General features: G+C 37.7%; 9 protein-coding genes and 2 long non-coding RNA genes across 18 annotated transcripts in view; 6 read left to right on the top strand and 5 right to left on the bottom strand.

Moving 5' to 3' along the window:
* The window catches only part of LOC137737226 (pyruvate kinase isozyme A, chloroplastic), a 4,655-nt gene extending 3,933 nt beyond the window's left edge, over positions 1-722 (bottom strand). Inside the window, exon 1 of the mRNA XM_068476650.2 lies at positions 6-722. Coding sequence (XP_068332751.2) covers positions 6-575 — 570 coding nt within the window. The 5' untranslated portion in view covers positions 576-722. The remainder of the gene's footprint in view (positions 1-5) is intronic.
* A 3,167-nt stretch (positions 723-3,889) lies between these two features.
* Positions 3,890-7,398, top strand: LOC137736940 (uncharacterized). Its single transcript, XM_068476265.2, has 3 exons — positions 3,890-4,218; positions 4,491-4,715; positions 6,796-7,398. The coding sequence occupies exons 2-3, from the start codon at positions 4,524-4,526 to the stop codon at positions 7,153-7,155; spliced, it is 552 nt and encodes a 183-aa protein (XP_068332366.1). The 5' UTR covers positions 3,890-4,218; positions 4,491-4,523; the 3' UTR covers positions 7,156-7,398.
* LOC137736941 (guanine nucleotide-binding protein subunit gamma 2) lies at positions 7,357-10,903 on the bottom strand. The gene is made up of 4 exons (XM_068476266.2): positions 10,394-10,903; positions 7,919-7,971; positions 7,788-7,832; positions 7,357-7,709 (listed from the first exon to the last, which is right to left on the bottom strand). The coding sequence occupies exons 1-4, from the start codon at positions 10,526-10,528 to the stop codon at positions 7,625-7,627; spliced, it is 318 nt and encodes a 105-aa protein (XP_068332367.1). The 5' UTR covers positions 10,529-10,903; the 3' UTR covers positions 7,357-7,624.
* An 11,080-nt stretch (positions 10,904-21,983) lies between these two features.
* Positions 21,984-25,725, bottom strand: LOC137738451 (uncharacterized). Of its 4 annotated transcripts, XR_015954853.1 has the most exons (7): positions 25,539-25,725; positions 25,288-25,383; positions 24,695-24,860; positions 24,380-24,548; positions 24,142-24,252; positions 22,632-22,695; positions 21,984-22,346 (listed from the first exon to the last, which is right to left on the bottom strand). It is a non-coding gene; the product is annotated as an uncharacterized LOC137738451 (long non-coding RNA). The 4 variants fall into 4 exon arrangements; XR_015954854.1 differs by lacking the exon at positions 22,632-22,695; XR_015954855.1 differs by lacking the exons at positions 21,984-22,346; positions 22,632-22,695 and having other exon boundaries at positions 23,977-24,252; positions 24,745-24,860; positions 25,539-25,724.
* Positions 25,726-26,490: 765 nt separating this feature from the next.
* Positions 26,491-30,119, top strand: LOC137738337 (2-methyl-6-phytyl-1,4-hydroquinone methyltransferase, chloroplastic). The gene is made up of 3 exons (XM_068477974.2): positions 26,491-27,797; positions 28,139-28,445; positions 29,720-30,119. Exons 1-3 carry the CDS (start codon positions 27,223-27,225, stop codon positions 29,873-29,875), a joined length of 1,038 nt encoding a protein of 345 aa, XP_068334075.1. The 5' UTR covers positions 26,491-27,222; the 3' UTR covers positions 29,876-30,119.
* A 2,627-nt stretch (positions 30,120-32,746) lies between these two features.
* On the top strand, positions 32,747-35,235 carry LOC137738275 (calmodulin-like protein 11). Of its 2 annotated transcripts, none has more exons than XM_068477902.2 (4): positions 32,747-32,948; positions 33,130-33,287; positions 33,409-33,489; positions 34,873-35,235. In XM_068477902.2, exons 1-4 carry the CDS (start codon positions 32,840-32,842, stop codon positions 35,008-35,010), a joined length of 486 nt encoding a protein of 161 aa, XP_068334003.2. In that variant the 5' UTR covers positions 32,747-32,839; the 3' UTR covers positions 35,011-35,235. The 2 variants fall into 2 exon arrangements, with proteins under 2 accessions (XP_068334003.2, XP_068334004.2); XM_068477903.2 differs by having other exon boundaries at positions 32,747-32,915.
* Positions 35,236-36,522: 1,287 nt separating this feature from the next.
* Positions 36,523-39,748, bottom strand: LOC137736134 (uncharacterized). The gene is made up of 4 exons (XM_088683274.1): positions 39,588-39,748; positions 39,285-39,485; positions 39,007-39,213; positions 36,523-38,786 (listed from the first exon to the last, which is right to left on the bottom strand). Exons 1-4 carry the CDS (start codon positions 39,631-39,633, stop codon positions 36,934-36,936), a joined length of 2,307 nt encoding a protein of 768 aa, XP_088539400.1. The 5' UTR covers positions 39,634-39,748; the 3' UTR covers positions 36,523-36,933.
* Positions 39,749-52,968: 13,220 nt separating this feature from the next.
* Positions 52,969-59,954, top strand: LOC148691881 (uncharacterized). 4 transcript variants are annotated; one of them, XR_015954687.1, is made up of 4 exons: positions 52,969-53,033; positions 57,482-57,676; positions 57,769-57,852; positions 58,258-59,954. It is a non-coding gene; the product is annotated as an uncharacterized LOC148691881 (long non-coding RNA). The 4 variants fall into 4 exon arrangements; XR_015954685.1 differs by having other exon boundaries at positions 57,769-59,954; XR_015954686.1 differs by lacking the exon at positions 52,969-53,033 and having other exon boundaries at positions 57,465-57,676.
* A 3,139-nt stretch (positions 59,955-63,093) lies between these two features.
* LOC137736814 (putative calcium-transporting ATPase 13, plasma membrane-type) lies at positions 63,094-66,534 on the top strand. Its single transcript, XM_068476089.2, has one exon. It carries the CDS (start codon positions 63,316-63,318, stop codon positions 66,211-66,213), a length of 2,898 nt encoding a protein of 965 aa, XP_068332190.2. The 5' UTR covers positions 63,094-63,315; the 3' UTR covers positions 66,214-66,534.
* Positions 66,535-66,675: 141 nt separating this feature from the next.
* LOC137736816 (uncharacterized) lies at positions 66,676-67,782 on the top strand. The gene is made up of 3 exons (XM_068476091.2): positions 66,676-67,425; positions 67,479-67,563; positions 67,648-67,782. Exons 1-3 carry the CDS (start codon positions 67,127-67,129, stop codon positions 67,756-67,758), a joined length of 495 nt encoding a protein of 164 aa, XP_068332192.1. The 5' UTR covers positions 66,676-67,126; the 3' UTR covers positions 67,759-67,782.
* LOC137736815 (ATP sulfurylase 1, chloroplastic) overlaps positions 67,700-69,552 on the bottom strand; it is a 3,303-nt gene continuing 1,450 nt past the window's right edge. Inside the window, exons 2-5 of the mRNA XM_068476090.2 lie at positions 68,858-69,263; positions 68,464-68,724; positions 68,297-68,383; positions 67,700-68,154 (exon numbers count right to left, since the gene is read on the bottom strand). Coding sequence (XP_068332191.2) covers positions 68,017-68,154; positions 68,297-68,383; positions 68,464-68,724; positions 68,858-69,263 — 892 coding nt within the window. The 3' untranslated portion in view covers positions 67,700-68,016. The remainder of the gene's footprint in view (positions 68,155-68,296; positions 68,384-68,463; positions 68,725-68,857; positions 69,264-69,552) is intronic.

Raw genomic sequence — 69,552 nt, forward strand, 5'->3', positions numbered from 1 at the left:
CAAACCTCAGCTTTGGCGGAGGAAGCGCCACCCAAATCACCCATATGAATCTCGCTACCTTCGGTATCCATCATGATGGCGACGGCGTATCCCTTGTCCTCGTTGAGCCTCCTGACGCGCTGAATGACCTCGCGGTGCCACTCGCGCGTGCCGTGGCACATGTTGATGCGCGCTACGTTCATGCCGCCAACGGCGAGAGATTCGAGCTGGTCGAATCCGAAGGTGGCGGGGCCGATGGTGCATACGAGCTTGGTGCGCCTGGTGGAACGGAATCCGTTCTCCCGGAGCTCAGTTTCGGTGACGGCGTCGACCTCGATGGAGCTGGAGAGAGCATGGTCGGATTGCGAAGGAGGGGATTGGAGCCCCGAGGAGGACGTGCCGTTTTTGGTAACGAGAATGGAAGGCTCGGGATCGGAGGAGGAGGCTCTGATGGAGAGCTTTGGGAAAGAAGGGGCGGTGGTTTTGGTGGTGGTGGTGATGACCGGCAACCGGCGATTGAAGTTGGAGAGGAAGGAGGAGTGGTGCTTTGAGATGGCGAGGTTGGACGGGTTGAGGAGATGTATGGACTGCGACATTGTGACTGGGGGTGAGCGGCGGTGAACGGTCACGGAGGGACAAGGTGGGGGTTTAAAAGGGGTGGACGGAGCTACCGAAGAGGAGAGAGAGCTCTGGGAGGAGTTTCCAAAGCGAGGCAATTAAGGAGGGACAAAAGCAGCTGGACTGATGGGTAGTGATACGGTGTCGTTCGATTTGGGTGACGTGGCCTAGGGTGAGTGGTGGGAATTCGAATCCTCGCCGGATCTTTTTTGTGAGGATTCTGAAAAACTGTGAATCGTGTTCGTTCATTACATATTGTGCGGTCAGAAATTATTTTAAATATTTTTATTTAAAATTAAACACAAATAATATCTAACAAAAACTTATCTCATGATACGATAAACAAACACAATTCATAGATTCCTACTATCCTCAATAAAAGATCCGGAGAGGATCCTGTTGGGTGGAATTAGGTGATGTTCACCACCTGCCTAATGATGATTATTGGACTGTTTGGTGTTGAAACACAAGATGCTTTAAACAGGAGCTCTTTTCTATACTCGAGTTTAACCAAGTTAGTGGAATAATCTAATCTTATCTCATGTCTATTTAACTATTAATTTATTGTGACGCATTCATCAAATTCATATTGCTCAATGTCAACCTAATATTTTTAGACAGTCTAGTGGTATTTCTTTTTACTTGTAAGTGAGATGACTTAAATTCAATTCTTGTCAGATGCAATTTTGAACCAAATTATTGATAGTCCATTATGTGACTTAACCCACTCCTCACCCTTTAATGTAAATAATATCGTTTGTCCCAAAAAAAAAAAAAAAAAAACAAAATTCATATGAGTAATGTTGCATTTATCATATTTATCATATTACATTTATATTATCTGTTTAATAGAGGTAGTCCACCAGCACATGTTGGTCAATCTACCAATACCATGGCAACTAGTTTGGTCAGGTTGATCTTTTATGTTTTCTTAAAATTTCTTTGGTACACTCGTCTAAGTGATTATTTGATCAAATAGGGACATAATAAACTATTCCCTTGCGTGTTAAATTTAGAGGTCAGATTCTGAATTGCGAGAGTTGGAATTTATCTTTATAACATGAATCTCACTAAGACTCTGAAATAACTTGAGAAACCTGCCTTACACCTGCAGACGAAATTTGAGATGATCTTGAGAACACTTGTTTACGCCTTGACCTAAAGTTCAAACGCTGGTCTGACAATATTCCAATCCACTGGTTGAACTACACCCATAAGGTGTTGCTTTGAGTACACCTTTGATTATCCATACGCTAGATGCAAATGAGACCCTTGAAGAGATTGTGGAACCAGAATTTCCATACTTGAGTTCAACTTTGCGCTTTGTTGTACTTAGTTCATTGCATTATACAAGATATCTCCTTCGCTATTGATAAATTGGTAAAGATGCAGCATTGCGACTACAGGTAGCTATTGAATTGGCATTAAAGATGTTTTTCCATTATTCTAAAGGTAATATGAATTTGGGCTTATCCTTATGTATCCCGAGCAGGTCCAACCCCTGATCATTTGAATGATGCTTGTCTTGTTTGTTATGTTGACGACGCATGTTACTTATCAAACCAACACAAGGCATGTTTCCAAATTATGACCATAAGGGATGCCGCAATATCTTGGAGGTCCAAGAAATGTAACTTAGTTAAAAAATCTTCGAATCATTCCAAAACTCACCACACCTCACTATGCCGCACGTGGGAGACATGGTTGAGAGCTATTGTTCAACATATTCGAAGTACCTGCATTTTTCATCCATCATTGAGTCCCAACGACAATCTATGATGACAATGTTGCAATGTATTGATCGGAACAAGACATGATACATCAACAAAATCAACACCAAGCATATTGTGCTTTTCTTACATCAATAGAGCATCAGAAAATTGAAGTCGAATAAATCCGATCCCAAGACAACCTTGCTAACCTCTTTATAAAGTCACTGTCGAAGTTAACCTAACAGACTTGTTCGAGGAATTTGTATGCGTAATACAATGCTTGTAATTTTCATTTGAAAGTTTAGCCAAACACATAAGGAGTATCTAGAAATATACTCACATGACCTTAATATATTCTTTTTCCTACGATTAGGAGCATTTTTCCCACTGAGTTTTTGCCACCTGACTAGGTTTTAACAAGGCACTCATCCTGGGTTGGTCATGCCCTTTTGTACGTTCTACTTGGTCCTGAAGGTGTTTAGCTTTGAGTCAAAGAAACTTCGCACATTTTTCTTTAGACTAGGGTTTTTATCCCACCTTGTATTTTAACATAATGAGGTTTTGTGAGATTTATAATCTATGTGTTTTGAGACTCGAATTCACATATTATGATGAATAGATGAGACAACTTCGTCAACTGCTTCTACATTTGCTTGGAAATCTGATGCGCTATCTACTTGAGTATTTACACACTCAATGAGGAGATTGTGACGTAAAATTCTAGTACATGTGTGACTGTATATATCACTAGTAAATTGTATGTAAGATAATAGAAAATATTATCCCTTTATGATTGAATTAGAGCATCTTTAAAAGATGTGTCAAATTTTAAAAATCAACATAATATGTGATGGCTTATGTGGCAATTTGAAATTTGTACTATATTTTGCTTTATCCGATATGTTAAATAATAATACTATTTAACAAGCTTTTTGTCATCTTTTTGTGGGGTTTAATGATTGAAGCAAATAATCAAATACTTGAAAAACACAACATTTACTATATATTAAATTTTTTTTTTAATAAATTGACATTTGTTGTCAAATTTGACAGCAAGAGATTTTGCCTTCAATTGACTTGCTCCACATGAGTTGAAAGATTGGTTGGAGAGAGTGTGCTGCCATTTTTTATTGTTGTCTATCTACATGACACTTTTGACATCTCATTTAAAAATGGTCTTACAAAAAAAAAATCTCCTTAATTTATAATAAATAAAGACACGAGACATAAAACACAAACTCCCATTGCCGCACCCCCTTTAGTATAATGAGCCACAACATCACCAACACGCTTAAAAAAAATTGTTCAACTCCAGATCTCTTCCATCAAGGTCACCGGATCAAGTGATCTGGATCCTTGAAACTTGATCCAACATCTAAAAACAGAGATTTTCTTTAAAAATTATAATAATTATAGCTGTTAGATTAACTTTCAAGAACCCAAAACACTTAATTTGATGACCTTGGTAGAAAATATCCGGAAATGATCTCTTTCCTTGTTTAAGGCAGCTGCTAAATTTTGAAAAATAATCATTTTATCCACAAATTGAAAATAAAAAAGGATAATATCAATCAACATGTACACGTCGATCCATGATGATGTCCCAAATAGCAGTGCGCCTCCGACAGAAACAACTCCAACGAATAAGTATTTTCGGTGGCTAATTTCTCATTCAACGCTGAATATTTAACACACACCACCACCAAGCTTTCTTTCCCCATACACATCGCACCCTCAGAAAACTTTCTGAAACCCAAAGCTTTGGTGGATTCTTTTTCCTAAACCAAATTTAATCTTGGGGTTTCTCTTGGTTCCAGTCCTTCGCATCCCGAACCATCGCAAAACGCTTTTCCCCGCCGATCAACCGCCACCTCTTCCATCTCTCCCTTCCGGCAAAATCCAAATCCAGGTTATTACTTTCCCTTTTTGCTTTTTTATTCTGGAAATCTTTGTGTTCATCGATCTGCTAATTTCGGAGCGAACCCACATTAATTTTTCATCATTACTTCTCGATTACTGTTTTTTTTTCGATCTTGATTTGACTAAACCATCCAGAATTAACACATAAATCAAATATTCATATAATTTTTTTATTTTTGTTTATAGTTGTTTTTCGATTTAATTTTTCTGGGTAACGTTTTTTTCTTTTTTTTTTTTTCTGATAAATATTCGGTGTTGTAGGTGAAGTTTGGATTTTTGGGTTGGGGATAGAAGATGGGGGCATTTATTTCCAGGTTTTGGTTCATGTTGTTTCCTGCAAAAGAGTATAAGATAGTGGTGGTTGGGTTGGATAATGCTGGGAAGACCACTACCCTTTACAAATTACACTTGGGAGAGGTTGTCACTACAAACCCTACTGTAGGCAGCAACGTTGAAGAGCTTGTCTACAAGAACATTCGATTCGAGGTACCTTAACCATTCCCATCTCTATCGCTCTTCTATGTTATGCTTTTCTAATACTATGTGTTTGGAAATTGATTTGAATTTCTCAGTTTCCTTTTTTGTTCTTCTGGTAGATATTTCAAGATAGCCATGCAGTTGATTGGGGTGTTTAAAGAAATCATCTTTCCCAATTGTTTTGTTTCTTAATAGTGCACATAGGTTTTCTCTCGCTTCTATTTTGTTGGCATCCAAATGGTCTTGTTGGCTGTTGTTGTCTTGTAGGCTTTTCCCGGTAACTTTCAAAGTTGATTATCTGTTCTAATAATCAAGAGTAATTTTTTGTTTAGGTTGACGGAATTTTTGTAACCATAGGCACACAATATGTTGAAGCATTTCGCATCAAGTACTTTATTAGGAAGTATACCGTGCTTGATGCGATTAGACAAAAGGTTAAGAGTTAACCGGAAACACACTAATTTTTCATATTCTCTAAAAGCCTCTCACAGTTTGGATGTGTTTCCCATGAGAGTTCTTGACTTTAATAAGTGCTTGAACATTCATTTGTGGGAAGATGATAAGAGTTGGTTTAAGTTTTAGTTTAAGATATTCCTGGTCTTTATATAAGAGAATCATTCATTCCGTCAGGATTCCTAGTGTGCTGATGTGGCACACATATAGTGGCTATAAGTCCAATGATATGGTGCCATGTGGACTACACCAAAGTAATTTTTTTTTTTCGACTTATAAAATCTGTAAAAGAAAAGAGAAAGCAAAATAAAAATCTGTCTCTCTCCTCCCTCACTTCTCTCTATTCGTACCCAACTCACCTCAATGTCCACCAACCTCTCCAGGTCTAAGTTCCTCACATCGCTCCTCAAGTTTCTTCTTTGAAGAAACTTTCAATCTTGGTTTGCTGTGGGGAAGTCGTTGACCCTAGTCGGGAACATGATTTTCTGCAGAGAAGGATTCTGCTGTAGAATTGTGTATGGAGAGTCTCGGTTTATCCAGAATCGGAACTGGGGATTGGGGTTTTGGCTAGCAATGGAGGGGCTGCAGAAAACTGAAGAAACCTTTCCCCGACTCTCTATTGCTTCCCTAGCATCGCCCCTAGGACTACTAGCGACCTTGTCTTCCTTCAGATTGGAGGTTGCAACCTCTTGCCGACTTGTAATAGTAGGCTCTGGCAGCGAGTGCAGGGGATCAGGGTGGGGTTAAATTAGATTAGAAATTTAGAATACACATTTTTTTCCCTACGAGTTAATGGGTTCAAATTAGAATAATAATAATTTGTAACTTATAATGAGAATTTATTGGTTTAACTTTAACATTTGGGGCTGCGATAAAGGAGGAGCAGCTGTAATTTGTGGCGAGGTGTGTTGTTGGCTGTGATGGAGGAGTTTGGTGGAGAAAGATGACCAGAATTCATTTGGATTTATTTTATCTTATTTTACATTCTTTTGATACTTTTTTGTTTTTTGTTTTGTTTTATGGATTTATAATTTTTAAAAAAATCAATTAATTTGGTATAATCCACATGGCACCATACTATTGGACTTGTGTGCCACATCAGCACACTAACATAATTGTGTGTGTGTGTATCATCATTTGGACATCTAAAATGGAATAGACTTCATTTTGTGATATCTGGAGGATGTACTGGTTCTGGACAGGGAAAATTTAACGGTCCATGTGTTTTTGAAGTATGTGCTTAAACATGTCAGGATACATCCAACCATCCAGGAAGCATGAAACTTCAACATTACTTACCGAGCATGATAACTATGTATGGTGATCAACGAAGTGCAGAAATGAATTGAATGTTGTCGTTAAAACTTACAAGATAGTGCTTCATGTATAGTCGTATCCTTGGTCTGTGTATGGGTCTTTTTCATTTGAGCTCATTGAATATTTTGAGCTACGGCAGTTAAATGATGGCTCTATTTCTCAACCCTAAGCTCGATCAAATGTCAGTCGTGCTCTCAGTTTTCTGTTCCGTTGTCATTTTCATTTCATTTTCTCCTTCAAGGCACTGCATCAGTTTAGGTTTATATATTGTTAGATGCAAAGAGCTAAAGATGATACCTGCAAATCATGTCAATGACAGGTATGGGATCTTGGGGGACAAGAAAGACTGAGGACTTCATGGGCAACATATTACCGTGGAACTCACGCTATCATTGCGGTTATAGACAGTACAGATAGAGCCAGAATTTCAATAATGAAAGATGAACTATTCAGGTTGCTGGCACATGAGGATCTTCAACATTCTGTTGTGCTGGTTTTTGCAAATAAGCAAGACCTCAAGGATGCAATGACCCCAGCAGAGATCACTGACATGCTTTCTCTTCACAGCATCAAGAATCATGACTGGCACATCCAAGCCTGTTGTGCCCTCACAGGAGACGGGCTGTACGATGGTCTAGGTTGGATTGCCCAGCACGTTACAGGGAAAGCGCCCACTTGAAGAAAGACAGATTTTTCATGTAAGCGGGGTTTCGAGGCCAGTTGATGATACAGTGTCAGTTGTGTCATCAAAGCTATTTGCTCTGAACAAACGTGTAGATCATTTCCAATTTCAAATGCTGGAAAAATATTTTACCTTCTGAATCATTAAGCAGTTCATTAAACAATACGATATGCGTGGAGATTTGTAACGCTCTGCCGATACAGTGAAACATTTTGATTGAAAAATTGTTACTCTGCACAATCTGCCTCAAATTAAAGGCTCTCGAAATGAAAGTACTGCCATAAATTGTCATCTGCACAATGTAACGTTTTGTAAAACATTTGTGAATAACAGGAATAACAAAATCTTTGAACTGTCCTAATTGAAGCCTGCGTGCGAACAACAGTAACAATGAAATCTTTGAAACGTCCTGATTGAAGCCTGTGTGAACAAAAGACGATGGAAGCCTGGAACTCGGTAAAGACCGTCACAATATCCAGCACCTGCAACCTTTCGAGTCTTGGGGGCCTTCGAACCATCGATCCCAGAATGGATTAAGAGGGCCGTGTGTTCTGTCAATCAAGGGAAATGACAATCAGGAAAATGGGTAGTTTTCGAAACAAAGCAAACAAGCAGAATAGAGGTGTCACATTGGGAGTAATGGATCCGGCTTTGTCTCTGCACCCTTCAGTATTCTGTAGTACAAAACAAAAGTTGGTTAGCAAAATGGTCAGAGTCGAAACTAGGATTCTACAATTTTCTAAGTATCTGCCGTGCTTACTCCTTGCACGCAGATGATGCGTTTTCCATCTTTTCAAGTTGCTCCAGTTCTTCCTGCGGAAAAAAATGAGGAGATTGAAATCCATTCATCAGTCTTAATAATGATGTCATGCTGATAAATCATAACAAAGCACACGCGCCAAAGCACGCAACAAGCTGTTGAGTCCCTTTTCAGGGTGCCTTTTGGATTACCAAATCACAGAACCAGAAAATGGAAACTCCTGCCCACCAAAAAGATGAAAACAGATAAAGCAATAACCATGATAAATCTCCAATTCCACATTAAACCTCATGTGAAAAGTGTCACTAGACGCTGGCCATAAAAATTCAGGGTTGTGCAAGGCTGAAACATGTCACTAAATGCTTGACAATGGTGGGTGGTAGCTAAGCAAAAATGTTAACACAATGATGCAAAAGGGCACATTTCAAACTTATCTTAACAAGAAAAGTTTTAACACCCTACAGTTCATTGACATCCAACTTTTTGCCCAGAACATTTTGTATGCCTCACTCTTTCCTCAAGGTACCCTACCAACTTGGTGGAAGAGTGAGTCACGAAACTCAGAAATCTTTAACCTTAGTTGTTTCCCAAGACAGAGGATATGGAGTTGTGTTTCTTTAAAGAAGGTATGCTTTGTAAGTTTCAAGAGCACGCGGCATCAATTGAGATATGAAAGTATAATTAGACCACACCTCAAACCAAAACTTGAAAATAACTCCAGACATGACCGTCCCACCAATATATTTGGTTTCACAAATCTTATATGCAGCACATCGTTAGCAGCAAGTTTAACAGCTTTTAGCCCCAGATAATGACACGTCCCACCGATATATGTGGTTGCTCCTAGGTTGGTGGATGTAGTAACAATTAAAGTCAACACTCAAAAGAGGTTAAAATATCCAAACACAAATGTAACAAATTCCTAATTTTCTACTCAGCACACGAGAAGCCTTCTTTCAAAACACTCCGAAACCATTTAATTAGCCTGTCATTTATGGTGAACTTTACAGCTGAAAAGTCAAAACTTAGGGCTCAAGATACTCTTAATGTTAGTAGCTGTGGCCAATTTAACCATTACAAATTCATATTATCAATAAAGCCTCAAGTAACTTTAAAATAGTTTTGGAGATTGTTATTTTCAACTGAATGTTCTGCCGTTTAAGCTATTTGACATTTTGACTGCAGTTCTTTTCTTGTGCTGGGTAGGTCCTTCCAATGTCGTCAAATTTTCAATTTTATTCTAATTTTCAGTTATCAACAATTCCATAGGTTGTTCATTTTCACAATGCAGCATACATTTGAAACCTTATTCTTTCACTTATTTATCCACAACAACCCTGGTTACCTGGTCATCTTGTCACCCTAATGAACTTTTGTCTTCACAACTTAAAGACAAGAATCTTGCAAGTGTCTTGCACCACATTTGGCAACAAGAGAATCGTCAAAAACATAACTTCAGAGTTTGTTGCAGAGGGCTTAAATATGTATACACACACAAGCCAAATGAATGAGGAAAGTACGCCACTGTATAATGTGTAGAGCTCGACGATTTACTTCTCAAGAGTCAAAAGTGAACAAATAAAACTAAAATACACAGCTACACCTCTTAGCTGTAAAAGTTATCATGCTTTCATCACCAACAAAACCAATCAATTGTTCACACGAAACATGTACTCACCCAAGGCATGAGAACTCGACACTAAAGAGTCCCTGACCAATCACGTGTGTTACCCCATTATTATTTATTATCTATCTGATGCGAATCAAATTACCCTTCTGCACATCGGATCATGAACTATAACAACCGAGACATCAATCAAACTACGCCTAAGCGCAAACTTACATATTAACTCGACCTGACTAAACTAAACGACTAATAACTCCAACAATTTCTACATTTTGCAAACATATGGTTAGAGAGGGGGTCACATGGCCGCAAACGGAAAACCTGATTAAGAGGGTCACATTTAATAGAACAACCCTCATAAATTATGAGTAACAACGAATAAGAGCGTCACATGGCTGCAATAGGCAAAGCTGAGAATACACACAAAAGGGTGATGCATAAGCTTCCCAAACTCTCACGTTACACTAGGAAACCGAACCTACGGATCGATGAAACAGGACCGCAATCTAGCCAAAACAATCAAACCAAACCATTTCAAACTCTACAACCATTTAATCACATTCATCACACATCTAACAATTCCAATAAATGCATTTTTAATATACTTCGAATCCTAGATTCCATCATTGACTCCCTAAACCTTCAAACTCCAAACAAACAGAAAATTCAGTGACCGTACAAATCCAGCAGCTAACTGAATTCAACCTTGAAAATTGGAAATTTTCACCATATGTTGGCACATGCATCCAATCACAATCAGAAACGAAGCATAAGACAATCAAAACCCAACAACATAAGACGAACTCAAATTCCCAATATCATAGACAAAGTAAAAGAATCACACTGACCTCTAAGAATCTAGTTTCTTGCTCGAGCCGCTTCAACTCGGCATGTATCCTGTGCTTCCCTCTCGTATCGGCGGCTGACAAAGACTGCAGCCGTTGGGTTGTCGGGCTCAATGTTTCCGACCCATCCGATTGCATCGTATCACAGAACCCACTAAAGCTTCAAACTTTATAGCACATACCCAGTTGCAAAAACCAACATATATCACAACGAAACAATCTGATCATCGCAGAAACGCCATTGGAGCGGAAACCAACAACGACCCAGAAATCTTCATGGACCCCACAACCAATTTCTCACCAGAAACACGCAAAGGAGCGGATCTAGCAGTGAAGGAGAAAGGGAATGAAAGGGGAAAGGAAGAAAGTTTCTTTCTTCTTTGTATGTTTGGTTGTTTGGTAGTGGAGGGAGTGTTGGATGAAAGCTTGTTTTCTTTTTTCTGTTTTTATAATTTTCTGTCTTTTTTGTCTCTCTCTCTCTCTCTCTGGTTTTTACTTTCTCTCTCTACTTTTGGAGTCCAAGCAGCCATACAGATTCTCTACTTTGTTGAGCCGCCCCCACGCGGCGTTTTTCCCCCAACCTTTGCGCCGGTAATTGTGGATGGGTGCGCGCATGGTACTGTGGGCTTGGAAAGGACAAAATTTAGCTCAGGTTTTAAGTAGTAGAAAGTAGAAAGGGGAATAAAATGTCCGTAGAATCACACTACTTGTTGGGTTGGTGTTGTGGCCCCTTGTAGCCTTGTAGGATATCACTTATGCGCTTGTATGTCACTATTGTGGCGTTCTGATGACCAAAATATTTATGTGGCAGTACTTTTTTTATTTTTTATTTTTTTTTTAGAATATGTGGCAATACTTTTGTTCGATGAAAATACTATTCATATTATACATTTTATACTGTGTTCCGAGACAGGAGAGATAGAGGGGCATAAATTGAATCTTAAAAGGGACAGTTGTGATATATGAATTTATCTAGTGGTGGTTTATATATATATATATATATATATATATATATATATATATATATATTTTTTTTTTTTTTTTTTATAGAAAAAAGAGACAAGTGATGACAAGTTATGATTATCCACCTCTTTCGGACCCAAAGAGGCTATGAGAAATTTTACCTTGTCTGTGACCACAATCAAGTAGACTCACCAACTCAGTGCATCGAACTCGGGATCTCCCATATTTTTTTTTATTGGGGAGCCGCAATCCATGCCCTTACCATCTAGTGGTGGTTTAGGTTTATCACCTATTGCTGTTAGTACAATTTCTTTTGTGTGACGGTGTAGTATATTGGAGTTGTGTTATGAATTCACCTATTACAAAAAGAGATTACAAGCCAGATGATTAAGAGTATTTACTTTTGCATTTGAGGTTAGACTATTCCAATATTACTTTTATAGAAGAAAAAAACAAATTCACCTAGTACGTGTGCAAATATTAAAAATTTAATACTAAATCATAAATAGTGAATAATTTGTGTAAATTTATTGTACCAGATGATTAGGTTTGGTGTAGTGGGTTAAAAAAATAGAATGTAATGTTTATACTTATATACATCAATTGTTCCACATTATCTGCGAGATTATGAAATCAGATATACTCAATTTGGAGTTACTGAAGGCGAGATAGAGTGGATGAACGTTAAAAAATTTGTTCAACTCTAAGATCCTTAAAAAGTATTACACACTTTAATGCCACATCAACATATCACATGATACGAACTATTCTGCCACATTAAAATTAACGTTTTCTTTTTCATATATAGGTTCATCTGCTCTTCTTATCGTTCAAAAGCATTGGGGCTTGATTGAAACTAATTTCAAAATGGCTGAAAGCTATTTTAGAGAAAACATTTTTGGATTCCAAAAGTACTTAAAGTGCTTTTTCATTATTCACTTGCCGTTTTACTAGGGATTGGTTTCAAAAGTATTTTCATTAAAAACGTTTTCAACCATTTTAAAAGCATTTTCTGATGAACCCTTACTGTGGTGATGCGTCTATTATTTTGGTGCATGTACTTACTTAAAATGAGTACTCGATGTAATTTAGATGGCTGGGTGGATTGAAGATTAATTAAAGGGCGTAAATCCAGCTTCAAAATCCAAAAGCTTTGCATATATTAGGCCTTCAGTAACCTATTTGAGCCCATAATCATCTACAATTTTTATCTTTAGTGATTCGTAGACGACTCGTGGAAGGGAAGAAAATTACGTTCCTCTCTGTAGTCTTATTGCACATTTGAACCCTGTATTTTTTCTTATCGTACATATTAGATGAGTATATGCACTGTTACTTCCTTTGCCCATATCTAAATTATAAATCCGGACCAACAAATTTCGCAGATGAAAGACCAGCTACCATATACGACGACGCTACGTGTTCAATCCAGAGCGAACCCGACTATTGAAGACCAATTCCCGTTCGCACTAGTTACTGCATGCCACACAGCTGTCGACGCCCACTGCCACCGACGTCCACGTGTCCCCGACATGCAACCTCTTCTTGCAGCCAGTACATAAACTTGCACTCAGTCGATCAAATTCCTTAATTAAAACCCTAAACCATGTCATCCGTCTCTGCAATCTCCTCCTCCCTCTTAAAACGAACCATCCCTTTTTGTTCATCCGCGGCTACTACTACCCTAGCCACGACAGGAAACGGGGCTACACAGTTTCTATCCCTCAAAAAACGCATATTCCCCTCAGCATCTCATCTCCTAGCCCCTGCCCTACCCGACCCGCCCGACCAGTACCCTACTAAGGCGCCGCCAGAGTTTTCTCCGTCAGTTCCAGGCCGCTACGACCAGCCTTCTACTCCTCCTGAGGTCCCTGGAATTTCCACCTCTCCGGAAGTGGACCCGACTACTACTATACCACCTGAAGTCAGACCATATCCTCCACCACTAGAGCCCGGTCCGAACCCGGGTCCAGATTTTCCGGTACCTCCCTTGGACCCGCCTCCTGTGCCCGATATTCCGCCACCTTTTCCTGATAACCCGCTCCCTAATCCCGGTATACTGCCGCCGCAGCCACCTGATGTCGTGCCTCCGCCTCCGCCGTGGCCTGAGATTATACCTCCTCCAGCTCCACCGCCACCACCAACCGGCCCGGGCGGGCCTATTGTTGTCTAGGTTGTGAATTAAGTTTTCAAATTTGATGGGAAATTTTGGATGTATATAGAAGCAATCTACTTGTTCTATGACTAAAAAATTTGGTTTCTTTTGTTTTTTGTTTTTTGTATGGACAAATGAAATGAGTTGGTTTTTTTTTTTTTATTGGACAAATGAAATGAATTTTCCGTCTTGAAGCTAATTTTGATCTCTGGAGTTTATTATTATAGTTTTACATATTTGGAGGCAGACAATATTTATGCTCTTGAAGTAGCAATGCATAGTTGAGCCTCTTGTCGTCTTCATGTGAAATAACTTCGATTGAAAGTTGAAATCATATAATGCAAGGCCGGTCCTAAGATTTTGGAGGTCCTGTGCGAGACTCAAACAGACGCTCTTACAAGGTCTAAATTTTGGTGGTTATATTTTCTTTTATTTTCTTGTTTATAAATTGATATAAACGTAAAAGAAAATAAATAAAAAAGAAGCATGGTTTGGTGGCTATGTATTTACATTTTTTATGTTTTTGGGTTCGAATTTACTTTTTAAATACAAAAAGCATGATGTGGTGGTGGTTATGTACATATCATGTCACCGTACATATATTATAATCAGAACAACTCATGTTCTTTATTATGAACTAGTTAAACAAATTAATGGTTATGATATTTGTAGTATCTTATAATGAACAGTTAGTTTTTTTTATTGCATTTTTTCTCACTCTTTAAAGTGAGGATAATTCTAACCCCCATTCGGTGGATTGTCATTAGATTAGTTAGAATTCAAGATTTGTGTCTTAAATCAATTAAACTAAATTAATTTAACAGTAATCAATAGGGGATGAGCATCACCTGCTCACCTCCATTTCAGTGTTGTGAGCAAAGTTATATTATATATGGATGACAAAATAGTATTCAAATATGATGAAAATTAGACGATTCTTAAAAGCTGATCAAAAGAATAAACGAACGACATGTATTCGATTAAATGATATCATATATGAAAAGGGGTTTAAAGATTATATCTTTAAATTTTTAAGGATTTTAATTAATTATGATATTCTTAATCATAGATTTATCATCAAAAGTTCTCTTTTATAATGATAAAAATTAAACTACAAATATTAAAGAAAAAAAAAATTAATGTAGTTCAAAAAAGGAAAAGAAAAAATTAATGTAGTTCAAAAAAGGAAAAGGAAAAATTAATGTAGTTCTAAAAAGGCCCAAAATGGATCTGCTAGTGGGAGTCGAACCCGTGCAAACACAAATGTAAGTACCAGCACTAGACGACTCCCCTAAGGCAACAACAGGAACTATGTTCACAAATTGTTTTATATGTCGTCATTATAAAGGTTATTAAAATTCAAAGGCCCCTAAAAATCGGGAGCCCTGTGCGGTCGCACGTCTGGCAGCCCCTCAGGGCCGGCCTTGATATAATGGTATATTTTTCAATCTTAACAGTAAACAAATTCATGTAGGAGCTAATGGAAAAATTGAAATTCAGAGTTTTTGGTACTCTTTAAGACAACAAATATTGAAGGAGCATACCATATGTAGTTTGAATTGATTTTGAAAAATATAATGAAATAGTTGAATTTTGTTAATCACATGCATTTACATATGAATAAGGCAACAGCAGCAGCATCGACCTTCGCACCCAGGACCAAGAGGTGTCATGTAAGCGTACTTCATGTTGACATATGAGATTGTATTAATTAATACTTTGTTTAACTTGGTATCAGACGTTGAACCCTGCTGTGGTCGCTTCCTTGCGTGTGCATAACCCTAATTGTGCACCCACATGCCATAAACATGGGGATGATTATGATTGATGTTGATGATGCACTCTCTTGCATGAACATGTACCTGCATACCATATGTATGAAGATGTTGTTGCTGCTTTTGTTGCTTTGTCCTCCTTTCGCTTAAAATCCTAACTTTTTAAGGTTTTGTCTTAATTTGCTTTGCCCCTAACTTTGCCGTTGATTTTTTTTTTTTAAACAAACGATATTATCTACCTTAAGGGGATGAAGTGGACTTAATCTCACAATGGGTTAGCAATATCGTTGTTCAAATTCGTCTTTGGCAAGAATCGAACTTAAGACCTCTTACTTACAAGTAAAGAGGAATAACTAGACTGTTGTAGCCTATTTTATCTGACAAGGAAGGAGGCTGGTGGCAGACAAAGATATTGAAGAGAGATGTGTTTGTAGGGTTGTGTAGAAGAATGTGTTGAGGATGTTGTTATCTCCCTTACGCAGTGCCTTTATTTATAGTAATAAGAGGGAGAAGAAATCCTTCTCCTCTAAGGAATACAAGTTCATATAAGAAAGAATAACTAGAATCAAACCTAATATAGGATTTACACAATCACACTTAAACTAGAAGTTTATAACACTCCTCCTTGAGTGTGTAAATACTCAAGTAGATTCGGCATCATGTAAAGGTTAAGGAAGTCGACTCGTCGGCACTGATTCTGGGAACACACTATTCTTAACAAGGTAGGAACTTGCATAAGGAAGTAAGTCTTACAAAAAACCCTATGGCTATGGTAAAAACCCAAGTAGCGACAAAACCCATAGTCTAAGGAAAAATGCATGAGTAATGCAAAGTCAAATGAAACATCTACATGACATCATCAGGGATATGATCAACCCAATGTGGGTTCCTTGTTAAAATCTAGTTAGGTAGCAAAAACCCAGTGGGAAAAATGCTCTTAATCGTAGGGAAAAAGAGTACATTAAGATCAAGCAAGTATACTTTAGGATACTCCCCTTAAGTTTGACATAATTCCAAAGAGAACTAGCAATATTACAACTCAAAAAGTTTACGCATACCAATTCCATGAACAAGCTTTTGAAACGTCACTTTCGGTAGTGATTTGGTGAAGAGGTTGGCCAGATTGTCTTGTGAACAGATTTGCGTGACTTCAATCTTCTGATGCTCTTGTTGTTGATGAGAGAAGAAGAACTTCGGCGCAATGTGCTTGTTGTTGTCTCCTTTGATGTAACCCTTCTTGAGTTGTTCGGTGCATGCTACGTTGTCTTCATAGATCGTCGTTGGGACATCAACGATGGGGTAAAGATCGCACGAGCTTCAAATATGGTCCACAACTGCTTTCAACCAAAAACAATCCCGAGTTGCTTCGTGTAAGGCGAGAATTTCAGCATGGTTAGATAAAATGGCAATTAAGGTTTGTTTAGTTGACCTCCAAGAGATTGTAGTGCCTCAAACGGTAAAGACATAACCCGTTTAAGAACACGTCTTGTGTGGATCAGATAAGTATCATGCGTCGGCATAACCAACAAGGTAAGAATCGACTCGAGATAAGGGGGTGTGGCATCACTCGAGGATTCGTAGGGATTTAACAAGCCCAGATTCATAGTACCCTTAAGGTAGCGGAAAATGTCTTTAACACCAGTTCAGTGTCTGCGTGTTGGTGCATTATTGTATATTGCCAAGATTAACAATGAATGAGATATCAGGTCTAGTGCATTAAGCTAAGTACAATAAAACGCCTATCACACTTAGATAAGGAATTTCATACTCCAAAATCTTTTCATCATCCTCATTTGGACGGAAGAGATCTTGTTTTGCATCTATTGATCGAACAAACATAAGAGTACTCGAAGGCTTCTCTTTATCCTTATTAAAGTGGCACAACACATTCTGGGTGTAGTTCATTTGATGTACTAAGATTCCATCCAAACGGTGCTTTATCTCGAGACTGAGATAGTATCGAGTGTTTCCTAAATCTTTCATCTCAAATTCCGACTTCAGGTGCGCGATAGTTCTCGTGAGCTCTTCAGGAGTTCCGATAAGGTTTATGTCATCAACATAAACTACAACTATCGCAAAACCAGAATGTGACTTCTTAATGAACACACAAGGGCATAGTTCGTTGTTCACATATCCCTAACTAGTCAAATACTCACTCAGACGGTTATATCACATTCTTTCGGATTGCTTCAAACCATAGAGTGAATGCCTCAGCCGAATTAAGAGCATGTTTCGGGGTTTCGAAATATTTGATCCAATCAATGTAAATCCTTCGGGAACTTTCATATAAATTTCCATATCAAGATCCCCATAGGGATAAATAGTTACTATGTCCACCAGCTGCATACTCCATTTTTCGAAAACTACCAAACTGATAAGGTAGAGAAAAGTAATCACATCCATAACGGGTGAATAAGTTTTGTTATAGTCAATCCCGGGGTTTTGTGAGAAACCTTGCGCAACAAGAGGAGCTTTATAACGTATAATTTCGTTCTTCTCATTACGCTTGCGAACGAAAACCTACTTGTAGCCAATAGGCTTCACATGTGGAGGAGTATGAACTACAGGTGCAGACAACTTACGTTTCGCAAGCGAATCGAGTTTGACTTAGATTGCTTGTTTCCAGTTTGGCCAATCGGTTCTACATTGACATTCATCAATGGAACGGTGTTCAATGTCATTGCTCAACATGATCTCAATAGCTATTGCATATGCTAATCCATCGTCGACGATCATCTCATTTCTACACCATACATCATCTAAGCTAGCATAATAGACCGAAATCTCACGATTCTCGGAAGGTAGATTAGTTTTTTCAATGACGTTTCTGTAATTTATAATTTCCTTATAAGTTGGATAAAATGAGTAAGCGACAATTGGATTCACGGTAGGCTTTTTAGGTGCCCATGTCGTGGGTTTCCTCTTCCGGGTGTGTGAATCCTTTGAACCAAGAGGTTCAATGACACTTCCGTAATTTATAATTTCCTTATAAGTTGGATAGAATGAGTAAGCGATAATTGGATTCACGGTAGGCTTTTCAGGTGCCCGTGTTGTGGGTTTCCTCTTCCGGGGGTGTGAATCCTTTGAACCAAGAGGTTTGCCACCCTTTTGTGTATGGGTAGATGATTAGCTAGCCACTAATGTACGTGGATTACCAAAGTTGGCGTCCCGGGCCTTCAAGAGGGAAGTTCAACGTAGATTTGGTACATCCATGTTTGCAGGCACATTTGCAGCTGGAATATCTGATCTTGTCACTCGCGCTAGATCGGTGAAAGCATCTGGCATGCTCTGAGCTATGCTTTGGAGATTTAATATGTGCTGCACTTTAGTTTCAGACTAAGCAGTGCGGGGAATCAAAATGAGACAAAGTGGGAGTCGTCCACGATAATTTGCATCGTTCTTCAGGAAGGTTAACATTCGTATCTCCCTCTAATGACGGGAAGACTGTCTTATAAAAGTGACAATCCGCGAAACAAGCTATAAACATATCGCTTATCAAAGGTTTTAAGTAACGATTAATTGAAGGAAAATCATATCTGACATAGATTTCCATCATTTGTTGAGGCCCCATTTTGTAAGTAAGGGAGGCGAAATCGGCACATAGACCACACAACCAAAAATGTGCAGATGCGATATGTCGGGTTTGTATTTGGTAACCAACTGAAGGGCACTATATGGTTGGGTCGTAATAGGCCTCATGCGTACCAACATGGATGCGTGCAATATTGCATGGCCCCAAGTAGCGATCGTGAGCTTGGTACGTATGACTAACAATCAAGCAATCATTTGTAAGCACTTAATGAACGTCTCTGCCAAGCCATTATGGGTGTGAACATGAGGTACTGGATGTTCAACTTCAACCCCAACCGACATACAATAGTCATAAAAAAATTTAGATGTGAATTCTGCAGCATTATCCAATCGAATAAATTTGATCGGATAATCAAAGTGGTGAGCACTGATCTTGATAACTTGAGCTAACAGTTTGGAAAATGCAATGTTTCTTGTGGACAACAAGCACATGTGTGACCAACATGTGGAGGCATCAACCAAAACCATAAAATATCTAAATGGTCTGCAGGGAGGGTAAATCGGTCCACAAATGTCCCCTTGAATCTTTTGTAGGAAAATAAGAGGATTTGAACAAATCTTGTCATAAGAAGGCTTAATAATAAGTTTTCCCATAGAACAGGTCTGACATGCAATTCCTTGAATCGAGCTTAAACTTTGGGTTAGTGGATGCCCATGTGATGATTTGAGGATAAGGCGCATCGCTGTTCGTCTAGGGTGTCCCAAAGGATCATGCCAAAGTGTAATTTTGTGCGTGGTCCTAGAGGTAGAGCCAGCCACATAATGGCTCTCTATGGGGCGTATGGTCTTAATATACAGATCACTCAGGATACGTTCCATCTTCTCTAGAATACGCTTCTGGCCATATTCGTAGGAAGTTATGCACAAAAATTCAACTCCATTTTCTACATAGGTTTCAGCATGATAATTATTATCTCTAACGTCCTTAAAACTCAACAACGTTCTTTCGGAACGCGGAGAATAAAATGCCTCATTAATGGTCAAAATTGTACCATTGGACAACATTATACGTGTCTTTCTGTATCATTCGATCAGGTTGGATAGGTCTGAAAAGGTTGTCAGAGGTGCATTCTTAGGTATGAAGTTAGTGAAATAGATGCGTTCACGTAAAACAGTGTGCGTGGTTGCCCTATCTGCCAGATAATTAATTTCCCCACTAATCATCCCTAAAATGAAAATTAATTTGAATCGGTCACATGCATAAAAGTTCTAAAAACAAATATCCATTCAAAATAATTTTAAGTATTCAAGGATGGTAATTAATTAAAAACTTAATATCCAAAAAACAAATCACTAACAAATAATCCAAACATAAAGGAAAATTGTTCAAAATTAACCAAAAACAAGGAGTTCGGCCACTAGTTGGAATTCGACCCCAATGTCTAAATTTCAACTAGAAAAATAGTTTAAATCTAAGATTCTAATCTTCCATAGGAGTAATGGCCTCTTGAAAGTCAGAAACCTCTATTTTGGTACTCTCTGGTTCGTCCACTTGCACAAAGTTTAATTCAAACTTCTTACGACGAGAATGTTATTCAGTTACAACCTTTTAGAGAGCACGACAAACATGGGACCAATGATCATTTGAACCACAACGATATCACATATCTGCATCCATGGTTTCAGATGCTTTGGCCTTATTCTTGAAGTTTGAGGCCTCTTACTTCCGGTAAGAAGATGTCCTTTTGGTGATCAAAATGATCAACCAAAGTGACCTATAGTGCTCATGGATTAAAGTGACTAAAAGACTGTCTCGCCATCTTATTGCCAAATCCCTCACTGGAAGATCCCGAACCCTGGCCACGACATTTGAATGAAAATGAGTGTCTAGGGTCGAAAGAAGAGAAATGAGTGGAAGGCTCCCTCGTGCTCCAAGATCTGAAACCTTGACCTCGCAGATTCTGATTTCGAGGTGATTCTGGGTAACTCCGTTCCAACGTGACTGTTTAACCCTCAACGCTGCCTGAATTATCTCTTCATAAGATGCATAAGTTTGTGGTGCGAAGAGTTCACAGATGTCATATTCAAAGGAATTTCAAGTTGTACCATCATCTTCTAAGGGGTTTCATAGACCGGGTAGTGGTGTCTCGCCAATCGTCGAAAAGTACTATCCAGCTCCATGATCGTTAAATTGCCCTGGCGCAAACTCGAGAATTCCTGTATCTTTCTTAACTGATACTAGGGGCTCAAAAAGTGTGTACTGAAGAGTATCCTAAAAGTAGCCCAAGTCATCATTGAGTTAGATGGCCGAGAGTCATTCATTGATTTCCATCAAAATCTCGCACTACCCTGGATAAAGTAACCTGCAGTCTTTGCCCAATCAGCCGCTAGGCAGGACATACCCTCTAGAGTGTCCATTTTCTTGAGCCAATCCTTGGCCTCCTTACAAACAGGGAAAACATGTCGTAGAGCGGAGGTTAATTGTTGAATTCCACCCATCAAACCAGAACGAGGCCGATGAGGCATATTCCCATCACCAGTATCCATGGTTTTGATAAAAGGCAAACAAGATTTAGAAAGACGAAAGATTGTGGCTGCATGAAGGATTATGACAACAAAGTGGAAAAAATGAAGTCCTAAGTATGCTCTGATACCAATGTGACACACCCAGATCCCGGTGTCTAAAGGACAATGGGATAACCACATACTGGCCAACAATTGAAGGTGATGCAAGTCATTTCATGAATGCATATAGAAAGAACATGTAAAACATGCATATAAATTCGCGTGTAACTACGCAATATAGTAATCAAGTACAAATCTTAATAAAAGATAATATTCAACTGTCACCAATTTAAAAGTGATAATGCATGACATGTTCAGAGTATACTATTAATTCGAAATACAAGCGAAAGGAATATCAGAAAGTGCAATTACAAGAGATGTACTACGCAGAGAAGAGGACACAAATTCACTAATATGGGAATGCATCATAGCTCGGGTTGTATGCCTCGTTCCTAGGTCCTGAGGGGGCGCAAAATAAAATATGACTGAACCAAGTTATTATATAAGTAATACTAAAACAATTACTCTTCAACGTACTAACCCCCAATTTTAGAAAACTCATATAGTATAATAAGTAATAGGTTTTCCAAAAACCCTAGCATGCCATAAAACCTTCGTAAAACATATATCATAAATAGTGTGCTTAGTAGTGGTATCATAATCACTCGAAGGCCTTACATCGCCCGCCCGAAGGCATATATAAGTATCATTCGCCCGAAGGCCTTACATCACCCGCCCAAATGCATATATAGATATCATTTGCCCAAAGGCCCTACATCACCCGCCTGAAAGCATATATAAATCTTCCGCCCAACCTATGTCACCCGCCCGAAGCCATATATAAATCTTACACTTGGAGGCCCTAGATCACCCACCTGAAGGCATATATAAATCTTGCACCCGTAGGCTTTACATCGTCCGTCCGAAGGCATATATAAGTGTCAATTGCCTGAAGGCCCTACATCACCTGCCCGAAGGCATATATAAATGAATATCCACTAAGTAAGCATAGAAAATCATGAACATAATCTTTCCAAAATATATCTTATCGGAGCTCTATAGCTCAAACATCATATCATAAATCATATTCATAAATATCTCAGTAAACATAAATTCGATAAAGCATGATATTTCATAAAAGCATAAATCCGATTTACTCATAAATGTTTCATAAAACGTAGTCATAAAATCATGCTTTTCATGTATGCATTTCTAGTAATAAAATGATGCATTTTGGAAGGGGTCTACTCACAAATACTCTGTCGTCGAAGAGCCGTTCAAACTAGGGAGGACGGAAACGCCACTAACAAATGCACCTAAGCACATAAAAGGACCAATTAATAAAACTCTACTAAAACAATTGAGTTTGGGAAAACGGACGTCGTAAATTGGTTCAGGACGTCGAAAAACCTACGGGGGGACCTTGGGTTCCTTGTATAGCGCAGCTTGGGAAGTGAGTTTTCGAAAGGTTTTTCTTTTATTTTCTGGTTCAAGAACTCGTAGGAACTACAAAGGAAGGTGGTCGTGTAGTCATGGTTGTTGTTTGTGCTGCCTTCAGGGAGGGTTGGTTTTTTAGAGAGAAATAAGAAGGCCAAGAGGTGAATGAGAGAGTTTGAGAGAGAGAAAGAGAGTGCTAGATATTTTTTTTCAGAAAAAGGGACGGGGACTTACTGGTACAAGGGGAAACATGTGGGCCCTAGTGGCTCACAAAACAAGGTCGCTAAAGACGAAACTCGAAATATCCGAAAAAATGTTCGACGTTTCGTAATGTAAAATCTTCGTTACAACTCCAAATTCGAATCTGTTCGTGCCTATGCGTTAGTGGCGATGAGTACTATAAGAATAAACTAAGAAAATTAGTAATACGCGATACGTTGAGGTGGTCAACGAAAGTCAACGTTCATGCTTCAAGGCCAATTTGTTAATTTCATACGTTTGATAATATAAAATACGACAAATTTAGAACAGTGTATCACAGTAACCTTTCAATATACATTTCTCACTTATCAATTAACTCTTTTTATTTTAGTTAGAGTTGTGAATTTGTAACATATGTTGGCATTGGATAATACGAGGAAATACACCCTGCAGTCGACGGGGTACAACTTTTAGTTGCAGTGGGAAGTAATGGCATGCTGATTTAGTATTTGAAGTAGGCAGTGGATGAGCATCTGAATTTTGTTATCAATTGAACTGATGCCTTTTTATATATTTATTTATTTTTTTGGTTTCTTGTAACTTGTATGTCAACCATTTCAGCATTTTGTTTGTAATGGATATTAAAAATTCTGTAGTTCCAACAGGAGCGCAGATTAGGAGTGTAGTTGTTCCAGTGCCTCAATCGGAAATTTCAAGGACCGGGACTCCAGGTCCTGATTTTTGGTCATGGGAACCCCCTCAGGGTGGTGATAAAGGTTCAGATGGTGTCAGCTACTTGCCGACAGCGAAGAAAACTTCAGCACAGTCAATTTTAAGCAATCCGGTATTAGAGAAAGAATATACGAACGTTACAAATCATAGAATAAACTGAAGAGAAAGTTTCGATTTGATTGCATAATTGTGGACTTGTGCACATGGAGAAAACTGCAGACAAGTGGTTGTGAATTTACTCGTAATACCAATTGGATGAAAAGGTATTAATTCATGAATTGTAGGAAAGGAGACAACAAATGCAAAGGTTATTTTGTATATGTATTATACGAAACACACAAAAGGGATTGAAGTTCCTCCTATTCTGCAAGTACATAAAGATTACAACTCACCACTTGATATGTCTCCAGCAATTTCCCGAGTTTTTCCCGAGTAGGTGTGCATGTTGCTCTCCATCAGTCACTCCATCAAACATTATGTATTCCATGAAGATTTTTTGTTGACTGCAGAATCAGATAAAAGGGCTATAGTGAGATTCTCTAGGAGTGTAAATCGATAGTAAACGTTTCATTGCAACCAAATGAAAGCTAAAAGAAATTATCAAACGCATGAGGTGTAATAAAACTTTACGTCTTCTCTTGGTAGTCTTGCCATGTATCCATAAGCTTTACTAAAGGAAAAGCCCGAGCTGCAGGCATTATCCGACAACAGATTTCTTGGACGGATGCATGAAGTGAAACCGCTAATCCATAGCCAGAAGATTACTATGGAGCTTTTTGATAGCATGAATAATGCCGACCTACATAAGATTAGATGCACAACTGACATGAATTGTTTCAATTAAGGAAGCATACTTATTCAAAGGTTCTCCCATCCCTTGAAAAAATACACAAAATCAAAGTATTCAACATTTCAATGGTTCCCACATTTCTTCCATACGCATACCATTCAATAACAATCACAAATGTGAGAATTTGGAAAAGGATCAGGGTCACCTTGGGCACAACTCCAGTTTAAACTCTCCCTCCAAAAGGCTCCGCCGGCATATCCATAGCAGCAACAACAACAATCATCCTTCAAAGTCCTCCGGCCGACTCATTTCTCCTTGTTGCTGCACAACAAAAGATTAGCTCAATTGGCACAAACAATCAAACAAAACCCAATTTTCAAGTATTCAATTATTTCAAACTTAATAGTTGAAGTAACTTAAGAAAATTTTAAAATATCAATTGGTAAAGTTAAACATAACAAGGGAGAGAGAGCTAATTTTCTGTTTGGTTACTTAGAAAATGAAGGGAAATATAATCTTGACCTTTTGAGATAGGCTAAACAAATTCAAAAACCCACTCCACATGCAATCATTAAAACCGATTAAACTGGTTCAAAAGAACCGGTTTCCACAACCACTTCGAAAATCAGCAAAAATAAAACCAAAAATTCAGAGCTATTTCTCAAAACATTAACTCCCAAAATCTCAAACTATTTCTAGCCGATAACCTTTTTCGAAACCCTAAAAATCACAGTTCAGAGGAACTTACTCGTTGTAGGTTTGAAGCAGAACCAAATTGCTCTTCTTTTTTTTTTTTTTTTTTTTTTTTTTTAAAGTAATCATTGGGGGTAACATTCTCCTTGCTCTGCAAGTACAATCACACAAAACAAAATTCTAAGCCAAAATATTTTCAAAAGCTTGATAGAAAAAAGTAATACAAATTAAAGAGAAGAAACAAGAAGAATAAAGACAGAGGATAGTGGAGGAGTAGGAACGGGGAAAGGAAAAGAGCTGCCGCACCTGATGGTGGCGGTGGTTCTGCTGTAGGAGAGAGTTGGAGAAACAGGGCTCTGGCTTTTTGGTTGACAGAACAACATATGAATTAAAGCAGCAGTGGATTGAGTATGAGTAAACGCAGCAGCGGTGAAGGAGCGGTCGACGGTTCTCGCTCTCAAAAGGAGCCAACGATAACTGAAGAATGGAATAACAGATGACCAACACGTTTCCAATAAGGCCAAATTAGTCATTTTACTGAAACCATCCGTTTAATTAGTGACTGCTTACAAAGGCCAAAGTTGAGGAGTCATTGTACAGTTAAAGTTCGTCTTATCAGAGCAATGTTTTCTCAATTTTAACTCAATTCGAGTAGTGGTTCTTTAATTAGATGTCTATTACTATGGTCCATCAACTCATCAAAACGTGTAATTATGGTCCCTCAACTAAAAATTCATTACCATTGATCCCTCAACTTTAATCTAACTAGAGAAATAGTCCCTCAACCGTAATCCAATTGTAGCAATGGTCCTTCCAACATAACTTGTTTTGACAAAGTTGAAGAAAATGACCATAACTACACATTTTGATGAGTTAAGGAACTAATGGTAATGAATTTTCAGTTAAAAAATCATTACTTAAATTTGATTAAAATTAAAAAATATTTGTTACAATTTACTCTTAAATTAGCTCATCATATATACACGTTACTGTTTTTGCACCTTTTGGAAGTCAAATAGTCACTATCTAACCATTGTCATAAGTTAAATGGATAAATTTCACTTGTCATGATTTGTCCTATGAAAATGTCACAAGACTCGCAACCACCACCCCTTGTCTCGTCTATGAGGCACAAAATGCTGCGTGTCATAATACGCCAAAAGAGAATAATGCGTCGCCGTTTTGGCCGTTTTACTTGATAGGGATAGGCACCACCAGTACTGCCGCAACGTGTGGTGCTCATTCAACCGAGAGTCACACACTGACTCTGTTAGGTACTCAAGCGGACGAGCCCAACCCAAAAAATTAGTTCAATTGGTGGGAAGACCCCAATAACTTAAGAATCCTTACATCCCTATAAGTGTATTCGATGTGGGATCATAATATTACACCATTCTTCGGAAGTCGACGTCCACGGTGGCCCTTGATCTGGTGGCTTTTACCCTTAACGGCGGTGCATCCTTTGGTCGTCCCTTTAAGGTAGCAATTTCCAGGTCATCCTCTCCGCCGCATTGGGAACCTAAGCTCTGATACCAATGTTAGAACCTGCTCTACGTCTTCTACAATTGTATCGAGCGAAATACCAAAACAATATACTTTTCATTAACTACTTTTCTTTATTTACAAGCCTCCATTAATACCGACCTCCAACTCCTAACAATCTCGAACTAATTCTTTAACCTAATAAATTCTACCGTACAATTGTTAATCACAGACACACTGTCCGCGTGTAATCTTCATCTCCGCACAACACACATACGTGTGTCGGTAAGCCCTTCCGATTTCCCAATCCTTTCCTTTCTCAAATTTCGCATATATGAATTCCCACTATTCCAATTACCAGGAGTCGACTGTGTTTGCTGCTTGCGTTCCCATTTCACTGTAAATCTCAATCCTCACTGCCATTTTTCACCTTAGTTTCCAGTAATCAGTGAGAAAAAGTGTAAATTTACCTGTTTAAATTTGTGGGTTTTCCTTGTTTTACCGTATCATGGCGATTTCGATGCTTTACGGAGCTCAGAATCTCAAACTTGTCAATGGAATAATAGCAGTAACACCAAGTGGGTTAGGTTCTGGTGGGAAAAATTACCCTTATGGGGGTTTTTCCCAGAAGGGTTTAGTGAGCTATGGCGGTAGGAGTCAAAAGACCAGAACTTTAGTGGGACCCATATGCAGTGTATCATCCTCAAGGCCTGCTTCGCAGCCTAGGTTCATACAGCACAAGCAGGAAGCTTTCTGGTTCTATAGGTTTCTGTCTGTAGTGTATGATCATGTTATAAACCCTGGGCATTGGACTGAGGATATGCGGGACGATGCGCTCGAGCCCGCTGAACTTTACGATAGGAATATGGTGGTGGTGGATGTTGGAGGTGGAACTGGGTTTACGACTCTTGGCGTTGTTAAGCATGTGGATGCCAAGAATGTGACCATTCTTGACCAATCGCCGCACCAACTTGCCAAGGCTAAGGAGAAGGAGCCCTTGAAAGAATGCAAGATAATTGAAGGGGATGCCGAGGATCTGCCGTTCCCAACTGATTACGCGGATCGATATGTCTCTGCTGGAAGGTACAATTTCTGCTTGTTTTGCTTCCTGTAATCAGTGTAATGAGTTTGCATTTAAAGGAATTTCAAAGTGTAATGTGTTTGCATTTAAGGAATGTCAGGTGGGGTTTTGAGCAATGGGGTTATTTATTTGAAGTTCAGGTGTAGAAATGTATCATAAAGAACGAGTTTTGTCATTGGAACTTTGATCTTATCCTAAATTTAGCTCAGGTTATTATCGTCTTAAGTCAAATTTCGTTGAGGTGAATGAGAAGAAGTTATATGCTGGTTTTGTGGTTAATCTTAATTAACGAAAGCAGTAGTACTTATCTTGTCTTATGCAATTTCAATATTTTGTTTCTCAGTATTGAGTACTGGCCAGACCCACAGCGTGGAATCAAGGAAGCATATAGGGTACTAAAAATAGGAGGAAGGGCTTGCCTTATAGGCCCTGTGCACCCAACCTTTTGGCTGTCTCGTTTCTTTGCAGATGTGTGGATGCTCTTCCCAAAGGAGGAAGAGTACATTGAGTGGTTCAAAAATGCTGGTTTCAAAGATGTTCAACTGAAAAGAATTGGTCCAAAATGGTACCGTGGTGTCCGCCGCCATGGCTTGATTATGGGTTGCTCTGTGACAGGTGTTAAGCCCGTATCTGGGGACTCCCCTCTCCAGGTAATATATTTCTTTATCTGTAATTGATTTCTATGTTCCGGGGCTTATGTTGGAGTCTCTTTTTATAGTGAATGAAACTCTTGTTGGTTGATTAATGTCTGGACTCTCACATGTCTATTGCAACATCTTGCAATAACAATTTGGGGTTGTGTAAAGAATTTGTTTTATCTAAGAAATCATCGCTAACTATAAAATAGCTCATCAACTAGCAGAAGACCGAAAATTCTGCTTGATTTTTTTGTCATATCAAATGGCATGTAGTCCAATAAATAATTCTTCCAATTCAAATTAGAGACTTGCTTGTTGCTACGCTTTTGAAATATTTTGTCTAGAGGCATCGTTATTCTACTTTTGAGCTGGCAACTTAAGAATGAAGTTTGTTCCAGAGAAGGTGATATGGCATGGTTTCTGCATATTAACGAACACCCTGATACATGTTATATTTCAATCTTTAGTTTTACGAGGATTTCTCTTATTTCTGATGCCATGTTTGGATACATTTACCTTTCCATGTTATTGTTTTCTTAAAACTGCGTATACGTTTTTGTTTTAATATTTGTTTACAAATTCTTTTGGAAACTAGATGTGTTTGGAAATTAAACGCGACTATAGTGATTCGTTGTGGTACAAGAAATGATTTGGTCATGGCGGTGGAGGTGGCTGCAAGAATTTCATTGGAGTTTTTATATTCTCTCATTTCTTCATGATTGTTTCAAAATTCTACTAGAAACAGTGAAATATGCTGGAAGTTAAACACAAGTATATAAATTTTTGTGTGCTGGGAGAGGTTATGGTGGTCAGTTCTTGTACTAGCTACGAGTGATGGTGCATAACAATGGTGGTGGTTGTGACATAAATGGTGATGCTGGTGGAAATAGTAATGGCAGGTGTGACTCTGGGCAGCCATGACGGTGCTTGAATTAGCGGAAAGGGTGATGCTGGTGATGGTGTTCTAGTGGTTGTGGTAAAGGTATTAGTGGTGACAACCGACAAATAGTAGTGGTGGTGTTGGCGACAACGCTGGCTGTGGTTCATTTAGAAGCAAAAGCAGAAAACAGGAGGAAGCAATACTAATTAATGCTATCTAATAAGATTTTGGATTTGGACACTTCGAATATATATGAGGGTCTACATGAAGATTTGGTATATAGTAGTTTTAGTTCAAAAGCAAATTTGGGGACACTTAAGTTTGTGAGTCGTCATTTACGTGGGAGGCTTATTTTTGCTTTGATAGATTTACTTCTCGTATTTATTTGATGCTTGCTTTGGTGCAGCTTGGTCCAAAGGTGGAGGATGTCAGGAAGCCTGTGAATCCATTGGTGTTTCTTTTTCGGCTCATTCTCGGTGCAACTGCAGGAGCTTACTATGTGCTGGTTCCAATTTACATGTGGATTAAAGATCAAATTGTTCCAAAGGGCCAGCCTATCTGAAACAGGAGTTACAAAATGTGAAAGGATTATCAGCATTTCCTACGGTTTGATCCCTTCTTTTCCCCTTCTTGGGTGAAGCTAGCCAGTTAAGATAATCTCTTTCATTTTACAAACGCACGTCTCTGAATTTGTGCTGCGGGGGACGCACCTTTACCGCATAAGTTTTTTGGAACTGTGTTGAACAAGTGACTTAGTTGATCCGTAATTTCGTGTTGCTTTTATGTCGTAACATTTTGTTTTAAAATGTTGGAAGGTGTCAATTCAATGCTTTTAGCCGGAAGATGATGAACAAACTTGAAGTGTTAGTCGATGGAAGTTGGGTTTTGAGGTAATCAAAATTTGACTTCTCGAAGAATACTATAGAAAAACAAACAAAGAAACATTCAACCCTAAATTTTAAACTAACAAAGAAACATTCAATCCCAAATTTTAAGACCAAATTTCAACGGCAACTTCACTCAAAGGATGATGCTACAGCTGCTTGGGAGGAGCATTCAGTTTTCAAGACTAAATTCCCAGATGTCACTATGCCTTCCACATTCAAGCCTCATTTCATTGAGATATTTTTCAATGTGCTAGAAACACGGCTCGTTACACCAAGTGTAATAAATACAATCAGTTAGGATTTTTTTTTTCAAATTTTTAACCAATTGTATTTGTACGCTTGATATACCTAGTCGTGTTTTCAGCATACTGAAATTTTTTTTTTTAATGTCACGTGTCAGCATCATATCAATGGGAATTGTAACTAGATTCTGTTTTGGTGGTTGTTTAGGGCTCGTTTGTCAAGTGCTTTTAAATTACTAAAAGCACTTTTAAATAAAATATTTTTGAGTTATATAAATAGTTGAAGTGTTTTTGCTAAAAGCATTCAAAATATACTTCTTATTAGAAGCACTTCAAGTATTTTTTTACAATTAATTTGCATTTTAGTTAAATTTAATTCTAAAAACATTTTATCAAAAATCAAATTCAGTTGTTTAAAGGAACGTACAGACGAGCCCTTAGTTGGGAGAAGTGGGTTACTTTATTTGGTGATGAAGGATATGAATTGTATAAGTTGTTGAGTCGATCAATAAAAGTTACTTCCTTCACATCTGAGTGAAAAATGACACGTGGCATCATGTCGACTGCATCTGATGTGTTGTTTTTCAATTCGCCGTACCACGATTTCGATCGTAAAATAAAGGAGTGACATGTGTGATAAGGGTTATGTTGAACCTCTATTATTATTATTATTATTATTTTTTTTTTGTGATAAGAGGGTTATTTTGAACTCGAATGCTATGCTTTCTTTCATATATAATTCATTTATTTAAGAGAATTTTAACGAAAAGTTTTTAATATTATTTATTTTAATAAAGAATCATATTTTTATACTAAAAAGTCAATCATGGTATTATTCATTTTATCCTTTATTTTGTATTTATCGTTAAAATTTAAAGTTTTCAAATTCTTTTCATTAGTTTTCTTTTTATTTAACGAAGCATGTTCCTTGAGAATGATCAAATTCGAATAGGCTTTCCAAACCTGCGAAGGACCAAAAATAAGGAATATGCAACTAGAGGTCAAGTAGTAAAATGTGGATTACGAGGTTTTTTTTGTTAAATGAAAAATTAGAGATTTCGGGTTTGAGATATATTGTTGGTGTGGAAGCTAGACTTATGGTCAGGGGAATGCTGAAATGTTTCTGTGAGTCTTTCCAACCCCCAAAAAAGGTAGAAAACCGTAACTTATCACCAGTTATCCCCCCTTCTTAAAATAAAGAAAAAATAAGAAAGGCAAAACATACGCAAAATGCAGATACCATCCATGTAAACGCCTTGAAAATACCGAGTACTATTACCAGTATTGTGTGTTCTAATTAAGAGAGTGCTACTGCTACCGAACTTGTGGCTCGCATCTTTTTGTTATACTTTTTTGGCATTTATTATTTGTAAAATAATTCAAACTTACATAAAAATAAACTCTAAAAAAGTCAAAACAAATATGAACTTGTTTATTCATCTAAACAAAAAATAAACAACTCAAATCGAATCGAATGAGAGAGAAAGCTGAAAAAATAAAACGAAAAAGCTATAAATAAGAAATGCAGCGTGCTTTTTGGGGCTGGAAAATTTGAATGTGGGAGCAATTTACACACCTCCTCATATCCTCAGCGTCCTAGTCTTTGAAAGCCTTGTGTCTCCCAAACATCAAACCCTTACAGCTGTCCTTTCTTATATTTATTCATCTGCATTTACAGTGAAGCAGCTACATATATCTGCCTAAAACTTTCTACAACCATATGTATGACGACTATATTTTATGTTTTATAGGACCACTCTTAACTTTATTTAACTGTTCATATATTTTTGGTTTGGATGATTTCAAATACACATATTTTGTAAGACAACACCTAAAAATAAACGGTTAAATTGTTAATATATATATTTTTTTTGCTTCCCTTTCACTAAGTTCCATGTAGAAACCAGGAAAAAAAGCTAAAGATTTGGAAGTCATATGATTCTTTTTAATAAAGCCAAGACTGTAACAACAAATTCCAGTCATGCATATATAAGCTTTGATTTGACCACCCATTTTTAATTTTACTTTCTTCTTCTTCTTCTTCTTCTTAGATTTTATGAGAATTATTATTGGCACTCCAAAAATCTCATTCTACACTCCAAACTTTCTATATTTGAAAAGAAAAATACACTTGTGAGGAGTGTAGAATGAGATTTTTGGAGTGCCAATAACACTTTCCTATTTTATTACTACTAGTTTATTAAAATATTAAACAATGAAAATATGCTCGCACTTGCCTATTAATTACCCCATTGGAGGACTTCTACTTAAACCCAGCTAAGATTGACCTATACTCTAACTCAACATTCTCTCTCTCTCTCTCTCTCTCTCTCTCTCTCTCAGAACTCTTTTTCTCTCTCAAGACTTATTTGTATTTTGAAAGGCCAAGTAAAGAAGATGGCAGACGTACTAAGCGAAGAACAGATTGTTGAGTTTAAAGAAGCATTTTGTCTATTTGACAAGGATGGGGATGGTGAGTTTCCTACTGTCATGTCCTCCGTTCTTGGTTAGTCCTTATTCTCTATAATATATAAACATATATAACATGTTCTTGCATTAGCCAGCTATATATAGTTTTTTTACCTTCTCAGATTTAGAAGTGCGTGCACAAAAACTAGGCGCTCGTTTGATAACTATATGAACTGGCATTGACGGAAAATATTTTGAACATGTACATGTTTTATTAGGTTGCATTACTGTGGATGAACTGGCGACGGTGATTCGGTCTCTGGATCAGAATCCGACGGAGGAGGAGCTTCAGGACATTATAAGCGAAGTGGACGTTGATGGAAATGGGACCATTGAGTTCGCAGAGTTCTTGAGCTTAATGGCAAACAAAATGAAGGTATAAAATTATATATGCATGGCACTGCAGATAAATAGCTTGATTATATAAAGATTAGTTAGTCTCAAAATGCCATATTAGTGTTCTTAATTATGTTTGTATGAATGTATATATGCATCAGGAAACTGATGCAGAGGAGGAGCTCAAAGAGGCCTTCAAAGTATTTGACAAGGATCAGAATGGATACATTTCAGCTACTGAGGTAAAACACAATATTAAAATTCCATCTCATTAATTAAATTCATACGCAACGATTTCTTTGAAAATTTTGATTAAATAGATAAAGGGTTAATTATTATCAGCTTAATTTGAATTTATCAAATAAATTCCACTGGCGATTAAGCCAGTTAGTCTAATTCTGTGAACATTTTGTTCACAAAACATGTTTTTCATGTGTTTGAAATGATTATTCATAGTGTTGCATTAGAACATATATTAGCACCAAGACATAGTTAAAAGACCGAAAAAAACATATAACAACATAGAAGAGACTGTAATATATAAAGAGTGATAACATTATTTCCAAAAAGAAGTTTTACTCAACTTAAAATTTATAATTCAAGCAGTTAAAAACGTTTACGATTTACTCCTTTGCGTTGGGACCTCTATTCAAATCTGCCTTCCCTAAGCCCTTGCTTAAAAATGTGAGGTTATTCCCCGTATACAATATTATTAATACCAACGACCCAATGGCCTGCAAGCTTCGAGCTGTTAACCTCTGATAGGCCACCAAATTCAGAATTAGTGATGGCTTCATTGCAGGGATTGCCAGCATGGATTCTGATCAGGATGCAGTTAGAAAAATAATAGTGTGAGAATCATATGCCTAAAGTGATACTAATACTTGCTTATAAAATGTTTTATTTGGGTATTCGTGAAATAATTTCCAATATTTAATCTAAGTAAATCACATCCTTTTAGGCCATCTCCAATCAAGAATTATGCTACATTTAGTCCTAAATTGACAAAATTGGTCTCCAACAAAAGGATTAAAGGAAATAATGCTAGATAGATTACATGATGTGTTACCAATAAGAAATAAGCATGTTAATCAACACTTAAGTAATAATCTAATCATCAACTTCCATATCGTTTAGTTTACAAAATTTAGTCTAAACATTTTGTCTTCTTAGCACTACCCCTAAAGAGTAATGCTAAGTTTGATCACATGACAGAAAACATGTAATCCAATAACAAACTAAGTCCCCCTCCCCCCAAAAATAATAAAATATACCCCTACGTAGTTAGAGATGAAAAAAATTAACTCTAAACCCTACGTAGTTAGAGATGAAAAATAAAATAACTCCAAAGTGATTTTAAAATTTTATTTTTAGAGGATGAAAAGTCTAAAATATAGCCAAAGACAACATCCAGCCCTCCATAATCGGAGATGGCATCAACCCAAGTTCTTAGGAGATCTATCCGTATCTTGATTCCCTGTACATTTTCGCATGCAATGAACACTCACCAAACCTTCATTAGACAATGTTTATCTTGTTTTCCAAATGGACCTTTTATTTCCAACAGAATCTACACTTCACATAATCATGTTTGTTCATGTTCTTGATCTTTTTTTTTTTTATAGTTGAGGCATGTAATGATCAATCTAGGCGAAAAATTGACCGACGAAGAGGTCGAGCAGATGGTAAATGAGGCGGATTTGGACGGTGACGGACAAGTGAATTACGATGAATTCGTGAAGATGATGATGACCATTGGATGATCCATATTGAACAAAATTCCCTCATTCAAATTCATCACTAGCCCTCAAGCAATAAACTTGTATTCATGTTGTCAAATGACCAAAAATGTAGGAGTACTTGACTAGTACCCTTTGATTTGTTCAGTTTATTCAATTCTATATTGTATTATTTTTCAATTTCTAGTTAGTCAAAATCATGGTGTGCTTCAATGTGATGATGTATCAAAATCTTTGTTCAATGTGATATTTTTAGCTCAACCATTTATATCTTCTTCTGCTTTATATTCATTTCATTCCAATTTCTTTTGGAGTGATTTTTGCACAATTTTTTTCTCTTTTGCACACTCGTATTTATTTATTTTATTGATTCTTCAATTCAAAAATCAGAATATAACAAAAAAGAAAGAAAAAACAAACGTGAAAATAGTTTGTTCTTTTTTCTTTGTCTGTTTATTTTGGGTAATTTATAAGATTATCTTCCAACTCATAAGAAGGGTTTCTTGATTTGAAGTTTCTCCAACTTTTGGTCGTGAGGTCGGACTTTGACCAAGATCAATGGGTGGAAATGTGGTTTCTAATATGAATTGGATTTCATGTTTTGGGAAAAGGAGAAGGATAAGCTGTTCCTTTCACGTTAGTTTCTTTGCATTAAGTCAATGACTTCATATTTCCCCCAAATCTTTGGCTTCAAAAGTTCAAACCTTAGACCGTCCTCAAAACCGCGTGGAATGCGGAAACTTTCGTCTCTATCTCTGTGTGCCCTAAACCTACACTGCAACTCATCTGCTTTGACTATGTCTTAACACTCAAGGGGCTTTCAGTTCTGCTGAGAGACGAACATAATCATATTCACTAATCTAAATGTGCTTCTCTCTGCATATTTGAGTTTGAATCTTTCTTCTCACAATTTAAATTAAGATGAAGGAGATATTGCTTGTATTGGAAGAAAAAAAAGGTTGGATTATGGCTCGATGTATCAAATGTGAAAGAATTAAATGTAGACATGGCCTGGTATTATGTGAAGCAATATTGGGTTGATCAGATCTCGGTGGTGTATATGGTATAGTATGTTTCAAGGCCATCATGTCCTTCTCTGTCTGGCCTGGTCCCAGTTTGCTTAGGCCAACCATTGTCCTATTGGAATCCAGATTTAAAAAATGACTCTCAATCATGAATCTATGGTCGGTGCTTTGATGGTTCCTCCATAACTGCACTGATCTTTCAGTTTTTTCTTCTCTCATTTCACTTTGTCGTGTCGCTGGTTGTATATATTATATTATATTTATTTCTCTCCGGTTAATTTTACAATATAAGTTATAAGAAAGATAAATGCATAGTTACGTACAACTGGTGATATTCAAGATTCTCTTTGACCGCGATACTAGAAGTTCTGATGATAGGTTTAACAATTTGGCTCATACCATCTCTCTTGCATCATAATCAAAAGGTTAAACAGTGATGATAGTAATACTGAAAAATAGTAATTTTTGTTAGACAACACTAACCTCGTAGGTTTAAGTTGATAGAGAATAATTTATCAAATCATTGTATTATATGAATAAAAATGAACAAATATTACAATCAGAAGCACCATATATAGCTGCCTTTAATACAATTCCCTCCAAAACCTTACAAATTAATTATCTCTCAGTCAAATAAATAGATGGAATTACATCAGACGGTAACTTACACCACAAGGTACTGTAAGTTTTGAGCCAAATAAGTAAATAAAAAAGCAGATGGAACAAGTGAAAACAAACACTCTTTCTTGGCTTCTCAAAGTAACCAAGAAAATAAGTTTAAGCCAAATAAGTAAAAGAATAACCAAGAAAATTACCAGTCTCCCTCCTGATCAGAACTCTATTTCCCAGAGAACTCAAATTAATTAGAGAGAAAATCACCAATCAAAACCAGTATATTCAGAGCCTATGAATTAAGAGGCATTCAGTTAATCACAGTTGCACAACACATGCAGTTGGTAAAGAGAGAAGACCGCTGCCTGCGCCTTGCTTTACCTTTCGATGAAGTAGTTGGATCCCCAGCAGCTTCTTTAGTATGTGATTCCAAGAGATTCTTGGTTGAATCTTCAGCAGTCGACCGGTTATCATCTTCGTGTGGTGTAACAACAATACCAGCTTCTTCCTCTTCCTTCAAGAATCCTAGGAATGAAGTATTTGACTTCTCTGAGTTACTTGTTTCCAATGTGATGACTTTCTCTTCCACCAGCATTGCTTGGTACTGTGAAACACCTTGTTCATATCCGGTGTACTTGATGCAGCTTCCAAGGGTAACATCATCACCTTGGCTTGTTGAGCCTTCTATTGCAGCCTTGTCATGATACAGCAAAAGGGGAGAATCCGATTCCTCAGTTCTTGCTTCATTTTGGAGATCAAGGCTGAAGCTTGGAGATTTTTGTATCCGAGCACGAACATTCAAGTTATCAACATCTGATTCAGTGCTGGATCTTCCCACATTTTCTTGTGTTTCAAAATCACAGCTTACTGATTCAGATGTTTCAACCTTTTCACATTGTTCATTGGATTGGCTGGCTGGAATTTTAGTTTCTGCTTCTGCTTCTGCTGCTGCTTGAGATGGTTTGGTACGTTGTGTAACATGTTGATCAGGCATGTCGAGTGCCAACTTGTTCATGGAGACTAATGCTTCAGCTATCCAGTTATTGAAATCAACAGTGGAAGCTTTCGTAGCAAAGAAGTCACTGCAATTCTCTTGCTTACAATTTAGGATTGAGTCATTGGTGCTTTGAAAGGGCAGAGCCTCTGCTTGATCATGATCAACAGCAATTGCACACGAAGGTTCAGTGTTATTCCCATTTTCTTCAGCAGTTGTCTTCTCTGTTGCCTCCTTTTCCTCGTCATTGCAATGCACGACAGTTAACTCCATTGGAACCATTCCAAGTTCCGGGACCACCTCAACTTTCTCTCCCAAGTTCAGGAAGTGGTACTCAGAAGCCTTACTTTCGTTTTCAACACACATCATGACAGCTAGGTTGCCTTTTTCAGCAACTTCCGTCTCCTCAGTTCGACAATCTTTGTTGCTTAAAGGATTAAATACACGTACCTTTTCGCCACTCTCAAGTATAGAGACAATCATTGCAGCTTCAGATTGAGGCTCAGTTGACTGGAAAGAATCTGATTCTATCACTGGCTCTCCGCAAGATTGAATTGTGTTTCCATCATGGTTGTTCTCTCCATTTTCCAGCTCTTTTTCAATTAGCCTGATTTCCTCTTCCACAATCATGCATTTTTCTTCGGGTTCAGGAGCTTCTGTCCTGGAGTTTGCAGACTTAGGCGCTCGAATGGCTTCCTGCTCTAATTCGGAGCAATAATTTCCAATCAAATCCATCTCAGTTGAAAACTCCTCATGACTTTCATCCTTACCTCCATTGGATGTTATCGTTGTAATCGTGGTGCTCAATCCACATTCAACCTTACCTCCATCTCTAGTTTCAGACTTCTCTTCGGAGGACTCGAATAGTTCTTGGGATGCCTTCTGCTCCAGTAATAAGTCCTCCCTTTGCTTCTCCCTAATTGAATCAGTATTAGAATCAACACTTTCAACCATAATTTCCAACGCCTCAGTGTCCGAGAGGTGGCCATTCACCTCGAAATCAAGATTTGATCCTAGGGAGTCTTCACTTCCTACTTCTATACGTCCACTGCCATCTTCTACAGTTTGGTCATCAGCATGAACTGTATCCATTTCATGATGATTTAACTCCAAATGTGTTGATTCCTTAGGTTCTGGATCATGTGAAGTGGACATTGTCCCCTCTTCCTCTGTTGCAGTTTATAGCATATAAGTACTATGGTGGGGTTTTTTGTTTCCTTTCTTCTCATTTAAATATATACTCATATTTTCTAGAAAATTTACAGAATTAAATTTTAATGTGAACTACATAAAAAAAATTCTAAAAACGCTATAACTTGTACTAAGACAGAATAAATGATTGAAATATCTAAACGAAAAAAAATTTTAACCAGTAGAATGGAGACATACCTTTCTTGAAAGAAGCCTGCTTCTCAAGCCGATGTTTGATTGTTCCTTGCAGATCACTCTCCTCCGATTGTGCTATTGGCTTCCCATATCCCGAGCCTTTAAATAATATATTTGCTTGCATTTCACAGTCTTCTTCACCTGTTTTATTCGATTCCAGCGCAATATTTGAAGATTCATCAACAGGTTGAACTTCAGTAGCTTCTTGCTCTATGGACAGAAGGCCAAGTGTTAAGTAGTGACAATAATATTTAGTAACAGTATTAGGAAAAGTATTTAACCTGTTCTGTCTAATATGTGATCATCAACAGAAGGATCTCGTTTTCTCTCTGGACCATCGGAAGGCAAGTTAGTAACTTTTTCATGAAAATCTGTTCCTTCGTCTGCATTTACTATTCCATTTTCTTCTTTTATCTCGTTTGCACGAGTAGTTTCCGCCAAAGGTTTTTCGCCAACTTCAACAACTGTTGTGTTCTCTTCATCTGCAGGAGAATGCAATTGCAAATAGCTCATGACTTACGAAATTATGCATCAGCACCACAAAACAAATAAAACTTCTCAAAACAAACTTCAAATTTCCATACCTCTCAAACCTGATGTGTTGTTGTTACCCATCTCATTTCCCATCATCAACTAAACCAAATCCTGCAGTACAAGCAACTGCAGAAATCACCAATCTTCTCGAGTTTTTCGGATCGAGAGATAAATTCAATTCAAAATCTGAGTATAAATTCTAATATACCACGAGCTGATGTATTCACATGCAGATAGCTATAAACATTTTCAAGTGTACAGCTTTCTCTCTGTTAAGCTGCCATGCCAGGGTGTTTGCACTTGATTAAAATAGGGTAGTACTACTTCACTGGTCAGACTTGAAGCAAACGCCTCATCCTCTTTGCCTTTTTAGCTGACACTGACATTCTTTGGTCCTGAATTTAAAAGTTTCCATGAGACAGACATTGCTAACGAAATAAAGTTAATCAATATAAACAGCCTTTTAGTGTGACCTGCCACTATGATTATGTTGTTTATGCAAAAGATTAGGCAGTATTATCTCAGGGACACTATTAATTAACCTAGCTAATTAAGGAGAGACTTTTCATTATGATGGGAGTACGGGTGATATACCACGTGTTTTTATGGAAGTGGTGAGAAATTTTATTTTTTAAGTTATTAACTTTTTAACACACATATTCCACCATTTATATAGTGACACGTGGTATACCATTCCGTGTACCGATCACACTGAAAAAATCTCTCCCAATTAAGTTTTTTTAAGCAGCCAGTTCTGTAAATGCACGGCACAGACAAACAAGAGGCGTTTTATTGGCATGTAATGGTTGCTCAAATTCCGGATGGGACACATCATGCGGCTTGGTGTTGTGCAATCGAGAGACACAAGTCTCACAACACTAATACTACAATAGAATCACAAACATACCTGCTTGTGCCATTTTAATTTTGGACAGTTAACTTCAAACACGTCCAACAAACTACATATATTTCACGTATGCGACGGTTGTTGAAATTTAGCAGACCTTAGTCTACCGCTCGTACCATGGTCATCTCAGCTCGTTCGTACTTCTTCCACGTAAACAATGGGACATGGAACTATTGGAAAACATTCTATTCTATCAACCATAAATTGTGTCCATTATTTGGTTGAGTGTGAACATCCAGATTACAAGATTAGGGGAAAATGATTAGAAGGGAAGGACACTTGGTTCTGACTAAGTGGCACGATCCAAATGTAAAGGGAGGAGGATTCTCTACTCTCCTAATCTTTCTAACTTTCCATTCCCTTCTATTTGAATGATCACGGTTAAGTCACGTCAACATCTTATATTAATTTTTTTTTTTATAGAAATCATAAGACAAAAAATAATGTGTGAGAAGAGAGGATGGAAGGGGATGAAAATAGGAGGGTAGAGAATCTTCCTCTAATGTAAAGTGCTAATTGGCCACAGTTAGGGTTTGCATAGGGGCTCATGATAGTTGTGCATTGTTTTCGGAACCCTCCTAGCCTTTCTACATGCTTAAAGGCAAGCAACATTTGGACCCTCCACACTCCTTTTCTCATTCGGGGTAATGGACAGATGAGTTGTGTGGAAATCCACCCTAGTTAACCACTTTTCAGCAAAATATTAGGCGTGGAATAATTATACCATATTGCAGCCATCTGTGTCACCCTCCTTTCCCTATTATTTTTTTTCTTTCCTGTTAAATTCCCTTTATTTGAGATAAATTGTGTTTAGTAGGAGAGATTAGAGATATGTTTGCCCACGGTAAAAGAAAACCAAGAGTTCACACTTTAAACAAAGAAATGTAATGTTCAATTTGTGCTCTATTAGTTTAGGAACACAATAATATTTCTTCAGGTGGTGATATTCACACATTTTTTTCACGCACACTTCTCAATTTCGACTGTCAGGTTGAATGAATTAAAGTGAAAAAAAAAATGAGAATTGTTATTGGCACTCCAAAAATCTCATTCTACACTCCAAATTTTCTATATTTGGAAAGAAAAATACATTTGTGAGGAGTGTAGAATAAGATTTTTAGAGTGTCAATAACACTTCCCAAAAAAATTAACAAAAAATGTGTTGAACTTGAAGGTAAAAGAGGTGTGTGATAGCACCCCACGGCAAGAAAAATTAATAATAATCGCTATCATTAGTTTGTAAAGAATATGATGAAGAAAGGTCTATTAGTAGCTACGAGCTAATAACCCCATTAGCCATCTGTATGTCATTAACCCACACAATAGCCGTTGATTGACCTTTGACCTACCTCATTTTGTGTCACTAATATCACTAGTTATTGTCATATTTTCTTCTAGCGTGTACACTCTATGTGTTCGTCTCATTGTTCATTTAGTCCAAGTAAACATTTTTTTACCGCACAAAACGTGATACCGTTCTTTTTTTTTTTATCACTAATAAAAGATATACATGCTAAAAATTAATCAAAGTAGAGATGATTTACAGACATATGTAGTGAGTGATGCTTATTTTAATTGAATATTTTATTTTATTATTTTACAAAAGGACACTTTAACCAAGAAAAGTTTTAAATTTTGAGCCAAGCTTGGTTTTTCATTAAGTTCGGGCACACTTAGGTTGGGCTTGAGTGAATCCAATTTTCCACACATCATGTTTCACACGTAAGTTAAACCAAATAGCATAGAGGTCATGAGTCTTTTTGGAAGTGTTCTTAAGATAATTGAAAGCATTTTTAGATCATCAAAGTACTTATGACCATATTTGGTAGAAAAAGTTAAAAGTGATTTTGGAAAGAAACACCTACTATATGCTTATTTCATGAAGCATTTTAAGTACTTTTCTAGGTAGCACTTGATTTGCTACACCAGATGAGTTTTAGATTTACTTAAAAAGGCAGTGGGCAAAACACTCTTAAAGGGATAAATTTAAGGTTATTGTTGCCATTTCCTTCTTTAAGGGATAAAATTTAGGGGGCTTTAATGAAAAGGATTTCCCAAAAATTTTTTTTAACCAAAAATCACCTGATAATTTTATTTAATGAAAAAAAAAAACTTATATTTCCAATCCCCTTCCCCCTCTTTCCCTCTCTCCCACCCTCCCTCACCCCTCCCGAATTCCGTCTCTCTCTATCTTCACCTATAACCAGTCCATCATCTATCTCTGTTATTTCACACATCACCGTCACCTCTCTCTCATCTTTCATTCATCACTATCATCTCTCTCTTCTCTCTCTTATGTCACTTTTTCCACCCTTTATCAACAATTTTTAATAAAAATATTTATAAAATTGTATTAATAAGAATATTGTTTATTAAAATAATAAATTTCTAAGCAAATTGATGAAAATTCAAGTCATTTTCTTATTATATTAGTCAACTTTTTTTTTTTTTTATGTTTTTTATTTTTCTAGAAACAGTGATATTTATTCTAGAAACAGTGACACTATTTCCAGTCTCAGTGCCACAATTTCTAATCTCGGTGCCACTATTTCTGGAAATGGTCACATTATTTTTAAAATCGATGACACTATTTCTAAAATCAATTACACTATTGCTAAAATCGGTGCTATTAAATCTAGAAACTATGACAATATTTCTAAAATCGATGACATTATTTTTAAAATCAGTGCCGATAAATCTGGAAATGACGACACTATTTCGAGAAAATGACGGCAGTATTTCTAGAATTGCTGCCACAGGGTGTAACTATTTATAGAAATGATGGTCACATTATTTAAAAAAAAAATTATACTTGTTTTTAAAAAAATCTTAGTATTATATCAATGTGTTCAGAAAGGGGGTGGGGCCAAGTGGACGATAAGTGGATGGATGGAGGAGGACGAGAGAGGGGTGAGAAGAAGTAGGTGCGGGGCCAGTATAAAAGAAATGAGGGAAAGATAAAAAATGGTAGTTGGGTAAATTTGTTGGGTTGTTTAATATTGAGTTTTGTCCTAATCATTAAATAAAATTATTAGGTTAGCCCAACCTTTTAGTGTCATTTCAAATTGGTCTTAATATTTTTAAACATTCCAAATAAGAATCCAACTTATTAAAAATGTCACATCTGTTAAGTCCTAGTTAATATTTCAAACATAGATTATATTCAAAACCCACCAGATAAGTATATTGTGGTAAACATTAATATTAGTTGGCTCAAAATCTGAATTCCAAATATAGATTATATAATATGGAATCCATGATCAAATAAGTATTGATTGAATAAAAAATGAACCCAAATTGAAATTACATTAGAAGGACAACCTCCGGACAAATAAGAGGGTTAAGAATTCAGTTAAGGTTCAAGGTGCTTGTTTTTGCTCATGTGATTTCCTCATTCGCCGATCTCGGATCATAAAGTTTCCAGTTCTTTTTTGTGGGCAACGAAGATGGTGGTTCCGCATCTTGATAGTCCATACCATTTTCAGCAATCTCAATGACCTTCTTCCCGATGTAAGTGGCTTGAATTGTAGGGCGGAGTTGGTAGTTTTGTGTTGGGTTTGGAAGTGATGGCATGATAGGGTGGTGATGACTGTTAGTTGGTGGAGGTTATGCTTTCATGACCTTCTATTAGTTTTTGAGACAAAGTGAACCCTACTTAATTTAACAGATTTTTAATTGGTATGACATTTTTAATAGGTTGGATACTTATTTGAAATGTTTAAAAAGATTGAGACCAATTTAAAATGACAGTAAAAAGTTTAAGAGTTTTAGGTATTTAATCCAAATTAATTTCATATAAAAAAGGCATTTCATGCCATCTTCTTCTCAAGGGATAAATGAATTTCATTAAAAAAAAGAAAAAAAAAAGAAGGCATTTCCGGTGGTGGGAGTCGAAACCAGAAGGTCAAATTTTCCGAGATAGTAATTTGCTACACCAAATCGTTTCGAACAAAATTGGCCGTATAATATATTTAAATAATTGAGGTACACCCATTGTTTAGAGTTTAGCATCTTGATAAATAGGGGTGCAACTTGGATAGGTTGGGCAGATTGGAAAGTCAACCTAATTTTAACCCAACTTTTACAATTCGGGTTTAGATTCAGGTTAGGTTTCATTCTGATTCATTTAGGCTCGGGTTTAATTGAATTCAAGTTTACTTGGGTTGGGTTCGGGTTACCCAACTTTTTCGAGTTTAATCCTGTAATAACTTAGTTTCCAAGAATATCGAAAAAAAATTAAGTCAAGTAGCATCAAAACTAGCTAACTTTAATTTCATAAATCAATCAAAGTTGATGAGCAATTGCTTCGAGACACAAAGAATTTAGGTTTTGCAGACAAACAATCTACTATAAAGCTTTAAGATTTAGAGACTACGAATATGGGCTGACTAATCAAAGTCTCTTATTCCCTAAAAGCTTAAGTAATTATAAAGGGTAATTTATTAAAAAAAATATATTAGAAAGGGTTGGTTTTTGTACTTGGCCCTCTTGGGTGTAATATGAGCATTAATTGATATGGGTTACAATCTGGTTAAATTGAGTTTGGTTAATTGGGTTGGGTTGGGTTGGGGATGGATGGACAAATGATTAACCCAACTCAACCTAATCAATAAACGAGTTGAAATTGGGTTACGTTCGGGCGGGTTATAACTAAAAAAAAAAAAAAAAAACCCTCTTGTTTGGGTTTAAAGTCGGGTTGGACATTAGCGGGTTCTGGTTGGCCCAACCCAAATTGCACCCCTATTGCTAAACTTATCCTAAACCTTAAGGCTTAAACTCAAGAATGGGTTTTTTTTTATTTATTATTTAAACACCACTACTCATTTAAGTTTACCTTACTACTTTACGAATTTTTTTTTTATATAAATTTTAATTTTGTAAAAAGACAAAATAGGATATATTACATTATTTCTATTTTCACTCACACAAAATAGGATATATATATATATATATATATATATATGTTGTGACATATGTTCTAACACATATTGTGATTATGTAAATCCTAAGTAAAAATAGATTATGAATCCTTTGGGATCTAGAAGATCTTTCCTAATAGACTTTGTATTACTTGGAGAGCAAGCTTCTCTCCTCCTTATTACTATAAATAAAGGCACAAGGATTGGGGAATTAGCACACAATTACTCAAGCCTATTCTCCACTCTCTTTCTCTCTATGCCGCACCCCTCAGTTAAATATATGCCACAACATGTTATCAGCACATTCATCCGTTATGTTAAGGAATCTGACGTGGTTATTCTTTTATCAGGGGAGTATTACGTTTCAATTATTCTTAATTGATTTTTTTTTAATTTTATTGAATTCATATACTTTTATTGATTCAATTTTAATTTTTTTTTTTTTGAACGCGAAACAAGTTTTGGAGATGGAAAGCCGAAATTAAACAAATAATTTTCTGCATCAAACCAGTTCATCAATATCATCACACAATCAGGTTTTTCCAAAACAACGGTTTTTATCTCGATATTTTTACAGCCCTGATAGCATAAACATTCATCATAATGCATGACCCCAACTTTACGTTTTTCGAATTTTAGATTCTACATATGCATTATATTCATAATTTTAAATTATGTGAATTGATATTACATGAAATTATGTATAGATCAACATTAAATTATATATGCATATAATTGAATTGAATAAAATTTAAAAAAAAAAATTAATTAGGGTTTCAAGACCCCAACCAGCGAGCTGCGGGCTTTGAGCCGCACCACTACGCAAGCCATTGAGCTACGATGCACTGGAGCACATCTTTGCTATGATGAGAACCCAAGAAACGAAGTTGTTTGGCATCATCCCTAACCCAGAAAACCTAGCCTTGTCGGAAGCCAAGCCCATGTTTTGCTGTTCTTTTTCAGGACATCACGACGTGCAGTTGTGTCCCCTTTGGGGTTTGCACCGTTGTCTCCGATGACGTCCCTTGAATTTCCCATTGAAATTCATCGAAATCAAAGATTCCCCGAATCGAATCCTTTTGGTTCTACACTTCCCCTCCATTGAGAATCCCCTTGATTACCACCATGCATCGCGACTCAACTCGAGGTTTTTCTTGACCCCAACACTACCGCCAGAAGCGACTGCTTTGGTTTTCTTTTCGGTGAACTCACCCAGCACAGCTAGGATTCCTGGTTAGACAAACACACGACTTTTTTTTTCCTTTTGGGCCTGGGCTTACCTTGGCTTGCAGTCAGAAATTATTTTCTGTTAGGCTTGCTAGCAATAGCCCCATGTTACCCCTATCTCAGCCTGCGACACACACGGTGTCCCTCGCTCCGCGCCACACTAAATCCCAGCCAGCAACTGGTGACTCGGTGCACCTGCACCGTGAGGCACTAGAGTGCACCCTCGTTTGGGCCTCTGTGTCTAGGCTTGCTTATGCAGCCTAAATCTTCAACTATTGGGCTTGTAGCTTTGGCCTGCTCCCATGACACGCCCAGTTTTGGGCTTATGTTTTTGGTCCAATTTTTGAGGTTTTATTGGGTTTATATCGCCCAATTCTTCCTATTGGCCCAAAGACCAATAATTAATTAAATCACTATATATTCTTGCCTACATGCATTTTTCAATTGCTATATTTTTTGTCTTGTATATATTGCGTTTGTTTGCAAGTATTATGAACTTGAAGTTCATACTTCCGAACTCGATGTTTTCGGAAAAGTGCCATAGAAACCTGAAGTTTCTTAACACGTAACACTCATGTTGAGACCCGAAGTTCTCCATGCTTAAATTTGTTTAAATCAAACATGTCTTAGAACCTGCATGTTCTAACTTTGTTGTTTATGGAAAATTTATTTACTAAAACACGAATCACATTTTTGTTTCCGTCATTCAGCGTATTGTTGAACCTTAACAAGTTCAATTTCACTGATTTGGAAGTTTCAAACAAGAAACTACTTTATGTTGATACAAGACGTGACACCCCACTTGACTACAACTAGTTGCGAAATCATTGTAACTAGTTATGGTGTGGAAGAGTTGAATAAGCCTCCGCCATAATCTTCATTCGAAGACTTATGCCTAAAGCATATAAAAAAAAAGGGAAGTACCTTACTGCCGAGGACTTCATGGCTCTTTGACTATCTATGAACCGTTTCAAATCATGCAAAGATTAGCAATATAGAGAGAGCGGAAGTTTACCAAATTCTTAGATATGATTACTACCACACCTGTGAGAAAAAGGTACCCAACCAATTGGGCTAGGAGGTACCGAACTGTATAGACCCAGTTTCGGCTGAAGTTTACCGAATGGTGGTGCCCTGCTTCTGCAATGATGCATTGACTTGCATGCTCTGCTTCGGCAGAGGTGCACCGAACGGTATTGTTCTGCTTCGGCAGAGGCCTACCAAATAGACCCTTCCAGCTTCGGCTGGAGCTTACCGAACCTATGTTTGGGTCTGTCTGTCTCTGTCTCACAATCTCATTTTAAGTTTGTTTTACAACACATGGTAGAATCAAGGTTTGCCAAGAGGTGGCATCACGTCCGAACCATGATTCTTAGCACCTAATACCTAAAACTTCAAGAATAAAGGATAGTATTCCCGAACCTCAGCCCTGCAGAATCTAATTTAGTTTCGACAAATTAGATCATTGGTTATGCACTTTTTTGTGTTTCTACCAATGTTGTTGAAGAATACTATTCCTATAGTCAATCTGTGAGACTAATTTTGCTCCACCTAACACATTTGGTGAGCGAAATTTGACATGGAAGGCCGTACTGACTGAACCCTCTTGTATATTTGGTTTACTTTATGAATAATTTATTTTGTTCTTGGATTTAAGATTGGTATTTGGATGTTACTATTATTCTCGAATAAGAGTTAATTAATGAAAATTACCACATGTGCCTAATACAATTAACTCATGCTTAGGTATGTTTTGTGGAGATGTTAGCAGTATGGTTCTATGCTAACTTCATACCTAATCATCCCCTGACAACCTTTCAGGCTTATTCAACCTGATTGTGGGGCAAGGCACTGCCCTATATTGTCCAAGGGTACTAATTTTACCATAAAGGGAAGCCTTATACTCACTCGTTCCGGAAGAACGCATTTTGAGCTTTAAGGATATTCGAGAGCATTATTACCATATTGAAACCAATGTCAAAAATGAAGTAAAATTCCTTGGCTTATTACCATATTGCACTTCCTATGAATATAGCCAAAAGCATATTCTAGAGAAGATGGAACGCCTAACGAGTGGATTACACCCATTCAAGCCCAATATGTGGTTGGCCAAAAGCCCGAGATTCCAAAGGAATTTTCGCTATGGATGTATGTTTGGGATATCTAGGATGATTCATGATGCGCAGTTTTGGGCATCTTCTTACCAGAAGTAAAAACATCATACCTGGAAGCGTATCATGCCTTAGCACCCTCCATATTTTCTACAAAGAATTCAAGGGGACATTTATGGACTGATTCAACCACCTTGTGGAACATTTAGATACTTTATGGTATTGGTTAATGCATTTGCATGTTGGTCACACGTGTGGTTGTTGTCTACAAGCTGCATTCTCCACACTGATGGCTCAGATTAACAAGCTTAAGGCTCACCACCCTAATTATCTGATCAAATTTATTCGATTGGATAAGTTGGAGAATTTACATCAACAACTTTCGATGGATATTGCCTGTCAGTTGGGTTTTGAAGTTGAACATTCAGTACCCCATATTCATACCCAGAACGACCCATCAGAAGCATTCATTAAACGCCTTTAAATGATTGCGCGATCAATTGGTCATACGTACCAAGTTCTCGATCTCTGCTTAGGGTCATGCAATATTGCAAGCAACCATGTTGGTTTGCCTAAGGCCCGTCATGACCCAACCTTATAAAGCGTATGTTAATTGGTTACCAGATACGAACCCGACATATCGCATTTGCGCGCCTTTGGTTGTGTGGTCTATGTGTCATTTGCAACACCCTTACATACAAATAAAATAGGTCTTCATAGAAGGATAGAAATTTATGTCGGTTATGATTGTCCTTCTAAAATTCGTTTCTTAGAGCCTTTGAAGGGCAATATCCTTACCACTCATTTTGCGGATTGTCACTTTTATGAGACAGTCTTCCTGCCGTTAAAGGGAGATAAGAACGTCAACGTTCCTTAAGAATGACACGAATTATCGTGGACGTCCTCACTATGTCTCATCTTGATCCTAATCTAGATCGTTAGAGTATAACTAGACACTTCCTCTAATCTAGCAAAAGTGACGAGATCGTATATACCAACTGCAAATGTGCCTGCAATGATGAATGTACCAAATGTACGACAGACGTTTGTCCCCGAAAGCAAGAACACCACTACTGTGGCCAACCTTCGTACATTGTGGCTAGCCAATCAATCTGTCCTGCGCCAGAAACGTGGCAGATCACTTGGTTCCAGGATTCATCTCCCTAAAAGTATAGGAACATGGCACGAACGAATCCACCCCTCAATCACTGTCTCAATCATTTCCATCTTATGAGATTAGATCCGGTTATTCCCGAGACCTAAAGTTCTTGGTCCAGTATACTAGTTTGGATGATATATGGAATTGGAATGAGATTATCATAGATGATGTTTCATTTATATGGAAACTACATACATGAATGAAAAACGACGATAACGAACCGCGTTCTGTTGATTAGTGTCAACGTATAATTGATTGGTCAACCAGAAGAATCAATCTATAACCAATGAGATAAATGAAATAGTGCAATATGATGTCTTGTGGCGCAAGGCTTCTTTTATGTGCCTTGTGATTGATTGCAGCATTACTAACGTGGTTGTAGTATATCTGGGATCCGGATACAAAACCTACATGAAGTTTCCAAAGTACTTACATGTACTGATTTAAATAGTTCTAGACCACAAGAACACTTTCTTGGTTTTGATGAGGCCTTCACTTTGCGGATGCAAAACTATCCGGGTGGATGTGGTATACCTGTTTAAGTGAATATTTGATTAGTTAGGGATATATGCCCTACGTGTACAAAATCCGAAATTGCTAGAGTTGAGAAAACTAACTCGCACCTAAAGTCGAATTTTAAGATAAATGATCTTAGGGAAACTCAACATTACCTCGACCTGAAGTTTCGAGCTAGTTCTAATGGTATTCTGGTCCACCAGTTGAACTAGACTCAGAAAGTGTTACATCTGATTATACCCTGATCGTTTGTACGCTAGATGCAAATGAGACATTTACGGAAGGTATGAAGCATAAGGTTCCATATTGGAACAGGAGGCAACCATATATAAGTACCATTGGCGTTTGTTATACTTAGCTCAAATGCACTAGATCAGACATCTTATGTGCTGATAATCTTTTTGCATAAAATAGCACTGCACCTACACGCCATCACCAAATTGGTGTTAAAGACGTTTTTCTATTACTACGGATTTGGGCTTATCTATCCCTATGCATCTCAGAATAGATCACACCCCCTTGATCTTCGGAATGATGCTTACCTTGTGGGATTCGCTGAATCAGACTATCTATCTAACCGCACAAGGTACATTCCCGAATGGTTATGTCTTTACTGTTAAGGAACACCGCAATATCTTGGAGGTCCGTGATATAGACCTTTAGTTGTGAAACCTTTGAATTGTTGAGCATATTTGAACTCTCTGTGATTTTCATCCATCGTTGACTCTTAACAACGATCCATGAAGACAACGCCATGTCTATCGACCAGATCATGATAGATCTAATAAGTCAACACCAAGCATATTTTGTCTACATAATCATAAGCATTAGAAGATTGAAGTCAAGTAGTCCGATCTAGATAACCTTGCTAGGCTTGGCAAACGGGTCATGTCTGTCGTGTTCGTGTAACACCTATTATCTTAACGAGTCGTGTCGTGTCACATCTGTTACCTTAACGGGTCCTTAACAAGTCGAGTCACTTTACCCAACAGGTAAAATGACCCGACCCGTTATGACTTGTTAAGATTTTTTTATTTTTTTTATTTTTTTACCACATTACCACATAAATATTACTTCAAAAATTTAGAACACATTTGTCGTTATGTACTACATCTACACTCCAAAATAAGAGTCTAATAAAAAAGCATCAATACACTACTAGTCTACTACAAAATATAAAATGTGAAAGGTTATGCAAAATGAAAGAGTTTTTCTTTTCAAGGTTGTGATGCCTTTCTCAGAAGTTAAAACCTTACCAATGAAACTCAAAGCTTGCATGTTATTCCTTTTACAAAATTCATACCCTTAGCGTGTGCTTGACTATGTGTGGTTTTCTTGTAGCTACCGGAGTTGAGTCGAAGAAAGCGGATGGAGGAGGATGCAAGAGAGATGAGCGGATTCAAGGAGAGTGGCGCAAAGTATTGAAAGTCTAGAGAGATCGAGAGTGAATGAGAGAGAAGGATAATCTGGGCTCTAACCTAATGTACAATGGACGGTTGAGATTAAATCTCAGTCGATCCAATGGTCATCAATTTTCTAAATTTAATTTAATATATATATATATATAATTATTACATTATATTTTTAGGGGTATTAAATTATTAAATTAATATTTTGCTTATCGTGTATCGTGTTACCCACGTATATACTCGGACCAACCCATTATCATAACAGGTGCTTATCAGGTTACCCAATAACGACCCGATTAGTTACTATGTCGATCCGAAAACCTGTTAATTTCGTGTCATGTCGTGTCGAGTTAAGGGATCGTGTCACAAATTGCCAAACCTAAACCTTGCCGACCTCTACACGAGGTCACTGTTGAAGTCTACCTTCCAGAAGCTTGTCCGAGGAATTGGTATGCCTAACTATTCATATGTAATGTTTGTAGTTCTCATTTGAAAGTTCTATCAAACTCAGAAGGAGTATCCAGAAGTATACTCTTGCGACCTTAATGTACTATTTTTCTTTACGCTTAGGAGCATTTTTCCCACTGGGTTTTTACTACTTGATTAGGTTTTGACGAGGCACCCATCCTAGGTTGGTCATACCCTTGTGTACATTCTACTTACGTCCCGAAGACGTATAGTTTGACTTAATGCAACTTCTTACCTTTCTCCTTTGACTATGGATTTTTGTCTCACCTTGGGTTTTGTCATAGCGAGGTTTTGTGAGTTTTACCACCCATGCATTATTCTGTTTGTTTTGAGACTCGTATTCACTACTTGTGCCGACTAGACGAGACGACTTCATCAACAGCTTCTACATTTGCCTGAAGATGTGATGTGTCATCTACTTGAGTATTTGCATACTCAATGGGGAGTGTTGTGACATATGTTCTAATACATATTGTGATTGTGTAAATCCTAAGTAGATATAAATTAGGAATCCTTTGGAATCTAGAAGATCTTTCCTAATAGACTTTGTATTACTTAGAGAGCAAGTTTCTTTCCTTCTTATTATTATTAATAAAGGCACAATGAATGAGAATATTCTCCACACCTTTTCTCTCTTTGCTTTACCTACTGTTTATGCTTTGATACAGTATTAAGTTCGTTTTGTCATTCTCGGCTATGTGTCTTTCATCATTTGTTTCTCTTGCTTCGATCGCATCTTTTTTGTTTTACCTTTCCTCTTCGTTTTTCGCCTTCGTTAGAGCAACTCCAGCGTTGCTGGGTGCTCGGGGGATAGGCCAGAGAAAAGGGGCCCGAGGCCCTATGGACCGGCTCCAGTGTTGGAGAGCCCGAGTGGAGGTGGAGGCCCAAGCTCTGGGGCCGTGGAGAATTGCCACCCCGAGAACCCGAGTGGATGTGACGCCAGCGCTGACGTTAGCCTCGTGTCAGGCCATTTTAAATTTTTTTTCTGTCAGGCGCGTGCACCCCACTCGCACGTGGGGGCGCGTCGCTAACACAAAATCAGAAAAAAACAGTGCCTTTTCAGTTACTGTTGGGAAGCCACGTGGCTTCCCACGGTCCGTTCGATCTCAACGGATCTTTAACTTGGACCATTCGATCTCAACGGTCAAAAAAATAAAAAAAGTCTTATTTAAGATCCACCGTTCGATCTGCGATTAACGGTGGATATTAATATGCTTTATAAATAAAAAAATAAAAGAAAAAATAGTTTTAAAATTAAGAAAACTTATCGTTGTGACACGTAGCACAATCTGAAGTGTTGAAATTCAAATTTTTTTTATATCCAACGGCAGAGATTAATTAGTTGAATAAATTTTTTTAAAAAATTGTAAAATATTGTAAAAAATTAAAAAAAAATTCTGAAATTTGAAAAAAAAAATTGTTTTTACTTTTCTATAAATACCTTCTCATTATCATCTACCTTACACCACAATTTCATATTTTCTCAACTACTTTCAACCACATTCCTTTCTTTCTCGCAAAGTTTCAATCCATTTTTTTTCAACAAAATGACTACTGATGCAGGTACGAATTGGTCGCTTCTTGAAGATGTTGCGTTGTGTACTAGCTGGGTTGAAGTTACTCATAGTTCGCTTACGGGTAATGAGATGCAGTTGCGAGAAATGTAGAATCTTATTCATACCAATTATCTTGAGAAAATTGGTGGGAAAAAACCAAAGAATCGATGTCCAATCGTTGTAAATTACTTAGCCAATCGTTTAGTACGTGGAGAGACATCTTGGCACAAGCTAGTAGTAATATTCGAAGTGGGGAAAATTACTCGGATTAGGTAACAATATATTATTTATTTGTTTGTACTATACCCAAATTTACATTATAATTATTTGTTTGTATTATTTATTTGTTACCTACTTACATTATAATTATTTGTTTGTATTATTTATTTGTTACTTATTTTCATTATAATTATTTCTTCTCCCGCATTGTGTAGGAACTTCAAGCACAAGCTTGGTATGCTGCCAAAACCAAAAGCAAAAATAAATCATTCAACTGGTGGGAATGTTGGAATATTGTCAAAGATTGTCCTAAATTTAGAGTTGTGCCTGTCGGTCCAGAAGTTTTCATGAACAACACCCCTCTACACTCTACACCCGATCATGTCTTGCATGTTCATGAAGATGATGCAGAAGAAGTGCCCGAAACGCTCCTCCCTAAACAAGCGTTGGGTTCGACCCGTTATCCAATTAGGCCTCAAGGTAAGAAGGCTTCAAAGAAAAAAGGGAGTGCTTTCAAGAATGATTATGCAAAGTTCATGGAAGAACTTACTTGCCAAGGTGAATTGACTTTGGCGAGGGAACTAACGAAATATGAGGTTGATAAGGCTAGAGAGGACGCAAAAGCTGCAGCTATTGAGAGAGAATTTCAGGCTAATGAGAGAGAAAGAGAGCTACTTAGGCAAGAAAAGGAACATGTTAGAGAAGAAAGACGGGCTCAACGAGATTGTGAGATTATGAACACACCTTTAGAAGGGAAGTCTCCAAATTCTAAATTTTTTGGAAGTCAGAGAAAGCGGACGTGGTGCGAAAGAGGTGTGCAAGAGAAGCGAGAGCAAGCCAAGATGGTCCTAGCACCACAAGAGAAGATCATCCTAGCACCACAAATTGGTTAAGTGATGATGAATATAGTAGTTTTTGTAATCGGAGCCCATAATTTTCCAATCAATTTGGGTTGTAATTTATTATTTATTGAATATAGTACTTTATGTTGTTTCCAATTTATTGAATATTTATTCAAATGAATTTGGTAAGTTATTTATACTAAAAGAATATTTATTAAAATGACAAAAACACACCAAATAAAATTACATAAACATACCGAATAATAAAAAACTCACTAAAAAAATTACATAAACATACCAAATAATAAAACACACCAAATAAAATTACATAAACATACCAAATAATAAAAAACTCACTAAAAAATTACATAAACATACCAAATAATAAAACACACCAAAATAAATTACATAAACATACCAAAATAATAAAACACACCAAATAAAATAACATAAACATACCAAATAATAAAATGCACTAAATAAAATAACATAAACATACCACATTAAAAAAAACACACTAAATGAACTTAATTATCTTCAGCTTGTTTCAATGCCCACTGGTGCTCTATCAAGTCAATTTGTCGGGCATTGTGCATGTCTGGCATTTGAAATGCAGTATATTGTTGAATGAGCCTTTCATTGTAACGTCCATCCCTTTGTAATGGCTCATGTTGCATGGGCTCATCGGTGGCGTCATGAGCACAATATATACGTGTTCTTGAATTGTTCATCGTGTTTGGCTCATATTCATCAACGACTTCATAATTGTACTCATCTTCCATAATCATGTTGTGAAGAATGATGCACGTCATCATGATGGATCGAAGCGACTCTACATCAAACAATCTAGCAGCACCCCTGACGATCACCTAGCGAGCTTGGAGGATACCGAAACAACGCTCCACATCCTTCCTGCACCCCTCTTGACAGCTTGCAAAGTGTTTTTCCTTTGCACTTCGAGGACGTGGCACTGTTTTGACAAATGTTGACCATCGCGGGTAAATGCCGTCAGCTAGGTAGTATGGTCCGTCGTACATACGTCCGTTGACCTCATATGTGACTTTTGGTGCCTTTCCTTGCAGGACATCGTTGAACACTGGGGATTGGGCAAGGACGTTGATGTCATTTTGAGCTCCCGGAACCCCAAAAAGGCATGCTAAATCCATGTATCAAAAGATGCCACCGCCTCCAGAATGATACTTTTTGCTCCTTTTCTGTCTCCAGAAGCACCTTGCTATGCACTTAAACAGTTTTTCCACGTCCAGTGCATACAATCAATGCTTCCAATCATCCCAGGAAAACCACGCATCTCAGCCTTCTTCAGAAGCCGTTCCAAGTCCATGTTTATAGGTTTGCGGAGGTACTCAGCGGTGTAGATAGATTCGATTGCTCCGCAAAACCTCATCAGGGACTCAAGAATCGTTGATTTCCCCATCATCGTTATCTCATCCACTTGGTCTGCAGATACTCCATATGCAAGCATCCGCAAGGCAGCAGTAATTTTTTACTCAGGAATGAGACCCATAGCACCAAAAGCATCATTCTTTTGCACAAAGTAAGAATCATGGTTGCAAACAGCAATCATGATTTTGTTGAACAAATATCGTTCCATTATAAAACGACGTCTAAAGTACGTATCAAGGAATACATTATTAGGGAAAAAATAATCGTCCAAGAGTTCCATACCTCGTCGTTGCCTGCTTCTATCAAGGTTTTCTGAATGGCTGGGCCTGCAGATTTGAGCCACAACTTAGATGACTCGACGGGAATGTGAGGCTCTGCCTATTCTTATTTTGTCATCTCTCCTTCTACGCTCCTCATTCTCTTCCCTCTCATTTTTTGCCACCTGGTGATTGAACATTCCTTCTGATTGGTTAAACAATTCTTCCTCTTCCTGATCGAGTTCCCACATCATCCTTGAGGAAGAAGAAGACATTGTAAGAAAGAAGCAGAAACTATGAATAATGATAGAGATCTTAAGAAAATTGGTGTGAGATTTGTGAGGATGGATGGCGGATTATATGAAAGATTCAGAAATGATTAGGTTGTAGATAATGCCACGTGGCATGCCGTCATTCGTTAAAAATCTGATGGAAATCTATCCTCAAAGATTGTAAACAGATTATGACACGTGGCGCGACGTGATTGGTTAATAATCTTATAGAAATCCATCACCAATAATTGTATTTTCGGATAATGATACGTAGCATAACGAGTACGATTAAAAATTTTATCGGAAATCCATCCCCAATAATTGTCTTTTCGGATTTTATGACAAGTGGCGCAACAAGAACGATTACAAATCTTATTCGAAATTATAAATAAAATTATTTTGTATTATTTAATAATACTTCAGATAATGATACGTGATGCAACGAGAACGATTAAAAATCTTATCCGAAATTACAATTAAATTTATTTTGTATTATTTTATAAATAAATAAAATACTAATATTTTATTACCTATTGTCAGGGCTATTGAAGTGTAACGATGGAGATGTAAAAGCTATTGCCAGGACTATTAGTATTCATTAAAGGTAGTTACTGTTTATAAGATGAATTAAATAGTGAATAGCCTGGGAGGAGGCTTCATCGCTGGAGTTGCTTTTAGGCTGCTATTTTCTCCCTCTTGGCCAGCCCCTCTTTTGCTCTCAAATCCTTGCTCTTTCTTTTGCAAAATAGTCTCAGAAGAGATCCTGGGTTTAATTTTTTTGGGGGATTTAGTTTCGAGTCTTTCGCAGTATCGAATCCTTTGTTGTTCGGCGTTTTGTTCTCATCTTGCGGTCGTCGGGGCAGCAGCTTTAAGGTAAGTTTGTTTTTAATGATTTATCCTCATTTTACGATGTCTGGGCTAACAAATTTAAGGTCTTTATTTTTCTTTTTGCTGCGGAAATGCAGGTTTTGACAAGTTTTTTGTGAAATTGGTGACTAATGGTATGCTGCCTCTTTAGATTGTTGGCAAACAAATTATACTGAGCTTGGGTATGTTTAAAACAACTGTCTGATTTTCGATTCTAAGTTTGTAGCTTCAATTTCCATATAAGGTTTCCATTTTTCATGATTTCTTGAATTTGGATTTTAAACAATGGAAATACTGCTAGATTCTTATTATTATGTGCAAATTACTGGTGATTTGGACTGGTGCCTGACATTTAGAGAATGGCTCGCAGCTTTAATTTCTTTTTCCTTCATTATTACTGTTTTCAAAATTTATACTGCTGGGTATTGATAATTTGTAGTCTGTGAGGGCTTCAGTCTGTTGGAATTTTGAATGGTTATTACTTCATCGGAATTTGGGTGGTCCAAATTTTGAATTAGAAGAAACCCATTTGATTAATATTTTTGGTGGATTGGCTCTCTGTGCTTTCTCCGTTATTTCTTCCCCAGTTGAAATGTGGAAGCCCCAACTTTAAGCTCAGAGCTTGAATTTCTCAATCATTCGTTTCTCTGCACTCTCATCAGTCACTCGATCCTCTCTCTGAGGAACTGGGTAATTTTCCAGCTCTATCAAGTAATACTCCATTTAATTGCTTGATTAAGGTTTTTTGTTTCTCCTTTTCGCTCTTTCATCAGTTCATTGGCTTTCATGTTGGGCCTAAGTAAATGGGAAATCATTAATTGGCATTGTTCAAGATATAATTCTGTGTTTTGGGATTTGTGAAACGATTTGGCTAATGAAGAGAGTGGTTTTTTGTATATAGATTACACACATGTGGGCTGATCTATCTTTCCTAATAAATTTCCCATCTGTTTCAGGTATAAATTTTTCTTATCTATTTGCAAACAAGTTTCAATTTTGTATTATTTACATTCCTGCCATTGCCAAAAAGCATGGGCTGCAGAGACAAAGAGAGGGAGATAGGCAGGGGATGGCAGGGAGGGGAAGGGAGAGGGAGGAGTGAGGAGTGAGGTTGCCATAAAAGGAGGTTAGGGTTGATTTTTTCTCCTCAAATCATGGGTTGGTGTTGGGATTGAGGGATGGGTTGAAATTGCCACTAGAAGCCTAAATTAATGGGTAGCTATCGGTGATTGAGAGATTGATTTGAGAAGGATGAGAGAGAGAGACAGAAACACACCCACTGCTTTCATTCGTGTTTGATTTCAGATTTGCTCCAATATCTGTGCTTAATAATATTTCTGCAATTTGTGTTATGCTTTCGCTCCAATACCTCATGTCTATTAATTTTTTTGCAATTTTGGTGTTTGTGTGTCTCTGTCTTTATGGGTCTTATATCGTTGAAATCCTGTTCACTTATTGTGTATTGCTCAAATACCTCTGTTGGCTTCTGCGGAGAGGTTCGAGTTCTTTACCAAACTGATTTCATGTCAATTCTATCTTATATCTCTAATGGTTTTGTTTAGTTCTTATTATCCTTTCACTGTATTCAAAGATCAATTGTTGTTTATTAGTGTTTGTGCAAATTGGACGGAACTGATGTTTCTATGTTTCTTCTTAGATTCAACTGATATCATGGTAATTCTGCACCTGACCTCTATTGCGTATCTTAATTTATAATCCTTTCACTTACTCATAGCCAATTGTTGGAGCTTAGTACTAAATCAGGTGAATTACAAATGTAAGATCCTCGAATTTCATCTTTTGTGGTTTCAGCAAAGATAATGAATCTTCATAAAGCATCTAATTTTTTGCAGCATAATTCAACTTCTCAGTTCAGTTCTCAGGTGTAGGTTATCCTCATGTTCCAGTTCCATGAGGACTACAGGTGTTTATTTTGGTGTGTCTTTCTTCAGTTCTAAGTCCTTCGCATGAATGTGTGCTGAAATGTAATGTAAAAAACTGGTATGTGCTACTTCTCAGTTTTCTATTTACATGTTTTTGGAATTTTCGGGTGATGGAAATCAACCTGAGTTCATGTTAAAACGATATCATAATTTTCTTTATGGTAAGAACTTAGAACTTAGAAACTTTTTTTCCTTTATCTTTTCCCTTTTTGAAGTTAAGGAATTGAATTACTTTTCTATACCTTTTTTGTGATCATTCACTGATAATTTGTTAATTGTTTTAATATATATGACGTTGGATTTCTACTTTCTAAGATCCATTCTCATCTTCAGAGATTGCTTGATTTCATATTGTCAAATAGTTTATGAATTTCCATATTAAGTGTGTCAATATATTCTTGCCGTAATTTAATTAAATGTGATATAAGTTGAGGTGTATATACCTTTGAAACACAATTTTTCACACAATTTCTAATCCCGCAGCAACGCAGGCAAAACTTTGTAGTTATTTCTATTTTCACCCTCACAAACTCTCTCTCTCTCTCTCTCTCTCTCTCTCTCTCTCTCTCTATATATATATATATATTAACAAACAATATCATTTACACTAAGGGAGTGGGGGTGGGCAAAGCCACACAATAGACTATTAATAATGTGGTTCAGATTTGTCTTTGGTGATAATCGAACTCAAGACCTTTCATTTGCAAGTGAAGATAACTACTATTAAACCGTAATACTAAGTGGCAACTCTAATACTTTTTTAGAACAAAAAAAATTTGGATTCTCGTGTAGTTCGAATTGTGCCTTTCAAAGACCAATAGATAGGAAGGCAAATATAAAGCTGATGATTGTATGCAACATGTACAACTATACAAAGCTTTTTACAGACAATAATCAGAGTTGGTGATTGTATGCAAAATCTCTAAGCACTAAATGGACCAAGCGAAACTTCCAATAACTCGTAGAAATCTAATGAAGGGAGGAAGAACAGGACATGGCGGAGGTTGGAAAAGCAAGGTTCATTCTCCATAGATGTTGGACAAGGCATGGGGATTTGGCGTTTGGTGTGTAGGGGAGTGGTGTGTTAAAGTTTAAGGGTACTTTAGAAACAAAGCTGATAAAAATGCTTGCACTCTGCTACGGTTTTTGAAACCGAAACTCACAATTTAACACATCCATTTCTAAATTATTCAGAAATCAATTAAAGCAACTGAATTTACATGGTGAAATAAGTATTTCAGTTGAGTGGGCACCAATCACCATCCCTATAGATACTGTCAATATTAGCGCCAAGTTCTAGCAATTTCTTAGCAACTTCCAATGTATTTATTTCTTTTTACGACACATTATGAAAAAGAAAACAGCTAACACAACATATTTTAAGAGGCGCGAGCGCCCGTAATTAAGAAAGCTTCTTATAGGGGTGGAAAAAATTCCCGAAAATCCCGAACCGAACTGAAAAAATCCCGATCCCAAACCAAAAATTTCCCAAACCGAAATTCCCGAAATTTTCGGGATGCTATCCCGAACCAATCCCAAAATTTCGGTATGGGATTCGGGATTGCCTTCTCGATATTTTGGGAATCCCATACCAAACCGAAAATATATAATATTAATTATTATATATATATATTTATACATATATATATTATTCTTTTATAATTGATGCTAGTAGTTTCTAATTCATGCTTAGCAACCTAGAATGCCCTACACCTTGCATATTTTTCATGTTCTGTTTGATATTCATGTGGATTTTATTATTGCTGATGCTATGGCTGATGATTTCAGAAGACTTGATTCTTTTGTCTCTCAACAGATTGCAAAAAGAGTTTAATTAATTTGAATTTTGACTATGATAAAAAGAGTCAAGCATGCCAGTGTTCAATTAAATGGTAGTGTGAATGAAATGAAATTCCTAGTTCATGAATGTGTTCTTGAATTATATATTTGAAGAACAATTCATAATTTCATATTTCAATTTGGGATTCCCGATTTGTCCCAAAATCCCGAAAATATTTCGGGATTCCCGAAATTTGGGATTCCCGAAAATTTGGTTTGGGATTGGTCTTCAAATTCCCGTCCCGAAAAATTTCGGTTTGGGATTCGGGATACTAGTTTCGGTATGGTATCCCATACCGAACCACCCCTTATATTCTCTTGAGTGTGTAGAGAGGTTAGTGAAAAATAAAAACATGTGCAATGTGTAATAGGAAAAATAAGCCAAAATCAATGTTTGAGCAAGGGTAAAAATAGGATGTGTTCTAGAACAGTTTCAAGGACAAAAGTGTAAAAAAGAAAAAGTATGCAAGTCAAACGTGACATGTGTGATAAAAAAAAAGGGCTTTTCATGTGTACGGCGATGTTAGTAAAAAGAAATAATGTATGCAAAATTAGAAAATTTAATACCTTGCTATATATTTGGTTTAACCTTTTAACAAAAATATGCAAATACAGATGCATACTACATGTGTGACGAAGAAAGTTTTTGTAAGACGTGCATAATGCGTGATTCAAAAAAGTATTTAGGGGCAAGTAGCTCCCGTAATAATAAAAACGTCGAATTATGTCTGTCATCTAATTCATGACGTATGGCGAGATTTTTCTACATTTTATATCTATAATCACATTGTAGGTGATTGCAATGGGACTAATGCGACTTCCCTCAGTTGGTTTGGGTGGCAAGTAGCCCCTATAATAATAAAAATACCGAATTGTGTCTGCTATCTAATTTGTGACGCATGACGAGATTCTTCTACATTCTATATCTATAATGACATTGCAGGTGCTTGCGATGGGACGGTTGCAACTTCTCTTAGTTGGTTTGGGTGGCAAGTAGCCCCTGTAATAATAAAAAGTTGAATTGTGTCTGCCATCTAATTCGTGACGCATAGCGATATTCTTCTACATTTTATATCTATAATGACATTGTAGGTGCTTGCGATGGGACGGATGCGACTTCCTTCCGTTGGTTTGGGTGTCATAGCCCCTTGCATCTGTGTTAGCATGTGCATGAAGACTAATAGAATATAAATTTATTTCTCTAACGACACTTAATGCTAAAAATAAAGCACTAGCAGAATGTAAACTTATTTATCTCTAATTGACACTTTTTTTTTGAACAATCTCTAATTAACTCTTACGCTAAGAATAAAAAATAAAATACAGTACTAGTGCCTAGTGGAATATAAACTCAATTATCTCCAACTGATACTTAAACTAAAAATAAAAAATAAAATAAAAAGGAAGCACAACAACCGGTGGGGAGTCTGACTCAGAAGACAAAATTTTCAAGCTTTGATTAGCTTGAGTCTACCCCGGATGACGAATGTAAAATTTATATTTAACCATTTGGAGCAAAAAGAAACTTCCACTAACTTGTAAAAAGCTAATGAAAGAAACAAGAAAGCACTTGGCACGGTTGGAAAAGCAAGGTTGATTCTACGTAGATGTTGGACAAGGCAGGTGGGGTGTGTCGGGGTATGACTTGTTGGTTGTGCACCAATTACCAACCCTACAGATAATGTCAGAAATAGCGCCAACGCCGCTAAAGTCCAAGCAATTTCTCAGCAACTTCCAATGGATATTTTTCCTTTTCTTCTGTTCTGATGAAGAAATCAGGTGGTTCTATGATTCTGAGACTCTACATAATACTCTCGATAGCTGATTCTGTCACAACCATTCAAACTCTGCCTTTAGCTTCCAATGGAACTTTGTCACCTCGACAATGGCTTCAAAATTGATAACAAATGCCTGACTCAACTCATGAAGGAGAAAAACCTACTCCTTCTTCAAGAGCTCGAAGGCATTGATGGCGTTGTATCGGCTCTCCAAACCAACATTGAGCGTGGCATCGACGATGATGGTGACAATATTGCTCGCCGGCTTGAAGCATTCGGTTCAAACACGTACAAGAAGCCGCCTTCAAAAAGCCTCTTCCATTTTATGTGGCAAGCTTCTAAGGATCTTACCATTGTCATCCTCTTAGGCTGCGCTGCGCTCTCACTTGGATTCGGCATAAAGCAACATGGACTAAAAGAAGGATGGTATGACGGAGGAAGCATCTTTGTCGCGGTTTTTCTTATCGTGGTTGTATCCGCCTTTAGTGACTACAGGCAGAGCAAGCAGTTCCGGAAGTTGTCCAAAGCAAGTGAGGACATTCCAATTGATGTTGTGAGAGGCGGTAGGCGGCGACAGATTTCGAACCTTGATATTGTTGTTGGAGATGTTGTGTTCTTGAAGATTGGAGATCAAGTTCCTGCTGATGGATTGTTCTTGCGTGGACATTCGTTGCGCGTGGACGAATCAAGCATGACGGGGGAGAGTGAGCATGTGGAAGTTAATGGCAGCCTGAATCCGTTCTTATTTTCAGGAACCAAGGTGGTCGATGGATATGGTGAATTGCTTGTTGCTTCAGTTGGCATGAACTCGACGTGGGGCGAAATGATGAGCTTGATCAGCCGTGACACTAGTGATCAGCAGACACCATTACAAGCGCGACTAAGTAAACTAACCCCGCTGATGGCGAAGATTGGCTTGGGTGTTGCATTCCTAGTTTTCGTGGTCTTGGTAGCGCGCTACTTCACAGGCAACACGAAGAACAAAAGTGAATTTGGTAAGTTTGAGGGCAACAAGACAAAGATTGATGATGTGGTGAATGCTGCGGTGGACATGGTAGCAGTTGCAGTTATTATTGTTGTGATTGCAATTCCTGAAGGCTTCCCGTTGGCTGTCACTCTGACTCTCGCTTATTCGATGAAGAAGATGATGGCGGACCAAGCATTGGTAAGGAGGCTCTCTGCTTGCGAAACTATGGGATGTGCCACCGTAATTTGTACAGACAAGACGGGCACACTGACGCTCAACGAGATGAAGGTTACAAAGTTTTGGCTTGGACAGGAATCTGTGGAAGATGATGCTGGTTATTCATCAATTTCTGATTGCCTTCTCGATTTAATTCGAGAAGGAGTAGCGTTTAACACAACTGGTAGTGTTTATAGGCCTAGTTCAGGATCGGGACTTGAGTTTTCGGGCAGTCCTACTGAAAAAGCCATTCTTTCATGGGCTACTCTAAAGCTGCACATGGACATGGAGAAATTGAAGAAGCAATGTGTCATTCAACATGTTGAAGTCTTCAATTCGCACAAGAAACGAAGTGGGGTTTTGATGAGAAGGAAGGATGACAATACTACCCATGTACATTGGAAAGGAGCTGCAGAAATGATACTAGAAATATGCTCGAGTTACTACGATGCGTCTGGTGTCACAAAAGATCTGAATGATGATGAAAGGTTGAAGTTTGAGGAAATTATTCAAGGCATGGCAGCAAGCAGTCTTCGATGCATTGCTTTTGCACACAAACAAGTTCAGAATAAGCACATTAATGACGAAAAGTATGAAAAGCTCGAAGAAAGCAGCTTGATCCTCTTAGGGTTGGTAGGTCTAAAGGATCCATGTCGGCCAGGAGTGAGGGAAGCAGTAGAAGCTTGCCAATTAGCTGGGGTGCAGGTGAAAATGATCACCGGTGACAATGTTTTCACCGCTAAAGCAATAGCTAGCGAGTGTGGGATACTCAGGCCTCGCCAGGAAGCCAAGGAAGCAGTGGTAGAAGGTATAGAATTTCGCAACTTCACGCCAGAGCAAAGAATGCAGAAAGTTGATGGAATTCACGTGATGGCGAGGTCTTCGCCATTTGATAAGCTTCTTATGGTGCAGTGCTTGAAACAGAAAGGCAATGTAGTAGCTGTGACAGGTGATGGCACGAATGATGCACCCGCACTCAAAGAAGCGGACATAGGACTCTCGATGGGGATTCAGGGAACGGAAGTGGCCAAGGAGAGCTCAGACATTGTCATTTTAGATGACAATTTTGCAACTTTGGTGACTGTTTTAAGATGGGGAAGAGGAGTTTATGCCAACATCCAAAAATTTGTTCAATTCCAGCTCACAATAAATGTTGCAACTCTTGTGGTCAACTTTGTGGCAGCTGCCTCGGCTGGCGAAGTACCTTTAACAGCGGTCCAACTACTGTGGGTGAATCTGATTATGGACACAATGGCGGCTCTGGCTCTCGCCACCGATAAGCCCACCAAAGAGCTCATGGAAAAGCCACCCGTGGGTCAGACAGATCCCGTGATCACCAACATCATGTGGAGGAACCTTCTACCCCAAGCTTTGTTCCAGATAGTTGTGCTCTTGGTCTTGCAGTTCAAAGGCAGATCAATATTTGGTGTTAGGGACAAGGTAAACAACACATTGATCTTCAATGTATTTGTGTTTTGCCAAGTGTTTAATGAGCTTAATTCAAGGGATATGGAAAGGATTAATATCTTCAAAGGGAGTCAGGGGAACAGGCTGTTTTGGGGCATCCTCGTTGTAACAATTGCAGTTCAGGTGGTTATGGTGGAACTTCTGAACAAGTTTGCAGACACAGAGAGGTTAAGTTGGGGACAATGGGGTGCATGCATTGGGATTGCAGCCATATCTTGGCCAATTAGTTGGGTTTTCAAGTTCATACCAGTACCTGCTAAGCCAATATTCAGCTATCTAAAGAGGGATAGCAAACGTGAGTTAGAGCAGTTGGTCGAGGCAAAGTCCCCATAGCATTGCACCGAAGTTCAAATCCCCCACCCCGTAAATTAGAGTAATATAGAATTTAGTGTGTAATATTATGAGCAATTAAATAAAATTGTGACGGGGCACAGTTGAAGGCCAACGAGTATGGGTAGTTTTGGATGGATGGGGCACAATTAAATAATCTCATTGTAGATTTGGGAATGGAAATCAACAGGGAAACAGTTTGGAAAAATGCAATACCGAGCTGCATTTGGTCCATTTTTGAATGTTTTGAATGTTTTGAAATTGAAAATTCAGGAAGAACATCGAGACATTATAAAAGGAACACCATTTTGCGGTCTTTTCAAAGCTTATGATGGAGGGTTGGTTAGCGATGATATGTGTAGGAAGACTTATGTAGATATAATTAGAATAATTAATTGTTTCATTGCCGAGACATCTGAATTCAAATTTGGTGATAGGTGTGAAATGTTAACAGGGTTTGAAGTTGAGGAGTTGCTTGGATTACCAAACTTTGGTCAGGATATAAATCTTAATGAACGTTGTTTAAAGTCTGACGAAGGATTCATTAAAAGAAATTTTAAAACAGTTGACAGAGTTACTAGGCAAAATATTGGATCTGCTATGATTACAATAGTAACGGGGAAAACACAACAGAATCGTGAGGATTTTGTATGCCTAATGTGTATTACATTATTATTTTGTAATAGTGGTAGTACCATCTCTTGGAAAATAACTTCCCGTTGTCAAGATGTTCGAACAATGGCGGGCTACAATTGGGCAAAAGCAACATCGGATTGTTTGCAAAAACAACTGGTCCTCTTGTTGCAGATGCATACAATCAGTATGATGATCTGTCGTCGGACCTTACGCAACTATTAGAATGCATAGAAAAGGAAATGGGTGAAAACAAACATGCCTCATCCCCTGAGATCGCTACATGGATTGTAAGGTTGAAAGGGAAACAAAGGAAACCGAAACGCTTGACTGGAGGGAACCCAAAAAGGCGAAGCTTAATGAGATAGTACCTAGTGTTGTGAATCCTGCCGAAAATGATGAGATTGTAGACACTACTAAAGGGAAGGCTCAGATAGGATCAGAAGCTATTGGTCGTCACACAGTCAAAGGGAAACAAAGAATTGGTATAACACTCGACCCTTCATGCATGTCAGTGTGGATGTACTTGTCAAATGAAGAACAAGATAGGATGCATCAATATTTTCTTTGCGCTGATTCTGGGTGAGTTTAAACGTCTTATATATGATAATAATATTTTTTTACAAGGATGACAGGGTTCCCTTCTGGAAAGGATCATACTCGGCTGTATATAAGGATGATTTGAGGGACCTGTTAACGGGGTCTGCTATAACGTGTAATGTAAGTTGGATTAGTTAGTTTAATTAATATTAATTGCACTTATTTGATTAAGTTGTTTTCTTTAATATTTATAATCTTTTGTAGGTCATTGATACTTTCGGGGAAATTTTGCTAGCTGAGTTGGGAAAGGAAGGAAGAATGAAAACCATTTCGCACATTATGACAGCTTATAGCTGGAAGAAAACCACAGTATGATACAATGCGATGCGGGCATGCACAAATACAGCGATGCAAGATGCAATTACGGGGCGTTAATTACAGTTGAGGCGAGTATCGTATCTCTGCACCAAAACCTCACATGGTTTTATTAGAAACTGGTGAGAGAATCTTAGGAAATCTTGATCACACAAAGGAGACTAATTAGTGATCAAGTAATCTTGATCGCACAGAAGAGACTAAATTAGCTACCTCCCAAACAAACAGTGAAAGTACAATATGATGCGTCAGCTCCATCTATGCTGGAACTGCTTCTGGGACTTTATCATTGTCCGCAGGAACCAAACTATCATAGTAGTCGACAAGCACCCTCCAGCCATTAGGGCACATGAATCCTTCGGGAGGGTTCTCTTTGTTCCTTGCAAGTGTTCGCATCTGTCATAGTAATTTGAAGCTTGTTTTAGATAAAACAAACTTACACACTTAAACGCAATGTGTGTTTCTTTAAATACTACTTTGAATGGTTGATTATAACAGTAAAGAAACTTGTTGGATATAACATTAAAAGGACATGTACCTTTGTGCCGGATATGAAAAGGAAGTCTTGAGGCCTTGAGGGATCAAAAAATGCCATTTTACCTTGAGTTTTATCATAAGCAGCAACCTGCAAGGGAATAACTTAACGATGACGAAAGATATCATAGAAGAAGGACAAGAAGTATCACAACCAATAAATTTATTTACCTTGAAGGGAAGGATGTTAAGTCTCTCAAGTCCAGGTGCCATACTCAATACTTTCTTGCCATGATCGGCATCATACAGATCTCTATTCTCTGTTGGATGACCCATCCCTGCAGGGTCCCGACCAACAATGTAAAAGTTAGCGCCTGCATTAATCCTAGCCTTTGCGTGCCACTGCACCTCAGTTGGGCCAGCATAGTGCATGGGAGAGGGGAATATGGAAACCACAGTCGTCTCAGGATCAAGAACACCATCCTCAAGAACCTGAGGGAACATTAGATGATATCAAACAGAATCAGTATTTGGCTAAGGACAAGCAGTTCTATACAATACGTATCGGTTCCAGCATCACTGCACGCAATTTAGTTAGGGCTTTCAACAAGCAAGAAGTTTCAACCTTCTCATGTTGTTTCATTCGCCAACTAAGTGGGACGTCATCTGCCTTTGTATAGCCTCCCAATGGATGAAGCAAGAGAATGGGGTTCTTGTATCCCATCTCAAGAAGTCGACGACGGGTATCGGTCATCAGTAAAGCATGTCCATTATGAACAGGATTCCGCAGCTGAAACGCAAATACAGCGTCAGCATTGCGCTTTGTAAATTCTTCACGGAGTTGTGTAGGAGACAATCGGAAGCGATCAAGGCCATCATTGTACTTTATAGGGTCTAGAACCTCTAGGTCACCTCCAATCAGCCAGTTTCCAGCATTGGTTATGGCTTGATCAACATAAGGCAAACCAGGGGCAGTTGTTCCCCAAGTGCGGGCAATCCGTTCTTCTTTAAGGTGCTTATAGATCTCAATACTGATACGATCAAATAAATAAAATAGCGAGGTATTAGAAACCATGGTAAGTCATGGGATAAGATGTACAACTTTCATACAGTAACTACAATTTGAAACCAAAATGAGCAGAACATGTTCGCATACTCGGGTTTTATCGTCAGACACAAACGAGAAAGTAGAGTACTACACTTCCCAACTTTCCCCCTACCACCATAGCATTATCACAGTGTTCTACGACATGGTATGCATCCCATGATGACATAGATATACATATACAATCAGTAATAGGCCAGAAATATACGACATGC

The sequence above is a fragment of the Pyrus communis genome, chromosome 13, assembly GCF_041283825.1.
Source record: "Pyrus communis isolate YQ-2024b chromosome 13, ASM4128382v1, whole genome shotgun sequence".
Classification (NCBI taxonomy): Eukaryota; Viridiplantae; Streptophyta; class Magnoliopsida; order Rosales; family Rosaceae; genus Pyrus; species Pyrus communis.

Excerpts from the sequence above, each read along its gene's own strand:
- LOC137736940 (XM_068476265.2), top strand. The coding sequence starts at position 4,524 with ATGGGGGCATTTATTTCCAGGTTTTGGTTCATGTTGTTTCCTGCAAAA. Across the intron at positions 4,716-6,795 it reads ACAAGAACATTCGATTCGAG|GTATGGGATCTTGGGGGACA; the intron begins GTACCTTAACCA and ends TGTCAATGACAG.
- LOC137736941 (XM_068476266.2), bottom strand. The coding sequence starts at position 10,528 with ATGCAATCGGATGGGTCGGAAACATTGAGCCCGACAACCCAACGGCTG. Across the intron at positions 7,833-7,918 it reads GCATCATCTGCGTGCAAGGA|AATACTGAAGGGTGCAGAGA; the intron begins GTAAGCACGGCA and ends TTTGTACTACAG. Across the intron at positions 7,710-7,787 it reads CCGGATCCATTACTCCCAAT|AACACACGGCCCTCTTAATC; the intron begins GTGACACCTCTA and ends CTTGATTGACAG.
- LOC137738337 (XM_068477974.2), top strand. The coding sequence starts at position 27,223 with ATGGCGATTTCGATGCTTTACGGAGCTCAGAATCTCAAACTTGTCAAT. Across the intron at positions 27,798-28,138 it reads CGATATGTCTCTGCTGGAAG|TATTGAGTACTGGCCAGACC; the intron begins GTACAATTTCTG and ends TTTGTTTCTCAG. Across the intron at positions 28,446-29,719 it reads CTGGGGACTCCCCTCTCCAG|CTTGGTCCAAAGGTGGAGGA; the intron begins GTAATATATTTC and ends GCTTTGGTGCAG.
- LOC137738275 (XM_068477902.2), top strand. The coding sequence starts at position 32,840 with ATGGCAGACGTACTAAGCGAAGAACAGATTGTTGAGTTTAAAGAAGCA. Across the intron at positions 32,949-33,129 it reads TGTCATGTCCTCCGTTCTTG|GTTGCATTACTGTGGATGAA; the intron begins GTTAGTCCTTAT and ends ATGTTTTATTAG. Across the intron at positions 33,490-34,872 it reads GATACATTTCAGCTACTGAG|TTGAGGCATGTAATGATCAA; the intron begins GTAAAACACAAT and ends TTTTTTTTATAG.
- LOC137736134 (XM_088683274.1), bottom strand. The coding sequence starts at position 39,633 with ATGATGGGAAATGAGATGGGTAACAACAACACATCAGGTTTGAGAG. Across the intron at positions 39,214-39,284 it reads TCACATATTAGACAGAACAG|AGCAAGAAGCTACTGAAGTT; the intron begins GTTAAATACTTT and ends TTCTGTCCATAG. Across the intron at positions 38,787-39,006 it reads GCAGGCTTCTTTCAAGAAAG|AGGAAGAGGGGACAATGTCC; the intron begins GTATGTCTCCAT and ends AAACTGCAACAG.
- LOC137736814 (XM_068476089.2), top strand. The coding sequence starts at position 63,316 with ATGGAACTTTGTCACCTCGACAATGGCTTCAAAATTGATAACAAATGC.
- LOC137736816 (XM_068476091.2), top strand. The coding sequence starts at position 67,127 with ATGGATTGTAAGGTTGAAAGGGAAACAAAGGAAACCGAAACGCTTGAC. Across the intron at positions 67,426-67,478 it reads TTTCTTTGCGCTGATTCTGG|GGTTCCCTTCTGGAAAGGAT; the intron begins GTGAGTTTAAAC and ends CAAGGATGACAG. Across the intron at positions 67,564-67,647 it reads GGTCTGCTATAACGTGTAAT|GTCATTGATACTTTCGGGGA; the intron begins GTAAGTTGGATT and ends AATCTTTTGTAG.